The sequence below is a fragment of the Plecotus auritus genome, assembly GCF_963455305.1.
Source record: "Plecotus auritus genome assembly, chromosome: 5".
Taxonomy (NCBI): domain Eukaryota; kingdom Metazoa; phylum Chordata; class Mammalia; order Chiroptera; family Vespertilionidae; genus Plecotus; species Plecotus auritus.
The window spans coordinates 99488513-99559140 of record NC_137776.1 but is presented as its reverse complement, the minus strand read 5'-3'; the positions used below and the strand labels follow the sequence as shown (position 1 = coordinate 99559140).

Genomic DNA, 70628 nt, shown 5'->3' with positions numbered 1-70628 from the left:
TATAGTCAGCCAGAGAGGAGACTCCATCCACGAATGGGAAAATAACATTCAAGACCCAACTACAACAGGAGCACCCAAATAACTCAATTAAAAGGCTTCCCTAGATCACCCAGTTCAGGAGATCTAAGAGACTGCACCACTGGGTCTCACAAAACACCTAATACATAAGACCACCCCACAAAGTCTGGGAGGCATAGAAGTTAGATCTAATACATAGAAACAAAAACAAAGGGACAGAAAATGGGAAGACAAAGAAATACCCCAAAATGTAAGAAAAGATGGAATTACCAGGAAAGGAACTAAATGAAATGGAGGCAAGCAATTTGTCAGATAAAGAATTTGGAGTAATGGTAATAAGGGTGCTCAAAGAATTCAGTGAGACTACAAGCAACTTAATAAGAATTAAGTTCCTTAATGAGAGCTACACCAACTTGAAAAGAGAGGCTGAAACATTAAATAAGAGTCAATTGGAAATGAGAAACATAGAGTTGAAATAAAGAATACCCTGAAGGATTCAACAGTAGACTAGAGGAAGCTGAGGACTGAATCAATGAATTAGAAGACAAGGTAGAAAAAACACCCATTCAGATCAACAAATTTTAAAAAAGGCAGAAGGAGAGTCTAAGGGAGCTTTGGGACAACATGAAATGTAACAACATTCACATTATAGAGGTACCAGAAGGAGCAGAATCTCCTGAAAGGAACAGAGAACCTGTTTGAAGAAAAAATGGCAGAAAATTTCTCTAACCTGGTGAAAAAAAAGTAACTCAAGATAAGGAAACACAGAGAGTCACAATCAAAATAAACCCCTGAAAGGCTGCATGCCTGCACCAGTGGTGTTTTTTGGTTTCACTAACACACTCCCAGTGTATGGAACTCGCTCTTCTCTCCTCAACAACCCTGACAACTCCTGCTGGCCAAAGGGCTCCTGGGCCTCAGGGGGTGGGGATAGGAGAAAGAAAAGCCAGTGCCCTACAGTGCTGCCATGCTGCCCTTGTGGGCCAGTCCTGACCAGGCACAGCTGGAATGTCACTCAGTGGCTCCAGCTGTGTTTGCTGTTCACTGCCCAGGACACTCGAGAAGTGCATGGACCCTGCAGGGCAGGGCAGGGCAGGGCAGGGCGGGGTGTGGGGTCAGCTGGACCTCTGCTGTTGCCTTTTCTCAGGAGCTACAAAGCTCTCTTTCCCATTTTGAAGCTGCCACACCCCAGGAGCCTCACCCAGGGCCCCAGGTGTCAGGTGTGTCTGGAGAGGCAGCTTGTGCCTTCCTGGTTCTTAGCGGGCCCAGGACTGGCCTGCCTGCATGTGATGGGTGCACCCCCTGGGGAGAAGCCAGCAGCTCAGTGACTGCTTTGGTAGACTGTGCTCTGGGACCAGAGTGTCTACTGGTCACCTCAGACACCTGGGGGACTGTGGCCCACCTAGCATTCTTTCTTCAGAGTCAGAATCTCAGACTACTGGTAGGAGGCAGGGCTACAACTGATTTGTCTTTCCATAAAGTAAATAACAGGTAATTATCCAATAAAGCATTCCTTTAGGGGGAAATAAACTTCAATAAATAAATAAATAACCCCCCCCCAAAAAAAAAAAAAACACCAAGACACATCATAATTAAAATGGTAAACATTAAAGACAAAGAAAGAATCTTAAAGACTGCAAGAGAGAGATAGAAAGTCACCTACAAGGGAGCTCCCATTAGGCTGTCAGCTGACTCCAGGCCAGAATAGAACGGCATCAAGTATACAATTTAATTAAAAACAAGGGACTGAAACCAAGACTACTCTATGCAGCAAGGCTATCTTTCAAAATTGAAGGTGAGGTAAAGAGCTTCGCAGGCAAAAAAAAAAAAGAAAAAACTAAAAGAGTTTATTACCAAGGAGAAACCAAGATGGCAGCATAGGTAAGCACCTAAACTGCTGCCTCGCACAACAATTTCAAAACTACAACTAAAAGACAGAACGGACACCATCCAGAACCACAGGAAAGCTGGCTGAGTGAAAATTCTACAACTAGAAGGAAAGAGGAAAGCTCACAGAGAATTGGAGGTACGGCAAAGGATCTTTGTGCGCACAGAGGGAAGGGTGGCTGAGAGCCTGGCTGACTTTCTCTGGCGGAAGGGGGAAGGAAGCCCCGACCGCACTGAACCCCAGTTCTGGCTGCACTGAACCCCAGTCCTGGGCGAAACCCCGTGGACCCAGGCTCATACAAGGGGAGTCTGGACTGTCAGGTAGAGAGAAAGGCACCCGGAGACCCGGGGGAGACCCGGGGGAGCCCCCGCAGGCAGGGTTCCGGAGGCACGCGCACCAGTGTGCACAAAGGCTGCGGAGGTTGCCACAGGCTTTCCCTAGTGGAAGGAAGTCAGAAGCTCCTGACTGCACTGAGCCCCAGTCCTGACTGCACTGAACCCCAGTTCCAGGCAAGCCCCTGGGGACCCACACTCTTATGGGGGGAATCTGGACTCTCGGGCAGAGACTCGGGAGCCGGGGAAGGCAAAGGTCTGAAGGCGCGCACGCACGCAATGGCAAGGCTGACTGGAAGCCAAGACTGTCTGCTCCGCCCTGAGACTCCACCCCATCCAAGCTGAGCACAGAGGCTATTGCAATTCGGCAAGTCTAATCCAATAAGGCTGTCTCCAACATCGAACTTCTCCCAGCGTAGACAAGGCTGATCCTTACAGCCAACTGGCCTGGAGGTCAATTCTTCCCAGTGATACCAACAACCATCAAGACTTAACTACAACAAGGCTGTACACACAGTCCACAAAGGGATGCACCAAGAGCGTCCACCTCAGGTTAACTGGGGAGGCCGACCCACTGGGCCATATAGGAAACCTAGCACACAAATCTACCCTACCAACTCAGGGAATCAGTGAAAATGCGGCGTCAAAGAATCAGATCACAAACGAAAGAAATGGAGGAAAACAAACGACTGGATATAGAATTCAAAACTACGGTTATAAGGCTTTTTAAGAATATCCTAGAAAAGGCTGATAAATATAACGAGACCCTCGAAGATATGAAAAAGGACCAACTAGAAATTAAACATACACTGATGACTGAAATAAAAAATATTATACAGAGACCCAACAACAGACTAAAGGAACACAAGAATCAAGTCAAAGAATTGAAATACAAAGAAGCAAAAAACACTAAACCGAAAAAGAAAAAAGAAAAAAAAAATCCAAAAAGTTGAAGATAGTGTAAGAAGACTCTGGGACAACTTCAAGCATACCAACATCAGAATTATGGGGGTGCCAGAAGAAGAGAGAGAGCAAGATACTGAAAACCTATTTGAAGAAATAATGACAGAAAACTTCCCCCACCTGGTGAAAGAAATAGACTTACAAGTCCAGGAAGCGCACAGAACCCCAAACAAAAGGAATCCAAAGAGGACCACACCAAGACACATCATAATTAAAATGCCAAGAGCAAAAGACAAAGAGAGAATCTTAAAAGCAGCAAGAGAAAAACAGTTAATTACCTACAAGGGAGCACCCATACGATTGTCAGCTGATTTCTCAACAGAAACTATGCAGGCCAGATGGGAGTGGCAAGAAATATTCAAAGTGATGAATAGTAAGAACATACAACCAAGATTACTCTACACAACAAAGCTATCATTCAGAATTGAAGGGCAGATAAAGAGCTTCACAGATAAGAAAAAGCTAAAGGAGTTCATCACCACCAAACCAGTATTATATGAAATGCTGAAAGGTATTCTTAAAGAAGAGGAAGAAGAAAAAAGTAAAGAGAAAAATTATGAACAACAAATACATATCCATCAACAAGTGAACCTAAAAATCAAGTGAATTAAAAACCTGAGGAACAGAATAATCTGGTGAATATAATAGAATCAGGGGCATAGAAAGGGAGTGGACTGATAATTCTCAGGGGGAAAGGGGTATGAGGGGGTTCAGGAAGAGACTGGACAAAAATCATACACCTATGGATGAGGACAGTGGGGGGGAGGTAAGGGCAGAAGGTGGGGTGGGAACCGGGTGGAGGGGAGCTATGGGGGGAAAAAGGAGTAACGATTGTAGTAATCTGAATAAAGATTTATTTTTAAAAAAATTAAAAAATAAGAGTTTATTACCACTGAGCGAGCACTGCAAGAAATGCTAAAGGGGCTGTTGTAAGAAGGAGAAATAGAGATAAAGAGAAGAACACAGGCATAAAGAATAAGAATGGCAATAAATAAGTAGTTATCAATATATTCATATCTGACAAAATAGACTTCAAAGTGAAGACTATAGCAAGAGATAATGAAGACCACTTCATAATATTAAAGGATCGATACAAGAGGCTATAACTCCGGTAAACTATATGCATCCAAAACAGAGCACCCAAATACATAAAGGGAGAGATCGACAGCAATACCATCATAGTAGGGAACTTTAACACCCCACTGACATCACTGGATACATCTCCTAGAAAAAAAAATTAACAAGGAAACAGTGATCCTAAATGACTCACTAGATCAGATGGAATTAATTGACATTTTCAGAACATTTTACCCCGAAGTTACAGGATATACATTCTTCTCAAGTGCATATGGGTCATTTTCAAACATAGATTACATGTTAGGACACAAAGTAAGTATCTACAAGTTCAAGAAGATTGGAATTATATCAAGGAACTTCTCAGATCACAATGGCATGAAATTAGAAACCTATAATAAAAATACTGAAAAACATTCAAACACATGGAGGCTAAATAGCATGTTATTAAACAATTAATGGGTTTCAACAAGATCAAGGAAGAAATTTAAAAAAAAACATCCTGGAAACAAATGAAAATAAACATACAAAAACCCCAAATCTATGGGACACAGCAAAAACAGCCTTGAGGGGGAAGTTCATAAAATTACAGACCTACCTCAAAAAAACAAGAAAAGCTCTAATAAACTATTTAACATCACAACTTAAAGATTAGAAAGAGAAGCAAAATAAAATCCTAAAGTAGAAGAAAGGAAATAATAAATATCAGAGAGATGCAAATTAAAACTAAAATGAGGTATCACCCCACACCTGTCAGAATGGCTTCCATCAACAAATCAACAAACAGCAAGTGCTGGCAAGGATGTGGAGAAAAGAGAACCCTCGCACTGATGGTGGGGGGGCAGATTGGTTCAGCCATTATGGAAAACAGTATGAAGTTTCCTCAAAAAATTAAAAATGGAAGTGCCTCTTGACCCAGCAATCCCACTTCAGGGAATATATGCTAAGAATCCTGAATCACCAATCAGAAAGAATGTATGCACCCCTTTGTTCATAGCAGCATTTTTACAATGGCTAAGATCTGGAAACAGCCCAAGTCTCCATCAGTAGATGAGTGGATAAAAAAATCAGTGGAACATTTACACAATGGAATATTATCTATTCTAATAAGAGAGAAATATGGTAATTGACCATCACTCTGTGACACCCACAGCCAATCAGGAGGGAATATGCAAATTACGGGACAAAGATGGCGGCAGCCACAGAGCCAACTGGAGCAGACAGGAGACTTGGGTTGCCCCCGGCGACGGAGGAAGCCAAGCTTCCTGCCCGCACTGGCCAGCCGCTGAAGGAGGGGCCTGTGGGTGGCGGCCACGGAGCCGGCCTAAGCTTGAGGGAGGCTTGGGTTGCCCAGGCTGACCCCAAGGGAGGGGCCTGCAAACGGCCCTCAGCCCCTCACCCAGGCTGGCCACACCACCATTGGAGTGAGGGTTCTCACTGGGGGGCATGGCCAGCCTGCAAACAGCCATTAGCCCCTCACCCAGGCTGGCCAGGCACCCCAGTGGGACCCCCACCCTGAAGGGCGTGTTGCCAGCCTGAAAACAGCCCTCAGCCCCTCACCCAAGCTGGCCATGCACTCCAGTGGGGACCCCCACCCTGAAGGAGGTGTGGCCAGCCTGAAAACGGCCCTCAGCCCTTCACCTAGGCTGGCCAGGCACCCAGCGGGGACCCTCACCCCATGGGGGCGTGACTGGCCTGCAAACTGCCTCAGCCCCTCGCCCACGCCAGCACCATCCCCAGTGGGGACCCCCACCCCAATGGGGGCGTGGCCGACCTGAAAACCACCACAGGCCCCTCATCCAGGCTGCCCCGCCCCCCAAGGGAACCCCCACCCTGATCCTGGACACCCTTCAGGGCAATCCAGCCAGCCCCCACCCATGAACCAGGCCTCTATCTATACTAATAAAAGGGTAATATGCTAATTAGACTGGGAGACCTTCCAGAAGACCTTCTGGATGTTCTTCTGGACAAAGCCATGGTGGCAGGGCCGAGGTAGAGGTGGTTAGAGGCCAAGAGGGGAGGGCAGTTGTGGGTGATCAGGCCAGCGGGGGGCGGAGGGGGAAGTTGGGGGCGAGCAGGCCAAAAGGGGGGGCCAGTTGGGGGGCGAGCAGGCCATCAGTGGGGGTTAGTTGGGGGCAATCAGGTTGGCGGGGGGGCGGGAAGTTGGGGGTGAGCAGGCCAGGAGGGGGGCAGTTGAGAGCAAGCAGGCTGGCAGGGGGGGCCAGTTGGGGGCAAGCAGGCTGGCAGGGGGGGCAGTTGGGGGCAAACAGGCTGGCAGGGGGGGGCAGTTGGGGGTGATCAGGCTGGTGGGGGGGGCAGTTGGGGGCGAGCAGGCCAGCAGGCAGAGTGGTTAGGGGCAATCAGGCAGGCAGGCAGGTGAGCGGTTAGGAGCCAGTAGTCCCGGATTGCGAGAAGGATGTCTGACTGCCGGTTTAGGCCCTAAACCGGCAGTCAGACATCCCCCGAGGGGTCCCAGATTGGAGAGGGTGCAGGCCGGGCTGAGGGACACCCCACCCCAACCCCGCCCCGTGCACGAATTTCTTGTGTGCACTGGGCCACTAGTATAGCTATAAAAAAGAATGAACTTATACCGTTTGCAACAGTATGGAGGAACCTGGAGGGTATTATGCTAAGTGAAATAAGTCAGTCAGAGAAAGATAAGTATCACATGGTCTCACTTATATGTGGAATCTAATGAACAAAATTAACTGCTGAACAAAGTAGATCCAGAGGCATGGATACATGGAACAGACTGTCAGAGGGGAGGGGGGAAGGATTGGATGAAAGAAGGTGTAGGGATTAGCTAAAAATCATATATACATAACAGGGAGACACAGACCACAGTGTGTGACAGCTGCAGGGAACAGGGTGAGGGTAGGTGGAGGTGGGCCAGGGGGAAATGTTGATGGAAAGAAACTTTGCTTGAGGGTGGCCTGTACCTGGTGCACTGTGCAGACGATGTTTAATTGAACTGTACACTTGAAGCCTGTATGTACTGCAAACCAATGTCATCTCTACAAATTCAATCAATAAAAAAAGAGTTGAAGCTAACAGGAGGGCAGTTAACCCGCCCCCCATCTCTGCAAAGGCATCAGGGCCCCTGGGCAGTCCCTTCTTCACACCTCATTCCCGGGGCCAGCAGTTTCATGGAGCTGGGTGGGGCAGTGGCAGCACCCCAGTCCTGGTGGCTCATCTCAGTCTACTCCATTTAACCCTTAAAAGGGTCATCGTGCCCCCTGGGAATCTTCCCAAAGTGCCCCACTGCCCTCTCTGGTGGCTCCTCCCACCCAGCTGGGCTGGGCCTTTCTAGGAAGAAAAAAGGAGATGAAGCTGAGATGAGGTCCTGCAGGGAGCCAGGCATCCACACCCACAGGTGCCCACACCCCTCACCCGGCTTTGTGAGCCTGACTTGTCCCTGGAGTCCCTAAAGGCCTGTCCCCTGGGGAGAGGTTCCAGTGTAAGAAAGAGGACAATGCCCTGGGGATAACAGGTGCCTGTCCGCCTCACCGAGCTGGCAGGACCTGCCCTGTCAATAACCCTGCCGGCTGGGACGCTCAGGGGGTCTGGGGGGTCCCAGACAAGACTCCAGTGCAGGACAAGGAGCCCAGGCCCGGCAGCGGGGCCAGAGGGTCCTGCCAGCCACCCACAGAGGCTCTGGGCAGGGCCCAGCGGGGGCGGGGAAGCGGCCTGTTCCCCGCGGGCCGCAGGCAGGCCGCAAGCCTGGGCCCTGGAGGCAGGTGGAAGGCCAGGGCCACGGTGTTTCCATCTGAACTGCTCTGATTTTCGTTCATTTATTTATACTCCCACCTTCTTCCCAAAGATTTCAGGAGACCTTAAAACCCAGCTGGAAAGGGGAGGCGGAGGCAGTGAAGGAGATAGAAAAGGGCCGGCCTGCAGAGCAAGGCTCGGTGAGGGCAGCTCAGGGCGCCCTGCTGCGCCCTCTGCTCACTGCCCACTGCCCACGGCGGCGGGTCCGGCCGAGAACGCGAGAGCTGAGCACCCCTCCCCCAGGTCTGGACCCCTCAAAGTTCGGGGACGGGCGGGACGGCAGGCGCCCTGGTGGTCTCTTAGCGCCTGAGACCTGCCACCACCGAACAGCCGAACAGCCGCCCGGACGACACTGGCAGGCCCCGCGCGGGTGCGGAGGGAAGGCCGGCTGCGTCCGGAAGCCCCGGAGTCCTGGCGGGGCGCCAGGCCCCGGCGCGGCGCCGCTGCGGAGGGAGCGGGAGGGCGCCCTGGAGGAGGTGAGCCTCTCCTGGAAACGCGGACGGACCGAAGGCATCGTTAAGACACCGGCAGGAGAACTGGGGGGCGAACGCAGAGACCCCGGGCGAGGCGGGCCTCCCAGGTGAGACCAGAGTGGCCACGAGTCGCCCGCTCCGCCTCGCTCCCCACCCCGGTCCTGTAGGGACTCCAATAGAAAAATCTGTCCCCAAACCAGCCCCTCTTTCGCCCGCGTGGGCAGCAGAGTGGCCCTCGGAGGAGGCTCTGAGGACAGACTCAGGCATCCTGCTCCCCTGGGGAAGGCACAGACCGACAGGAGCTTGACACCGGCGGTGCTGCCCCCGCACGCCGCGCCGCGGGACTGCAGCGGGCGGGAGGCCGCTGGTTGATCTCCCGGTTCTCGGACTCTGAGGAAGAATGGTGGGTAGGGAGAGAAAGCCTGCGTTTGGGTTCTGAGGCTATTTTAGGTTTAAAGCAAATTATCTTTCACTCCTAAAGCCGAAATTTTATCGCGGCTTTTCCTCCTTTCCGAAGCAGAAGTACAGTGACTAGTTTTTATTTGATCATACCTTCCTACCACTAACCGTGTTCTTTTCCTCTGGCATTAGATGAAAGATTATACATTAAAGAATTTATCAAGTGTGTATTTAGGAAACAAAGATAGTCACAGAGCAGAAGAGCTGCCATTGCTTTTGCCTGAACTCACAACACTCAGGCTGGGCGCTGCCTCCAGCAAACAATTAGGCCTCCTTATATTCGTGTACAATCTAGGACCAAGGGGACCCTTGTCTGCTCACCTCGGATCCACAGCGGCCCTGTACTGTAATGTGTGTTCCTGCCCACTTTTCAGGGGGTGACACTGAGGCTCAATCAGAGAGGACTCTGATGAGAGCTCCCTCCCCACACCCCCAGGGGTGTCACCAGTGTGCCCTCTGCCTCCACCTGTTGAAGCAACTTGGGTTAGGATTCGTGATTCATCTGATTTGACTTTGAGATGGAGAAAGTTGCCTGCAGCCTGGGACCACAGTGCTGGGCAGCGCTCTGATCAAAGGGGAAATGGGGTAAAATTCCACAGCCAAATGGGAAGACATGCTCCCTCCTAAGAGAATTCTAGAAAGAGCCATTCCAGCAGGTATGAAGTTGGGTTAACAGCTTCCCTGGGGGAGCTGTTTATCTGGGGTCCGGCTGCTGGGCTCCTGGCAGGGGCAGCCACCCACTGGGACCCTGTGTAGGCCGTTCTTCCGAGTTTCCTCCTTGAGACAGTGAGATTGTCACAAGGTGGGGCCACAGGCCAAGCACTGATAACACCCCAGCTTTCTCATGAGCACACTGGACCCACGGTCCTTTCAGACAGCAGAGATGGTTGTCAGGAGCTGAGGACTGGCCCTCTAAAGCCTCTCACAGCCTCCACCCCAGCCTCGGCCCTGCCTGGGGAGAGGGGGGAGTGAGGGGGTGAGGGCAGGCTCTGGAGCCAGACAACCCAAGATCAGAATCTCAGCTCTGTCACTCTCAGCAAGAGAGGAGCTTGGTGCCCTGGCGGACACCTGTGGGCTCCATGCTGGGCCCAGACTCCAGGGCTTGGGGCAGTGGTGCCCATGAGGAAGTGTTTTGCTGGGGTTTATCCACCCTGCTCTCCTGGGCCAGAGGGAGACCACCAGCCAGCCATGTGACATTTGCCAGGGTCTTCACCCGACTGGAGCTTGTTTCCCTTTCTGCAAAATGGGTACCATAGTTACTCCCAAGGCTTGCTGATGGGCTAGGAATGACACATCTATAGTAGTTCCGATTGAAGAGCAGCCTCCATTCTGATTTACCATTTGGTAGAGAACTGTCATCTAGATAAAGATGCCTGGCTGACCAAGGCTGCTCTGGCTGGGCCTGGGCCTGGGCTTCCGCCTCCAGGCCATGAAGGGAGACTCCCCAGGACTCAGCCCAAAGAGGGTCAAGTGACTGCAGGTGGAGGTGGCACGCCCCCCCCCCCCCCCAGCTTTAAGTCATTCTCATTGTGTTCAGGACACTGCAACCTCTGTCCCCAGCGGCTGTACAATCAAATCTCAGTCTTAATGGGTTTTGGGGTGTCAGGGTGATTGTTCCAGTTCTCTGGGTTTGCTTCCAGGAGTTTGTGGTGTGATTTAATATATTTTAACAATGTCACTGAGGTATAATTGACGCAATAAACCCTCACAAACCCTCCCCCCATGCTTTCAGGGACCCCGACACAAGGAAACCAAGGACCCCTGGCAGGGGATGGTGTGGGCATTTGAACCCAGGCCTGGCAGCTGGACTCCCTCCCAGAGGCCACTCTGGCTGGAGTCAAAACACTAGACCCATCGCTGCTGACCCGCTGGGGCCACGCAGGGTCCCACACGCCAGCCCTCCTCCGGGGGCTCGGGATAAGCCTGGGCAGGCCCCCTAGCTTCGGCAGGCAAGGCACCTGCGGAGCCCTGCACAGGCCCTGCTGGGCTTTTGTGGACTCCCGCAAATTTGTAAATATTGGCTCAACTTTTTCCAACTTTTTCATTAGGGTTATAATCATGGAGGACAGATGCACACCAAGGAGGAACTGCGTGGAGCGGCCGAAAGGCCTCGCAGACACGGCAGCGTCTCCCCACGAGGGGCACAGCGGGGCGGTCCCAGCGCGGCCGGGTCCCCGCAAGGGAGCCCCAACCCCCTCTCCCCATGCAAGCTCCACGCCCCCACCCCCCCAGAGGGGGGAAGCGGTTCCCCGCAGCGGAGGGTGCAGGCCCGCCGACGCCCTCCCGCTCGAAGAGCCGCCGCTCCCGCGTCACGTCCTCTAGGCGCTCCCCACGACCCTGCACGCGGGAACGGTTCCCAGGGGGCGGCCTCCCGCCTCGGAGAGGCCCCCGAGGTCAGAGAACGTCCCGGCGCAGAGCCTGGGCCGAGCCCCCAAGCTCCGGAGGCGGAGCCGAGGATCGGCGCGGGCGGCGACGGCAAGAGGCACCGCGCGGGCGGTGGGCGGGGCGGGTGGGCGCCTGTGGACGCGGCAGAGCGCTGGATTGCGCAGTCTTCTCGGCGCGCTGGGCGGTGAGGGCCGCGGGGCGGGCGGAGGTGGCGGGAGCCGAGCCGGGGAAGCCGGAGCTGGACGGGCTGGCGGAGAGCAGTCATGGCGCCGCGTGGGGCCGGGTTCCGAGCCTCTGCGCGCGACCCGGGCGCCGAGTAACCGGGCGGGGCCACGCGCGGCGGCGGAGGGAGCAGCGCCAGCGCCCGCCCGCCCGCAGGCCGTCCGGCCGGCGATGGTGACACATGCGGCGGCGGCGCGGCGGGACCATGGTTGAGCGCGCCAGCCGGTTCGTGCTGGTGGTGGCGGGCTCGGCGTGCTTCATGCTCATCCTCTACCAGTACGCGGGCCCCGGGCTGGGCCGCGGCGCCCCCGGCCGCGCGCCGCCCGACGACCTGGACCTCTTCCCCACGCCCGACCCGCACTACGAGCGGAAGTACTACTTCCCGGCGCGCGAGCTGGAGCGCTCGCTGCGCTTCGACATGAAGGGCGACGACGTGATCGTCTTCCTGCACATCCAGAAGACGGGCGGCACCACCTTCGGCCGCCACCTCGTGCAGAACGTGCGCCTCGAGGTGCCCTGCGACTGCCGGCCCGGTCAGAAGAAGTGCACCTGCTACCGGCCCAACCGCCGCGAAACCTGGCTCTTCTCCCGCTTCTCCACGGGCTGGAGCTGCGGGCTGCACGCGGACTGGACCGAGCTCACCAGCTGTGTGCCCGGCGTGCTGGACCGCCGCGACCCCGCCGCGCTGCGCGCGCCCAGGTGAGCCCACCACCGTGGCCACGCGGTCGGACCGAGAGCGCACCCCCGCGCTGTCTGGCCGCTCCCCCGCCCTGCCCTCTGCGAGTCCCACTGGCCACAGCCCCAAGTGCCGGGCGTCCAGGCCCCAGCCATCTGACCTCGCTCTCCCCTCCTGCCCCAGTCTCTCTCCTTCCCCATATCCCACGGGGCGTGTAGTGCCTGGGCTCCCGCCGGATCCTCGCGGGCCGGTGTGAACCGGGGCCGCCTCACGTGTTAGCCCAAGCCGGCCTCGGTCGCGGGGGCAGGACAGTAGATTCTGGGCGTGTGTTCCCACCTGGTGTGTGCGCTTTCCTGCGCCGCTCTTTTAAGGCACTCCCACCCTAAGCTAACGCGAGACATGGAGACTTCTTTCCCTACCCCTATGGGCCCCCAGCCTGCCTCGAGGGGCTGGGAAGGCCCTGCCTGCTTGTGTGCCCCCTAGAACAAAGGCCCAAGTGTGGCCTGGGCTGCTGGCTCTCAGAGTTGGGCCCGAACCAAGTGTGAGCTTGCCCTGAAAGAGGAACAAAAGCCAGGTTGTGGGGAGCTGAGCTGGGAAGGGCAGGTGCAGCCACGCACCTTCCCTGGGGACCCCCTATCCTGTGGAGGTTGGGGGCACAGGACTGACCTACATGGGGGGCACCTCTCCCGGGATGCACGCAGGACGGTGCTCGGTTGTGGGTGGTTCAGGCTGGGAATCTTTTCCTCCTGTTTGTGTGGGTGCTCTGTGGGGCCTTCTCCCCAGATGTCAGCTGGAAAGGCCAGGCGTGGAGGCTTTGCCTGCTGTGCGTTTGTCTTCCCCGTTTGCCTTAGGACTGTGCACAGTCGGCTGTGTGGGAATCTGGCTGGTGTAGTCTTGCTTGTCGGCACTCAGGAAGGCGCAGGTCTCAGGGATCTGGGGGGGAACGGGGGCATCTGTCCAGTGGAGCTGAGCAGTGTCCATGCAGTGCTCCCCCTGCTCAACCCTGCAGTCCTTTTCCGGGGTCTTTCCCAGGCTGTTGGGAATCGGGGCCCTAAAGCTGGTAGGAGTTGGGGGAGGATATCTTCCCCCTTTCCTTTGGCTGTGTTGCTCCCTCCCCCACAAAAAAGCAGCTCTCAGCCTGAGAGAACATTCCTGGTCTCCAGTAGCCACGGTGCGGTGCTTACGGACTGCTTATCCAGGGCCCTTGAGCTTTGCTTTCTGCCCACACTTGGTCAGCTCTGCACAGATGCACTTTCCTGGCCTAATACCCCCCAGCCTTCCCCCTATCCTTTCTCCCAGCCTCTCTCTCTCTCTCTCTCTCACACACACACACACACACACACACACACACACCCATGGTTGATCTTCCCTGTGCTAGACTGAGCTTGGCCTGGGGGCTGTAGGCCCCTGGAACTGGGCACTGCCCAACCCAGGTAGGCCTAGGCCCTAGGCAGGCACGTCCCTGTGGGTAGGAAGGGGTTGGTCTGCCAAAGGGAGTTACCCTGAGAGCCCCTTAGGGAGCATGTGCAGAGCTGGCTGGCAGGCCCAGCGAGGGCCTGAATCAAGCTGATGGCCTTGGCCCTAGTTTGCAACCAGGTTGTTCTTCCTGTAGCCCCGCCTCCTGAGGTTGATTTTCCCTGGGGTCACAGGGTGAAGGTTCCTGGCCTCTTTGTTCTGGAGTTTGTCCTGATGTACAGGAGATCAGGCTCCTCACACACAGAAGGGGGCAGGGTCAGGTGGAGCTGATTGCTGCACACCCCACCCCTGTGCGCACCAGGCACCCAGGGCCCCACCCAGGGGGTGTGTAACAAGAATGGAAAATAAATGCCCAGCCTGGTCAGCCAGATGCCTGTTGCTGGGGTGGGCTGCCAGCCCCTGCCCCCCCTTAATTGCTGAGCTCAGCGGCAGCAGCCTGTGGAGGGGGGACTCGGGTGCTGAAGGCCCTGCTCTGTGGTCCACGCGAAGCTGTCTGTGCCACCAAGCAGGTGGCAGCTTTGCCTTGGCTCTCCCTCCCCCCTTTCATTTCTGTCCAGGAACGAGATAGGCTGTTTTTTAATGAGCTTCCTGAGGCCACGCAGCCTCGGCCTTGTGCTACATGCACCTGCCCTGAAGTCACTGCTGAGGATCCCCTGGTCGTGGGCTCCCTCTCCCATGTTTGCAGTGGCCCAGCACCTCTCAGGAAGGAGTGCCTGTCCTCCGTGCCCCGTCCTCCGTGCATGCCAGGGGGTGGTGGTACCTGGTTTCATGAGTCTCGGATGTTACCCTCACTCCTTCCAGTAGGGCCAGGTCCCACCCTCCCTGTGGGGTATGGCACCCCCCGAGCTGGGGTCTGAGGAGGGGTGGCCCTGGCCCCTAGAGCTGTCCTGACACGGCCCTTGGAGGTCTGGGCCCAGGTGAGGACCCTTTCCTTCTGTCAGGCCGGGCACACTGCAGGACCTGGGCAGATGCCTTTCTGTCACGAGGGGCACTTCTAGAATTTCTCCGCGAAGCCTCTCCCAGCTCCTGGGGCCAGGTCTTTGCGGCCTAGGGGAGATGGGCCTTGTGCAGGAAATGAGGGTGCTCCTAGCTGCCTCTAATCTCCTGGGTCAGGCTGGGCGTTCTGGGGCCTGTGCTGAGGAGACACATGGAGATGGCAGGTGTCCCACCTCCCTGGGATGTGCTCGAGCCTCTGGTAGCTCCCTGACCTAGAAGAGAGTAATAGGTGTGTGAGGTTTTGGCAGGTTCCTGTTTGTCCTGTGTTCGTTGAGGAGAAGGGAGGTGTGTGTGTGTGTGTGGGGGGGGGGGGGGGGGCATGCTGCCGCACTTGCTGGCATCAGCTGGGAGGGCTTGTAAGGGCAGGACTGGCCTTGGAGAGGTGTGGCTGCCCCTGCACAGCAGGCAGGTGGCTGACTGTTGCCAGGAGCTACTTTGGTGAGTGTCTCCGCACCCCACACTCCTGTGTCACCTTGTAGGATCGGGTGGTGCTCTAAAGGCCAGAACCCTCCTTCCGTCTGCCTGATGGGACAGATGGCAATGCCAGGTCTGGCCTGGGTGGCCCTGGAGTCACGTAGGCTTCATTGGGAACCAACAAGGGCATTTGGGACCTGAATGTGGCTTCTGAGCCACCTTAGTGGGACCCTGGCTTGGCCACCCCTCTGTGCGCGGCCCCTGGAGTGTCCTGGGCTGTGGTGCTGCCTGTGGAGACTACGCCCAGAAGGCACAGCGCCCAGAAGCTCCTACGTCAGTAGAGTGTGCCCTCGGCTCTGTGCCTCATCTCCGGTCCCATCCCCTGCCTGCAACCATCCTGAGGTCCTCTGGTTCCAGAAATAGGCTTGTGCTGCCCTCTGCCCGGCTTGCCCTCATCTTCCCACTGCTCGGCAGGCTGCACCTCTCCGCAGCCCAGCTCTGCTCCTCTCGCGCCAGGAAGCTGCCCTGGCAGCGCTCTGGTGGTGCTCTGCATCCTATCGTGTCCACAGAACGTTGGCACCGACAAGAATACTCTCCCGCAGGACCCACAGCCTCTGGGAGCTGTGCTCCGCTGGCTGCACCCAGACAAGTTGGGTACAGGAAATTGGCCTTGCGTGCAGCGCCAGCCCCAGAGAAACACAGCAGCTCCCGCCTTGCCTTCCGGGTCACTTATCTGTGCTATCGGGACCAAGCCTGCATTGGCCTGCAAGGGGCAGGTGTCACCCAACGCACAGGGCTGGGACAGTGAACAGGGCCTGGCCGCCTGAAGGGCCTGGTTGGGGCGTCACGGTGGCCTGAAGCACATGGAGAGGACTTGGGTTGAGACAGAAAGAACCTGAGGTCAAAATATTCAGAATTACATTTTCATTTTTTAAGAAAAGGGAAAAAAACATCTTTTTCAGCAGATGCAGGAGAACTTTCTTTTGAAGCAAACTTTCAAACGGTTTATGGACGGTTCTTTTAAATGGGCTCTGGCTTGTAAAATCATCATGCGCTAGGCCTCGTGCTGTCCCAAGGCGCCGCGGGACCAGGACTTCTGTCCTCAGCAGCACTCCACTGTGGAGCTGGGGCCGTGCAGAGTGCCAGACACTGGTGTGGCCTGGCTCTGGTCTAGCCTTGTCTGCTCCTGGGTCAGCCTTTCCTGTGGGCCCAGCTCCAGCCCTGGCCCAGACCAGTGAGGCCAGCAAGAGTTTCTTTCTTGGCGGAAGGTCTGAGAAGTGTGGCAGCTACACTTGGGGAGAGGTCGGCGGTTGGTGAGGGCATTTGTTGCCCTGGAGGGCCCTGCGGTCTTCCTTTCACATCCCCCTCCTCTATCGTAAAGGGAGGGTTGGGAGTGAGGTGGAAAAGAAAAAGCCTCCTGTTCTCCACACATCCCCGTTTTCTATAATTGAAGCCGTAACAGAACTTCTCTGTAAATGTTCCGTGTCATTGAGCATAACCATGCAGGGCTGCAGGCCTGCTGTCCCGCGGGCGTCCTCCCGCCTGAGGCCCCGGAGCTGCCCTGCAGTGAGCACCGTGTGTGAATATTTCGCATAGCTTCGATTTCCTTTAGAAATTCCTGGGAGTGGAACTTCTGAGTGCAATGGTCTGGGTGTCTAGATGCTCTCCGAATAAATTACTCTTCAGCAAGTCTGTGCCTGTGTGTTCCCTCTGGTGGTATGGGGTGCCTGTCTCAGCAGCACCCGTGTGGGACTGAAGAGTGCATGGGAGGCTGGCTCTGGTTCCCTCACACTCAGTAGGTGCAGAGGAACCTTGCTGCTCAAACTTAAATTGTTCCAGAACGCTGTTCGAGTAGAGATTTGTTTGAAAACCGAATCATTTTTCCCATTAGAAACAATGTAAATTGAATTAATCCATTCCAGACCCCCAAATGATTCCCTGTTTTACCCTTTCTTGTATACAGTACATGTCTAATGTGCTGTTTAATCTATAAATTTATGGAACCACCCCCTACTAGCCTTAAGCGGATCACTTTCAGCCCTCGGTCCAGGGGTGCAGCATCTTAGCTTGTCCACATATCTCTGCCTCACAAATGCAGTCACTGGCTAACTGCTCTTCCTCTCCAAATCAACACGTTTTCCTACCTCTTCCATTTGCCTGTGAGCTTTGTTTTGTGAGCACTTTCACACCCTTAGCCACATGAACACTCCTTTTTTTAAAATATATTTTTATTGATTTCAGAGAGGAAGGGAGAGGGAGAGAAACATCAGTGATGAGAGAGAATCGTTGATTGGCTGCCTCCTGCACGCCTCCTACTGGGGATTGAGCCCGCAACTCAGGCACGTGCCCTTGACCAGAATCAAACTCGGGACCCTTCAGTCCCCAGGCCGACACTCTATCCACTGAGCCAACCGGCTAGGGCAACATGAGCACTCTTGATGGCCTCTTTATGTTTTAAAATTGTGCTAATTGTCCATTGCACCAGCAACAAAAGCAAAAAAAAAAAAAACAAAAAACAACAACAACAACAAAAAAAAAACACACACACAAAAATATTCATGATTTCCTGAGATGCTAAGGACTCCAGGTTTAGGAATAAACCAAGGTTAGGAGTGAAGTCGACTTCTCTCCTGGGTTTGTGGCCAGAGAGAGGCTTTTTGTCATGTGGATGTATCCACATGAAGGGCTGTCAGGTTGAGAACTGCAGTTCTATTAGAAAATGGAGACATTTTTTCTGTGAGCAACTTGGTTAAGAACCAAATTGTTGGAGTTGGGAGACGTCCGGGAACCAGGTCTGTGGTGTTTAGAGTGTTTTCCTCATTGACCCCGGCCCCACAAGGCAGGCGTGTGGTGTTGGCCCCATTTTCCACAAGAAAGCCAGGCAGGGCCCAGGAAAGTCAGGGAACTTGCAGAGTCCCTGGCCTGGAGAGCCCACAGCCAGCCACGGATATCTGTCTGTCCCAAGCCTGTGTGCCTGGCCAGCGTTCAGCTGCAGCTGGGAGACTGGTGGTGGGTGAGAACAGTAGCCAGCCCTGGGGCCAGCCAGCCAGGCCCAGCACATGGACTCCTGCCCTGGGCAGACCTAGGAAGTCTCCGGAGGGTTCAGTTTATGGGAACCATCTGCAGCCTCACTGGCCCCTGATCTGGCCACACCCTCGGCTCTAGCTGTGCCTAGGAAGCTCGCTGGCGGCAGCTTAGACTGTATGGTGCCCGAGCGAGGGCTTTGGGCAGCAAGGCGATGCCTCTCCTGTGGACGGGGTGTGGGAAGTTGTGTCATTCAGGCCAGGACGTGACTCACCTGGAGAGCACACAAAGCCGCCAGGGGCTGGGCTCTCTCCTGACATTTTCTGAGCATTTCTCCTCACATGACTTAAAACCTCATGCAACAGCCTCTCACTGCACGCCGGCTCCTCCTTGAGGTGGGGCCTCAGCCTCACCTGCCAGCACTCACAGGTGAGAAGACATGTTTGTAAGAAGGTTTTTCTCTTTCAAGACTCTTGTTCTTGCCTCTTCCAGAACTCAGCTGGCTCTTTTTCTTCCCATGAAATTTTTGCCGTCTGTTTGTGTTTTTCTTTCTTAGGGACGGGGGTAATGAGGGGTGTTATTCAGGAAAAAAGTATCAAGCTTGGCTGGGGCCACAGGGAATGAGATGCTGCCCCAGCCACAAAAATAGTCCAGCAAGTGAGTGCTGATGGCAGGAGATGTGCCCTGGAGCATCTGAGGGGTTTACAGAAGCAGCCGCCACATAGGGTTTTGCACGATGAATAGGAATACACAGAGGAAGTGGTGCTCTGAATCCACTGTTAGGTTTCTAGACACATCCTCTGACACAGACACTCGTAGGGACAAGTAGGGCCTAAGAGGCAGTGGGGTAGGGACCTCCTGGCCTCTCCAGCCCCATGTCTGTCCATGTCTTGTTCTGCGTCAGCAGCGCACAGGCCTGCTGCCAGGAGTGGGCCCGGGACCTCGCTGGTGTGGTGGGCCCTCGGGGGCTTCCCATGCCCTTCAGCAGGCTGGGGTACGGGGGCGGGGGGTGGGGGCAGGGAGCACAGCACGGGGCCCTGGGAAGAGGTGGGGGCTCTGATGTCTGAGCAGGTGCAGCCGCCCCAGTTTGTTTGAGTAGAGAAGGGCTCTCCCAGAGGGGCAGGTAATGCTGGTGGTCTTGATCCGGCATCTGGAAGGGTTCAGGAACCTGGAGAAGGCACTGTGCGTAAATTAATCGAGAGTCCAGAGATGAAAGATAATTTTGAAAGGCATTTGGGGGACCAGAGGAGCTTGGCTAAAGAAACCAAGTTCTCCTAGTCTTAGGACCCCCTTGCTTTTTATTAACACAATTTGTCCTGAGGCAAGGTGGAGATATACACTTCAAAGGGTAGGGTTTGTGTACACAATCCATGGTCAAATTGGAAGAATTGCCTTTGGCTGTTCAGGTGTTTGGCCAGGAGGAGGCAATAACATGTAGATTAAGATGCCCTTAGCTGTCTGGCAGTAAGCAATCATTTAATTCATCCTTTTCAGGTTTAGGGAAATGCCCTCAGCCATTTCCAGATGATTCAGCCCTGCTGACATGCTGGAATTGGCTTCTGGCAGGCAGAGGGAGGCCTAGGCATTGGCTTCCAGTCTGCCCTTGAATGCAGGCCTGTCTGGCTGTGGGACTTGCGGCCTGACAATGTCCTCTTCTGGTGTGACATTGTCCCTGACACCCGTTTACAGGGCCAGGTATTTGGAAAAAGTGTGGGGTGCACATATCCACAGGCCAGTTAGAGGACTGGCTCCAGACCGCCGGGCTGCGGTGGACACTCTTAACTGACACCAGGGGCAGCCACAAGGTCGCAGCCAGCTGTGGCGCCCACTCACCCTGCCAACCTTGCTGGGGCCTGGGGCCTGTTTCATTGATGGCAGCCTTTCCACGGCCACCAGCTGCGCCTGTCCAGTGTGAGGGGGTGTGGCCTTCCCCAGGCTGTGGGTGGCCTGGCCCTATGGCTGCCTCCAGGGTCACTGTTTCGAGCCCCACCACCTCCCACTGTGCGGGGGCGGGTGTTCACTCAGCCAAGCACCCTGGGTCTGGAGCCCCAGCTCACCAAGGGCTGCTGGTAGGGACAGACATGCCCTGAATTTCACAAATCCACTTCAGGGTCTTGCCCTCTCTGTACAGGTGGGGCTCTGGGACACCAAGGGGGGCGACATATGTGGGATGTGGCCCGAGTTCCATCTGGGCAGCCCAGGCAGCCGCTCTGGCTCTGGGCCCAGCTGGGCACCAGAGGAGAAAAGGGGGCCCCGGGTGGCCTCTCCCCTGTTCTGGAGTCCAAGGTCCATGGGCAGCACAGGAAACCATCTCTCTGAGCCCAGGCCCCATCTCTGCAGCGGGGTGTGGGGCTGCTTGTGTGCCTGAGGCACTTGTGGCCTCCTGGCCTCTCCAGCCCCATGTCTGTCCATGTCTTGTTCTGCGTCAGCAGCGCACAGGCCTGCTGCCAGGAGTGGGCCCGGGACCTGGCCGGTGTGGTGGGCCCTCGGGGGCTTCCCACGCCCTTCAGCAGGCTGGGAGACGGGGGGGGGGGGGGGGGGGGGAGCGGGGAGCACAGCACGGGGCCCTGGGAAGAGGCGGGGGCCCTGATGTCTGAGCAGGTGCAGCCGCCCCAGTTTGTTTGTATGAGGAACACTCATCAGCCCAATGCAGGGACCAGCAAATCCGTAATTGTCTGGCATGACAATGACTGGAGAGATTAAAACTCTGGAGTTAACTGTTTATAAGCTTGTAGAATCAGAGGGTGTCCCACCCCCATTGGTCACAGCAGGGCCTGCGGACTAGCGCACCTGCAAGGGGCCTCATGCCCCAGGGCTGACATTTGAACCTCAGCTCTTGAGTCGGAGCTGTCTTATAGCCCCGGCCCAGCCCTGAGCGTGCAGGCCTCGGTGTGAGGTGGGCAGCGCTCAGATGGCTCCGCTCGGCCTGTCCCAGGGCCACATGTAACGCGGTGTGGCGGTGGCGGGAGGACTTGGAGTGCACGCGGTCAGCTCCTGGAACTTCTGTCCGCCTCCGCCTGAGTAAGGACTGGTGGTCCAGGGCGGCCTGGCAGCCAGGAAGCCACTAGAAGCAAAGAGCCCCTAGCAGATGGGAGAGCGAGGCCCTTCCTCGGAGCCAGAAGCCCGTGACCATGGAGGATGGGTGGGGTCCCAGCTCTGCCCCTCGCAAGCTCTGTGACATACATGCCTCGGTTCCCCTCTGCAGAACAGGCGTGCTGAGAGTGCCTGCTCACAGGAGGTGCTGGGAATTGTGCCTGGCGTGAGGACTGTTTTACAAGAGGCTACAGTTCCCTCTGAGAGCACGAGGCGTCAGCTCCTGACCCCACTTGGAATTGTCCACGCGAGGCCCTCGGCTCCCACCCAGCAGCTGGCATCCAGCATCCTGACCTCCACACGGCGGCCTGGGCCATGCCATGCTTCCGCTGTGGGGTCTCCTGCTCACCCCTTTGCCATGTTTGCTCCCCAGATCTCCAGAAAGCCCCCGACAGCTGGTGGGCAGCCCAGATGAACGGGCTCTGGCGTGGCCTCGGGGAATGCGCAGGGCGGCCGGGTGTCTGGCCTGAGCTGCAGCAGCATGCCCACTTGTCTCTGAGAATTCGTGAGACCCAACCGGGAGGCACTCAGTGGCAAGGGGAGAGGTGACAAGGTGGGTGCCTGGCAGGGCCCAGGCCTTGCAGAGACCTAGGACGTGCAGCTCCTCCCCTTCCTGACCGGCTCTGCCTTCGACCTGGGCTGTGGTCACACACGCACCACATGATGGTCTGATACCGCAGCCCGGCGGTCTGGAGCCAGTCCTCTAACTGGCCTGTGGATATGTGCATCCCACACTCTTCCCAACCCGCCTAAGACCATCGGAAAACACAGATATTTACATTACGATTCATTAACAGTAGCAAAATTACAGTTATGAAGTAGCAACGAAAATAATTTTGTGGTTGGGGGTCACCACAACATGAGGAACTGTATTAAAGGGTCACGGCATTAGAAAGGTTGAGAACCACTGCTCTAGAACCTGCATCAGATGGAACGTGACCCTCTGTACCTTGCTTTCCCCACTCAGCCTTGTTAAGGTTGATCCACGTTGGTGCATGGCATGCATGTTTAATTCATTGATGCTGATTTAGCACCAAGTTTGTCTGGACACGTCTCTTTTTTTCCCTGTGCTTTGTCCTGCGAGCAGAGGAGGATTTTACGGGCCAGCTACTGGCCAGCCTGCTCCTCCCCAGCAGAGGGCAGTCCGTCCTCAGCTCTGCTCGAGGGGTCCAGGGCTCTCCAGCCTGGCTCCTCCAAACTGCACCCCCATGCTGTGCCCAAGCTCCCCCACCAATTGGACCATCAGACGTTGCCATTTGCCAGGCCAGTCGCCATGGTCTTGGCACACTGCTCCCATGACTGGGTGCAGCAGGCGTCCTGTTGGGTTACTAGCTGCTGTCGGTGTCTCGGCCCAGAGGGTTGGTTTGTCCCCCGATGTGTTCTGTTACGAAGTTCTACGGCAATGACACCATCTGCCCTTCCACACTGCGTGTGGTCTGAGCGTTCGCACCGTAGGGAGGGGCAGCACACCCCTGCCCTCCACCAGTGGCACCAGCATGCACGGGCAGCGCTGGAGGGGAGTGGCCCTGCTGACCTCTGACCTTTCTGGGAACCCCATGCAGTGGGGCTCAGCCAGAGATCTGGAGAGCTGACTGGGAAACAGATAGTGACCAGCCCTCCTCCCTGCAGCAGGGGTGTCCCCAGGGCCTGCCTTGGAAGGCCTCAGCCGCGCCTGCTGCTGAAGCCGCGCCCAGAGGCCAGGCAAGTGGGGGGCCTCCCGCCTGGCGTCTGACACCCATCAGCCCTGGGTGGCTCTCTGTGAGGTTGGTTGGAAGAAAGGGTCCTGTAGCCAAAACCAGAGGCTGGAGTCCACTGCTCTGAAGTCAGAGGGCCTTTCCTCTCTCAATGGAAATCTAGGTGGGGCTTCCTAGAGTGAGGCCTGCAGGAGTCCCTGTGCTCCCAGCCTGGGCCCAGCCTGCACCCCATCTCCACAGCCACACCCAGGGCTGCCCTGCAGGGCCCTCCCTGTGGGCAGAGCTTCCTGCTCCCGCTGAGAAGGATGAGGGCAGGGCTCCCTTATCATCCCAGCAGCCTTGGGTGCACCTGGCCCAGGGCCCCGGGGACCAGCGTGGGCAGAGTTTGTTCGAGCCTGTGGGTGGGGATGAGCATCGCCCCTGAGTCCTGAGCTCCACAAACTCGGTGTCAGTGCCTCTGAGGCTCTGCAGTTACATCACCACCGCGAGGGGCTCGTGGGGTGTCATCCTGGAGCTGGGGCCAGGTTTGGGGTGTAGTATGGCGTTTTCTTTTTAATCTTGGGTCACCTTCTCATCAAGGAAACTGTGCGGCTGCAGGAGGCAGCCCTCCAGCCCAGCTGGCCTGGCGGGAGGGCTGTCAGCTGTGGTGCTATTTCCGAGTGCCCACTCGGCTGGGCTGGGGGCAGGCCCCTTGCCGAGGGCACAGTTGGAGCCCAGTGGCTGGAAAGACTCCCACACCACCGAGTGCCAGGCCTTCCTTGTTCTTGACTCGCTGTTTGGGGCCCCCACAGGGCAGATGAGAAGCCTGAGGCTCAGAGTCTCAATGACTTGTCGTCCAAGGGCACATGTAGCAGAGCGGGATGCCCCAGGCCTATGTCCTAGGTCCCTGTCACCCCTCTCCAGGGGCAGGGAGCAGGCAGGTCCAGCGAGAAGGGAGCCAGGCAGCGGTCATTCCTGCCTGTGGAGGGCCGCAGGGCAGCTTTAATGACGCACTTTCCCAGGAGCTCAAATGGTACAGGGGCCTGGAGGGGGGCCCCAGTGCCCAGCAACTCACCCTCCCTGAGCCCGCTGCACGAGGGGTCACCTGCCCAAACCAGCTGAGTCAGATCTCAGGGCTGCTCCCCCCAGAGGTGAAGGCAGGTGCAGGGGGCGGCAGAACACGTGGTCTCCAGAGCGATTTGGAGGCTTCAGGTGTCACCTGTGAGGAGAGGTCCTGCCCGCAGGCACCAGGCAAGGAGCATGGCCACCCATGAGCACAGTCCTGCTCCTGGAAAACCAGGGCCCACCCCCCCACCAGCCTCACGCCCTGGCCATGGCCCTCCTCACCCGCCTCTTGCAGCACAGGCCTCTCCTCTCTGTCCTGGGGGAGGGCAGGCGGCCACTTGTTCTGCTCACACAGGCCCAGCGCTCACCATGGCCAGGAGCGGGTGGCCTGCTGCTCCTGCAGGCCCGGCGGTCAGCCCAGTGCTGTGAGGAGAGGCTTGTTTGTTTCTCTGGAAGCTGGGCTGGCAACATTCCCAGAAGAAAACACTATTTTTATCAAGTGAAAGGCAGTCAGGTTTCAGCCAAGTGGGTGGAAGGCAGCGGTGGGCGAGTAGGGCCGGCCAGCAGAGCCAGGCAGGGGTCACAGGACACACAGCAGGCCCGCAGAATCCCAGCCTGGAAGGGCCTTGGCGGCCCGAGGCATCTTCTGGCTGTTCCACTTCACGGCCCACACTCACCTGTCTGATGCACAGAGAGCTGAGGCGGGGCCAGCACTTTCCCTGAGGTCCTTCGGACCACAGAGCGGCTTTGAGTTGGCAGGGACCCCTGTGGACCAAGGAACTCCTGGCTGGGGAGGTGGGCCTTGCTTGGCACAGCAAGGCTGAGCCGGCCCTTCCAGCCCCTCTTGCCCATTCCGCACCCCCAGCCTGAGCCCTATGTCTGGTCACTGTGTCCCTTTGCTGCCCAGGCCAGGGGTGGCCTGAGGTGATGCCCAGCCTGGGGGTGGCGATAGTGCCAGTGCTGCTGGTGGGGTGGTAGTGCAGGTCTCAGAGTGCCCCGGCTGGTGGTAGGATGGGTGGCGCTCCTGCCCACCACCTCCTGCTCAACGGTGACTGTCTGTCCAGCCCCTCCCAAGAGCTGTCCCAGGTCATTGCCAGAGGAAATGCTCCTTCAGGTGTGCCTGGGGGTGCTGGCCTGCGCTGATCACCGGCCTCCCCCAGCCCCCAGCTTTGACCTGTGGCCAGGCAGCTGACACAGCAGCCTAACCCTGGGGGCCCTACCGTGGCTGTGGCTGTCGAGGTAGCACAGGAACCCAGCCTGATTCTGTCACAGAGCCTTTTACGTCTTTTTAATTTAACAGGTTTCACTGAACCCTCACTCCATGCGGTCTTGAGAGGGACACTGACATAGGACCCAGCCTCACCCCCGCCAGGGCTCCCAGCTGTGTCTGATGGGCAGCTCGGGGTTCGAAGGGCCCGGGGGGGGGGGGGGGCGGGCTTGGCACCTCCCTTGGGTTATGCTGGTGGCCCCACTGAGTTTACGGGAGCAAAATGTGGCCCTGATGCCCTCTGGTGGCATTTCTGCTGTCCATCTGCCAGGCCAGACGCTGGTTTTCTCCAAGGGATGTCAGGTCAGAGTCCCTTCACTCACACCTTGCTCTGGCCTCCAGCAGCAACTCAGCCCCAGCCCGCATGGGTCTGGGCACAGGCATGCTCCAGGTTGTCTGAGGGTGCTCCACACTCCTCTGCCTCAGGGAGGCGTGCAGCCCTGGCTGCACCACCCATGCCGGTGGGGCCACCTGGCAGCTGTCTTCCTGGAACCAGGCCCAGCGGAGGCAGTGCTCCCAGGACTCCTGCCCTGGGAGTAGCCACAGAGGCCATTGCATGACAGCCACATCCTGGGCCCAGGCGGTGTTGCCCAGAGCCAGCCAGTCTCCCTGGGTGCCAGAGGGGGTGCTCAGGGCCATGGACATTCAGGACTAGACCTGAGCACTATCTATATACACTGAGTGGCCAGATTATGATGATCTCTGAATGCATAACAATCGGCCCCTCAGTGTATATGCTATATAATAAAAGGCTAATATGCAAATTGTCCCCTCGACCAGGAGTTGGACCAGCAGGCAGGCCGGCAAACCGCCCATGTCCCCTCCCCCTGGCCAGGCTGGTCGGACCCCACCCATGCACAAATTCATGCACCAAGCCTCATATATATACACACACACATACATACACTGAGTGGCCAGGTTATTATGCGTTCAGAGATCATAATCTGGCCACTCAGTGTATATAAAAGGCTAGTATGCTAAGTGTCTGACTGTCTGGGTAATGACGTCAGGTAGCAACACCCGGCTTCCTTGCCCTAGCAACTAGCCTCCTTGGAGTTTCTCCAGCCCAGGAACACGGCTTGCTTTATAGCGAGGTGGAAACATTTCACACTGTAACCAAATGTCTGTGAAGCATTTTCCCGTGTCTCATCTCATTGATCCTCACAGAAGTCCTGGAGTAGGGAGATAGGAGACTCGGTAGAATTCTGTTTTCTTTCCATTAGCCAGAAAACAGAGATTTAGAAAGCTTAGAAACTTGACCCTACTGAAAAGAAGAAATGGTGGACCTTGAAAGTGACTTCAGGTTTTCTCACTGTGCAGAATATAGTCAAACACTGCTGTGGTTAAATATTTTACCCTTTGTTCTCCCTGTATGATCTACAATAATAATCTGCTTCGTGTTGATATTTACTGCTGTGTGATATTTACTACTGACAGAGAAGTTGGGGTGCTTCACTGGGCTGGAAAAAGTTTAGCTATATCAGAAAGCAGGTCTAATGAAGCAAGTTTATTCTGTATCTATAAAAGGCTAAGTTGACTCACGCATGCATGATATATATAAAGCTTTCGCTGGCGCCAATCGCACATGTGTTTCCATCTGTCATTGTCGATTGTGAATTTGGTTGACACTTCTATTATAGAGAAAAGGCAAATAGCAATATAAAAATATTTCTTCTAATTAATTTCCTTTCAGTGTGCACGAATTCGTGCACCGGCCCACTAGTTTTAAATATTTACCTTAAGAAGTTCTTCCTATAACAGTAGCACCTGTGGTAGCTCAGGAGCAGAGGGAATCCTGGCCTGGGCCTGGCACCTCCCTCACTGCCCCTCTGAGGCAGCTGAAAGCCTTCTCAGGTGGCCACTGTGTGTGAGGGGTCAGGTGGGCAGGGACTAGCCGGTTTCCAGGGGCTGCAGGTTCCTGAGGGGCAGGCTGGCGGCTCAGGCAGGAATGCTTCTATGGGACTTGAATATTCGTGGAGCGGACCTGGTGGTCACTGCAGAAGCTGCCCTCTGCATTCTCACTGAGCGGCATCTGCGTGGTTCCGGCAGGGCCAGGGCAGTGTGCTGTCTCCAGCTGCTCGGGCTCCAACCATGTGGCTGGTGGAGGAACAGGCCAACCCTGAGGGTGAGCTCAGCCATGGTTTCCACAGGTATCAGGACCCCAGGGGGCCACGCTCTGGTAGGTAGAGCCACGGGCCTCCAAACTTGCACACAACGTCCCCACGATTGGGACAAGCACCTCCACCTCTATCCTGTGCGGATTGCCCAGGCCTCATGGGGACCACAGGCTCCAAGGCTCCCAGCCCCTCCCACCCACACTGCTGTGCGCACCTGGACAGCGGGAGCAGGCCACTGCTGCTGGGGTGTGGTCACTTCCTCTCCTGGGCTGGCCACGTGGCCCGGGCCTGTGTCCAGTTTGCGATCTGTGCTCCCTGTCACTATGAAGCAAAGACATTCCGGAGCAGTGATCTTGGGCCGGGAGTGGGCTTCCCAGGGTGGGGCTGCGGACTGCAGGCTGCGGGCTGGCCAGGCTACAGAGGCCCCAGCGGTGAGTGGCCTTCCTCCTCACAAGTGGCTAGTACTTTGGGGCCTGCCCTCCCCCTCCCCGCTATCCCCCTTTAGGCGCCAAGCAAGTTTGCACCCCGTGGCAGGGCTACCCCTGGCCCTGCCCTCAGGACCAGCCAGGTCATGAGAGAACGTGTTTTCAAGGAAGAGTTTCTGTTGCTGCAGAATTGGAGGGGGGGCAGGGGCTGGAGTCTGCCTGTGGCCCCTCGGGTCCCAGTTCACACAGAGGTGGGGGCGCTGATGCTGGGCTCTGCGGGAGGCTCTGGGGGTCGGGGACCTCGGGCTCCCTCCTCCTGCCTTCCAGGAAAAGGGGCCTGGCTAATGGTGAGGACAGTAAATTGCCTGTGCTCCTGGCAGGCCTTACAGGATGTAGGGCGCTCCCTGTGTCTGCGTCACCTCCACCCTCAGCACACCCAGGCCTGGAGGTGGGTCTCCCACAGGCGGGGCCTGAGCGGGCAGGCAGGCGGTGCTGCTCGGGGCAGAGCTAGCTCTGCAGTGGGCGCGTCCTTGGGATGGCCTTACAGGGCCTGGCGATGCCTGGAGTATTGTAAGGCTCTGATGCTTGTGCATGCGTGCCCCCCAAAGAGATGAGTTACAAATGGCCATTGACAGATGGTGGGGTCTGAAGGCCCTTTCCCCACGGGGGGGAAGGGTCTTGGGGACGGAGACCTGCCACAGGAGCTGCTCAGCAGCTGAGACCACCCCCACGAGCACGGCACCCCCCCCCCGACACATCCCACAGACACCCCCCAGGTCGACACTCATATCACCCCACAGACACCCCCCAGGTCGACACACCACCCCACAGACACCCCCCCAGGTAGACACAAATACCCAGGTCGACACACTGTCATCCAAAGGTTGTTGCCCACAATTCCAACACCAACAGGAGCCCCTGAATTGAGGTGCTGAGAAGGGACCACTTATTCCATCACACAGCTCAGTGAGGGTACCTCAGGCAGAGAGCAAAACCCTACAAATAGCAGGGGCTGGCTTATAGAGGGGAATCCACTTTCATGCAAATGAGGAATCCATATTCACACAGTTTGATTGGTCCAAATGGCACTGTCCTGATTGGTCCGCAGAGGTGTGATGCTGGAGCCCTTAGGAAGGGGCCGCACTGCAATCTGCAGCTTTCCCTGTAGGCAGAGGTACCAGGGACTCGGGATGGATTGGGGCCCAGTTAACCACAGGGAGCCCTGGGCAGGTATATTCTTTTCTCAGGGCTGACAACCCACTCACGCAGCCCCTCAGGCCTGAGGGACCAGGGCAAGGTGCCAGGCACCCCATGGACACCACCCCTCGTAGGAGTGGCTGCTCCTGACGGGAAAGGCACTGCAGAAGGCTGTAGGGGGTGATGGCCCTTCGTCCAGCGCGCGCGGGCTGTGGGCGTGGCGTGCGCCCAGCTGCACTCGGAGTTGAGCAGCTTGAAGAACCGCCAAGGCTGTTCAGTAACGGGGCCCCTGCCTCCCGGCTCAGGAGATTCCATGGCCTGCACCAGTCCTGCCCTCAGCACATGCTAGGGGTTAGAGACGGGCTGTAATGCCAGCTGTGGGAACCTCAGGTCAGTGTGTGTGTGTGTGTGTGTGTGTGTGTGTGTGTGTGTGTGTGTGTGTGTGTGAAATTTTGCAGAAGGTATGGAGGAAGGCAGCCCTTTGCCTGGTGATGTTGGCAGACTGGCCCAGCCTGCACAGGCAGAGACTGGGCTGGGTGTCAGGCGCAGGTAGGAAGGGCCGGGCATGGGTAGGAAGGGCCAGGGCGCGGGTAGGCAGGGCCTGGTGAGGGTAGGAAGGGCTGGTGTTTGTGCTGCTGCAGACGTTCCTCCATCCCCATACCCCCTCTGCCTGCAGGTGGCAGCGAGTGCAGGCCCCCGAGGGTGAGGCCATGAGTTTTTCTGCACAGCCCACTTGTTGGCCTCTGTCCCACCAGCAGCTGTGGGACCATCCTGGCTCACCTGTGGGTCCTAACCGAATAGGTCATGACCTAAGAGGCAGAGGCTGGCTCAGGCCACTGCACTCCTCACCAGTGTGACTTGGGCACATAGGAGCTCTGCTGCCCTGGCGGTGGTGCCAAATGGTAATGTCGGCCCCCAGACCGAAGGATCACAGGTTCAATTCCTGGTCAAGGGCAGGTCCCTGGGTTGCAGGTTCAATCCCTGGCCTGTTAGGCCACATGCAGGAGGCAGCCCATCACTGTCTTTCTCTTTCTCACATTGATGTTTCCCTCTCTCTCCCACTCCCTCTAAAAACCAATGGGAAAAATGTCTTTAGGTGAGGATTAACTATATCTACCCTATATAATAAAAGGCTAACATACAAATCAACCAAACGGTGGAACAACCTGTCGCTATGATGCGCACTGACCACCAGGGAGAAGAAGCTCAACCCAGGGGGAGCGCCACTCAGCCAGAAGCCCTGAGCCGGGCTCACGGCTGGCGAGCACAGCGGTGGTGGTGGGAGCAGCGCTAAGGACCCTTCAGGGGATGTCAACCTGCCGGCTTAGGCCCATTCCCCATAGGGGACATCCCCTGAGGGGTCCCAGACTGCAAGAGGGTGCAGGCCAGGCTGAGAGACACCCCCCCCACACACACACACACACACACACAGTGCACCAATGTCGTGCACCGGGCCTCTAGTATATACATACGACCTGTGTGCCTTAGTTTCTCACCTGTTAAATGGGTGGGTGTTGGTCTCTCCACTCACCTGAGGTGGAAAGCCTGGTGCCAGGTGCGGGGTCCTGCCCGGGAGCGCGGTCCTATCTGTCCCATCCACCATCCACCCTCATGTCATAAGTCTGAGACTTGTGGAGCCCCAAGGGCAGTGGTTCCCATCACTAGATCCGTCCACGGTTTGTCCTCACTTCTTGAAGTTTGTTGAGAGCAGCGGAAAGGGCAGGCTGAGGCCAAGGCTGTCTCCACTGGTGGCACTGGGCTCGGGGGGTGTGAGGACTCCATGGGGCTTGGGTCACCAAATCCATGTGGGGTGAGGCATGGTGCAGGAGGGCCCAGAGGGGGCTTCTGCTGAGCCCTGCTCTGTCCAAAAGAACAAATGGGGCTCCCACAGGTCACCCCTGAGTCCTGGGCCATGTCTGAGTGCCTTTCTGCCCCACCCAAGGCCTCCTCTGGTCCCATCATCCCAGAGCACGCGTGTGGGGCAGGTGAGACCGGGCTCCACGTCACCCTGCGGCGCAGGTTTGTCGAGGTGGCTGTGCCCAAGAAGGACTTCTTTCCTGAGAGCATGCTGCGAGCCAGGTCTGCCCGCAGGCGCTCTGGGGAGAAGATCCTTTTCTAAAGAGTGTGGTCACATCCTGTATAAATAGCATCAAATGTGCCCCGTGTGCCCATTTTAACACACAGGTCGGTGGCATTAAGTGCACGCACATTGTTGGGGAATGAAACACCCATCTTCTCAAACTGATACTGTGCCCATGAAACACTAAGTCCTCTCCTCCCAGCCCAGTGCCACCAGGCCCCTCCCTCGCACTGCCGGACAGCGCCGCCTGCCGTTGGAGGCATGCAGCGCTTGTGTTGTGTGACTGGCTTCCTTCACTGAGCCCGATGGCTTCAAGGTTCACGTAAGGCGCCAGGATTCGCTCCCTGAGTGCTGTTTCATTGTCCACATCACCGCGTTGTTGATCGTTCGTTCTTGGAGGACACGGCAGCCCCCTCGCTGTTGTGAATGTGCAGCGGTGAACGTCGGGCACGCTGCGGCCCTGCTTGCAGTGCTTTTGTGTGCGTGTCCAAAAGTACAATTGCGGGTCGAGTGACAACCATGTTTAACTTTTTGAGGCACCAGCACCCTATTTTACATTGCCACCAGGAATGCTTCAGGCTTCAGTTTCTCCACATCTTCATAGAGTTTCTTCCTTCCTGGCTCGGGCCAGAGGGCATTGCATACGGGTGCCAGGCCTCCGCAGGCCCAGATGCGGGAGACGGGGCCCAGGGGCGCTTGTGGGTCGGTGGCAGGTGTCCAGCAGAAGGTCTAGCAGGTCCCACCCCGGGCTTTTCCTCGTGGCACTGCCACTCCTGCCTGGCTCAGCATGGGCATGGCCTCCTGCGACCCCGCCCCTCCCGGGTTGGGTGTTAATTCCTGCCCCTGGCCTTGGGAAGCAGCTGTATCTGTGCTCAGTGTGTGACTTGCTTTCCTTCCCTGAGACTCTGCACGAGGAGGCCTGGCCTCCCGGCAGTCGGGCAGCCGGGCTGGAGGAGGCTGAGCTGCAAGCCAAGCCCTTGAGCTCTTCAGATCCCTGCACAGGCCCTTGGTAGCCGCCGCTGCCGCTCCCCTCCTCGCCAGGGAGGAGCATGGCTTCTGAAGCCTCCCTGGCTCGGGTCGAGGACACGACCCAGGAGGTGGGTGACGGCCACTGAAGTTGCCACCACTGACTTGGTCAGTTTCGTCCAACCCCAAAGCCTCGGCTGTGCTGAGCCCCGCCCTAGCCCTGGGATGCGGGCAGGTGGACCCAGCTCAGCTGGCCGCCAGGGAAGGGGAGAAGCACCGGTGTGCGTGCCGTGCTGGCATGGGCCCAGGTGGAGAGTGACAGGAGGAGATTACCTGAGTCAGACCGGGCAGAGCTCCGGCCTTGGACCAGGAGGTAGAGTGGGGGGCCCTAAGCTGCCCGTTAGTGCACAGCAGGGCTTGGCCACGGGCACGGGAGGGGAGCAGCTCTGCCAGGACCCATGGGGATAGGAAGCCAGCTGTGCCCCTGCGAGCGCCAGGCCGCCCCAGGAGTGGGGACCCAGTGGGAGGGAGTGGAGAGGACTGGGCCAGACAAGGCCCACCTCCTGTGGATCTGATGGCGGAGGGCACCCTGGCCATGCCTGGCGCAGCAGCTGTGAGGCTCCCCATCATGAGCCTTGCTCCTGAGGCGATGAGGTCGGCCGCGCAGACACCGCTGGGCCGACCTGAGGCCTGGGTCCCGAAGGGGGCTGCGTCTTCAGGTAATGCCGGACCCCGGGAGCCCTCCGAAGTGTGGTGCCGGGTGGAAGAGGCACCGAAGTGGGGACCCACCTGAGCTCCCAGCAGCAGGGCCCCCAGGAGCCTGAGGCAGGCCTTGGCCTGGGTTTTGCCCACCAGACGCCTGGACAGACAGACATGTCCGGGGGGACCTCGACGGCCGAGTGGCTGTCCTGCCTGTGGGCGCCCTGAGGTTTTGGGGCCCCACAGTCAGCCCAGTGCCTGTGCGAGCTACGTCCTCAGATGGCGGGGCAGCAGGGCTGGCGCATGGTGTGGGTCATGGCTCTGGCCAAGCCCTCTTCCCTCGAGCTGTGTCTCCTGCCTCCTGTGTGAGTCAAGCCCTCTTCTCTCGGGAGCCTGTCAGCTGACGGCACCACCTCCCATGTGCCCAGTGAGTCACTGCCCTCGGCTGCGCCATGGCCAGGGGAGCTCTGACCCACTGAGCCACGCCGCCCATCCACTCAGGTGTCCCCGCCTCTGCTCCGTGGTCCCTGTGGCACCATCCGTGCCCCCAGAACAGGTCAGTGGGCCCAGGCCCGCCTCACACTCCCCTTGCCCTCCCCCATGGCCTCCGCCTGCTTCTTCTGGGAGGCAGGGTCCCTTTAATTCCCTCCAGTCCAGGCTGACGTGGCGCTGGGCCCACTGCTTCCTCGTCTGCACGTATGGGTGCCTGAGTGCGTGGCGGAAGGTGGGCGGGAGCCTCTGACCCGGCAACCATCTCAGCAGCCTGTCCGTGCCAGGGTCCCACCGGCACCGGCTCCCAGGACAGGCTCTGAGCTGGGCCTGTAGCAGCACAAGGACCTGGCGCTTCTCTCCTCACCCCGGCCACCTGCCCTCTCTCCCTCCAGACAGGCCTGGCCTCCGGACAGCAGGTGCGCCGGCGCCCCGTGCGGCGTGGTCCTGGGTCATTGGGACACTTGTGTCAGGCTAAGGGAATGCTCTTCTGTGGCTGCTTTACTGACCGGACATTGAATGTTAGTAAGTGCCCCTTGTTCACCCCCGGAGACCCGTGTCTGTGACGCGGAGTCACCGGGTGGATTTCCTATGGCGCCCTCGTCGCGTACCTGGGACAGCCTGACTTCCCGTGTGTTTGTCTGACTTGGGTATTGGAGTGAGGTGGCCTCATTGGATATTTCCTTCCTGCGACCTAGAGGAGTGTGCGACGCCGGGTAATTTGTACTTTTACAGTTCGATAGAAATAGCCTGGCGTTTTCTTTGTTGGAATGCCCCACACACATTTTTAAAATGTCAAACCCACAAAGACGTTGAAATAGTCGTAAACTCTTAGGTGACGGAGGTGGTTTCACGTTGGCTGGTGGCACCCAGATCCTGTGTCATGGAAATGTACACTTGAAACCTGTTAACCAGGGTCACCCCGAAAAACTTCAGAAAACCCTTTGGCCTCCCCCAGACGCACGGATGTTAACCTTCGGCCATGGTGGCAGTGCCTGTGCGCTAGCTCTTGCTCTGCACATTCGTGTGTATCTGGACATACATGTACTTGTGCCTTCCTTCCTTTTCTGCAGAACTGTTTGAAATTAGGCTGCAGGCATTCCACAACACTTGTAGGAAGATTATTAACTGCTACCTCTGACTTTTTCTTAAGGTTATGGGGCTACTTATTTGGCGGCTTTACCCTCCTCCTCCCTCCCCCTCCTCCCTCCCCCTCCCCCTCCCTTTCCTCCTCCCTTCCCCTTCCCCTCCCTTTCCTCCTCCCCTCCCCCCTTCCTTACCCCTCCCCCTCCCTCTCCTTCCCCTCCCGGCTCCAGAGAGCAGGTGAGTCCATTCTGGCTCTTTTCCTTCTCCGTGGCCTCCTCTCCCTCCCTCGTGGCTGGGCTGGGGGCCCTGCACTTGGATGCTGAGGGGCAGGTGTGTGCTGTGCGATGAGGCATTGGAAGCCAGAGCCGCCCCCCGGTTAGTCAGGCCCTGCACTCACTAGGGCAGAGCCCAAGCAGGTGGGAGGCCTGGCGCCTGTGCTGACAGCAGCACGGGGGGCGGGGGGTGGGGGAGGCCCTGGGTGCCTACCCCACCCTCGCACAGACCCCTTGTCTGGGGCTGTCAGTGGTGGGCAAACACCAGCATGGATGCCCTGAGAGCTGGGAGATTGCAGCCAAGGTGCCCCCACCTCAGTGGCGTCAGGAATAAAATGAGTGAATTCTGCTGGGCCCCAAACCCACATCATACCTGAACCTCTCTCCTCCCATCCCGACCACAGGAGCCCTTGGGAGGGACCGCAGACCCCCCAGGACCAGTGGTCACTGCCAAGGTGGCTGCTCTCGCAGCTCATCGGTCATGTACGCGCCCCCCCCCACCCCTCCCCCAGCTGTACTGCCTCAGGAGAAAGCGGGCAGGTGCTGCTGTTAGCTGGGCATCCGGCAGCTTCTGTGAAGTGTGCTGTGAGGTCTCTGGATTTCTGTCTGCAGAGGCCACCATTCCCTGGCCCACCCTGACGCCTGTGCCTGGGAAGGGGTATGGTTGGCCCCTCCCCGCTGTTCAAAGGCCCCGAGTCTGTGTGGGAGAGTGTGGGATCCTGGGAGGAGGGTGTTGTGAGCTGTGGGGTCAAGCCAGACCCCGTCACCCCTAGGAAAGCAGGTCACTGTGGTCTGTGGCCTAGCAGCCTCCCAGTGCCAGCTCTGCACCTCCTGTGAGAAAAACAGCTTCGATCACGCACATAGGGCTTTTAACCCCTTTGTCTCTCAGTTTGTAGTACATACTGGGTTTTATAAAATTGGAAAAATGCAAAACAACTAAAAGCAGGGCTTCAGACCCAGAAACAAGCCCCTCTGAGTCACCGGGCATGGCTGGGCTTCCGTCCATCTCCTCTGCCCGGGTCACTGGGTTAGCAGCGCTGGGTCCGTGTGAGCACGAGCTGTGACGTGGTGCTTTTGCTCATGTGCACACATGCGTGTGCTGCTGTGTCATTGCCGTTCCCACCAGGGCTCTGGGGGCAGGGCTTTGCCTGGCGACCAGCATGGGCCTCCGGGAAGCAGTGCCCGTGGTCTAATGGTGAAGTGACCCCTGCCCCATGGTCTCCCAGGGTGGCGGGGGGAAAGGGACAGGGGGAGGGGAAGCCTTGGGCTTCTCACAGGCATGGAGCCCACTTCCTGAAAGCGTGCCCTCGGGAGGAAAGGGGGGCTCTGGGCCCCTGGAATATACTCCAAGGGGCCTGCTGCTTGCCCGCAGACCCGCAGATACTGTGGAGGAGGAGGGCTGGCAAGGTTTTGCTAAGCCTAAACTAGTATAACTTGTTTTTTGTGTGTTTTTTTCATATTTTTTCAGAAACTTGGAATATTTTTAAAGATTTTTTGTTTTAGTTTTGCTTTTTTTTTAGAGAGAGGGGAAGGGAGCGAGGAAGAAAAAGAAACCTCCATGTGTGAGTGAAACATCGATCTGCTGGCTCCTGCACGCCCCCTAGAGGGGATCGAGCCCACCCCGGCATGTGCCCTGACCGGGAATCCAACCAGCGACCCCAGTGTGCACGGTGGACATTCAACCAACTGAGCCACGCTGACCAGAGCAGTCACTTGGAATTTTGAAACAAGGACAGAAATGTTGTGTTTTCCCGCCATTGGAGCTGCACGTTCCTTCCTCTCACCTCATGGAGTGCAGTCTATGTTCTGGCACCACCCCTTCATCCTGGGGCGTCAGGATGCTCCCCTCTGCTCTCTGCTGCCTGCCTCTCCCTCCTTCAGACCTGCTGGGCTGCCACACTTAGAGGCCTGCCTGGCCTTTCCTCTGCAGGGCACTCCCTCGCCTGGGTGTTGCCTGGCCACACCCCTACCCTTTCTGATGTCGCAGGAGAGAGGGCTGTGAGGGAAGGAGGCTCAGGTCAGACTGCTGGGCTGCGGGCCCCGGGCCCCGGCCAGCCAGGTCGCTGAGTGAGGTCACCGGCTCTCTTTCTCTGTACTGCCCGGGCCCTGGCCTCCGCCAGCCCCATTGCTCAGCTGCCTCTCACCTGTCGCCCAGGTGCTCTCCTCCCCAGGAGGGAGGCAGAGCCCTGCTAGGCCTGGCAGGACCTTCCCGGAGCTGGGCCTGGAGTGGGCGGGGCTTCGGGCTGTGCTCCAGCTGCCCCACTGGATCTCGGGCTCCCAGACATCAGGGTGGTCACAGCCCAGCAGCGGTGTTTGGACCCACGAACAAGACACATCCTTGTCCACTAGGACCTAGTCATGGGCTGCACGGAGCCCGTGCCCAGGATGCAGAACCCCTGAGCCGTGGAGGCTTGCAGGCCGAGCGGTGCATGCAGCAGGCATGGACGCGCCGGCAGCGCGGCTGTACTCGTGGCGGGTCGCTCACAGCATGAGGGTTCTTTACGCCCTGAGCTTTATCTTTGAGGTCCTTGGTCAGGGTACCCCTATCCTGACCCAGCCACCTTGTTTTCTGTGAAATGGACAAGACCCTTCTCCATCTGCCCCTCCCTGTTGGGGAGCGGTGCCTCCAGCCAGGGCCCTTGGGAACTGATCACTGAGCCGTGCCCACTTGGGAGCCCAACTTGTGCCTGAGGGGTCGTAGGCGCTGTTGCTGTGGTGAGGGGCCGGAGGGCAATGCCCGTTGATGGCCTTTGCTGACTGCTAACCGCATGCCCTGGGCCTACTGAGTGCCAGGGTTTCTTCCTTCCCCAGCCCACTCCCCTCTTGGCCATGGTCATCAGCTGTGAGTCCCCGTTTCCTGGAGACAGCCCCCAGCCCTCCGAGTGCATGTCCAGCTTAGTCCTGGAGGCAGAGGGACAGCGCAACACACTCCCTGTGCCCCGGAGTGGGTCCCAGATGGCTGCACAGCCCCATGCGCCCTGGGCCAACGCTCGCCACCCCGAGGACGGCCTGCCCTTCCCCTGCCAGGCGCCATGGGCAGCGGAGGAGCCACCTCAGCAGCCTCCTTGCCTATGCAGGGCCCTGGGATCGCGGCTGTCACACCCTCAGGGCACAGGCTGGGTGCCTAGGCCTGCCTTCCAGAGGAGCCAGTCTGTTGGGGGAGGGGAAACAAAGACCCTGGGGTGGCACATGGTGGCTGCACGGGCGGATGGGTGTGAAGCTGGGAGGGCTTATGCCACGTCCTGCTGCTGCCAGGAACTGGCAGGCTGGGAGTGGTGAGCAGCCAGCGTGCTGCAGCTGCAGGAGGAGGTGAGGGCAGGCTTCACACCTGCCCGCCAGGCCCCATGCATGCCCTGCGCAGGGCACTGTGTGCCCGTGCCTGTCCCTGGGCACAGCAGGCAGTGGTGCTGCACAGACTGCCCTGGAGGTCAGGGCACCATGGCACCCACTCAGGCCAGGGTGTGCTGTAGGCTACGTTCACAGGAAGTGGCCGAAGCTCTTTACCCTGAAAGTACACTTGGCCAGCCAAGTCGCTGAATGCGGTCTCAGCACTGTGCACCAGGGTGGCTGCAGTGGCGGGAGCCCAGGGGAGTGGCCCTCCTGGGTGGGATGGAAGCAGCACCAGCTGATGCCTAGCTCGGGAATAGCTGTGGTCACTGCTTGGAGAGGCCGCTGAGAGCCAGTGAGTGTGTGGTCAGTTCACAGCCACGGAGCCCTGGCGGGCCCAGCAACCTGCCACCCTTCCAGTTCCCAAAAGAGGACGAACCTGGTCCTCCACCTGCGTGGACCCTCCCCTTCAGCAAGGCGGGCGGGAAGGTGGGGAGGGACGGAGGAAGGGCTACAAGGCGGGAGCTGGCAGACACCAGAGGAGGGGTGGCATTGCAGCAGAGTGAGCACTGGACAGAATTCGGGGACCCTCGTGATTTGGGGAACCGACTCCTGGTTTGGTAAGAAGGCTGGCTCGCCTGTAAGGCTGGCTGGGGCCCTCATGCTGCCCTGAAGAATCTTGGTTTTGTTTATAAAATTCTTAAAACTGTTTCCTTATCAAGAAGTGCTTGGAGTGCCCTGACTGGTTTGGCTCAGTGGATAGAGCGTCGGCCTGCGGACTGAAGGGTCCCAGGTTCGATTCCGGTCAAGGGCATGTACCTTGGTTGCGGGCACATCCCCAGTGGGAGGTGTGCAGGAGGCAGCTGATCGATGTCTCTCTCTCATCGATGTTTCTAACTCTCTATCCCTCTCCCTTTCTCTCTGTAAAAAATCAATAAAATATATTTAAAAAAAAAAAAAAGAAAGAAGTGCTTGGAGCATATGAAAGAACTTGTGTGACGTGCATAAGAGATACAGCATGACACACCCATGCTTGGTGCCGCCCCGGTCCCCACCACCCCCACCCAGATGCGGGCTCACCGCCACATGAACGTTAGTGTTCATCACATCACACCTTTTCAAAAACAGTCTCAGCGTGTGTGTATGTGCCGCTAAGGAGTGTTTTCTTTGCTTTTTATTTTTGGAAGCTTGATAAACAGTACCATTGTGCTCTGTTACATTTTCTTAAAGTTGTGTGAGTGGCTGTGGTTTGTTCCTATTTATTGCTGAGCAACATTCGGTTGGAACCCACGTCATCATTGCGCACGTGCGGCTGCAGTGGGCACTGCGGCAGGAGCGGACCTGTCCATGTCACCCAACGCACAGCAGGGTTCCTGGATGGTGTGTCACATTCCAGGGAAGACGTGTAGCAGGGAAGGGGTCTGTGTCTGGGTCTCCAGGGCACACCCTGGGACCCCTTCTGCCTGCTGCTTCAGTGGGGATCCCTGGGCCATCTCCTCAGTGACAGGAAGTAGGCATCTATCTATCTATCTATCTATCTATCTATCTATCTATACACACAGAGAGAGAGAAAGGGGTAATATGCAAATTAGCCAGGTCACCTTAAGGCATCACGACTGGCTCAGGAGGAGTCGCGTGCACAGATGGGCGGGAAGGGACTGTGTGCCGCCCCCAGCCCCAGCGGACACACACCAAGGGTGGAGGTGTGCGAGCGGCCGCAGCACGGCTCAGAGCATACCCCGGGTGGGTGGCAGTAGCAGCCGGAGCGAAGCAGCCCAGGTCCCAGATGCCTGGCGGTGGCCGGGTGGCAGTAGGGGCCGGAGCGAAGCCGCCCGGGTCCTGGGTGCCACAGGGAAGCCGGTGCCGGCAGCCAGGGGAAGGAAGGCCTATTCTTGCATGAATCTTCATGCATTGGGCCTCTAGTCTCTCCATAGGTTTTTTAAACCTGTTTTCTTTTAGTTTTTCCAGGTACAGTTTGTACGCCTACTTAAAGACAAATAAATAGTTCCCAGAGGCTATGGTGCAAGCCAACAGGCCTGCTCACAGCCAGCCCAGAGCCACGGGCTGCCCCTCTGAGTCCCCGTGCGTCCATCTCTGTGTCTAGCAGCTCAATGCTAGTGGTGAAGTGCGGCTTCAGCGGTGTCCGCCCACTCTGCTGGAAGGTGAAGGTTGTTTCCCGTGCCCTTACCCACCGTCGCCATCCCCACTGTCGCTATCCCCCACCTATCTGCCAGGCAGGGGGATGCTCAGGTTTTTATTAAGTCAGTAATCACTACATTATAATGTCTCTAAAACCACGTTTAACCCTAATCGGTTTGGCTCAGTAGGTAGAGTGTCACCCTATGGACTGAAGGGTCCCAGGTTCGATTCCAGTCAAGAGCATGTACCTTGGTAGCGGGCACATCCCCAGTGGGAGGTGTGCAGGAGGCAGCTGATCGATGTTTCTCTCTCATCGATGTTTCTAACTCTCTATCCCTCCCCCTTCCTCTCTGTAAAAAATCAATAAAATATATTTTTTTAAAAATTAATAAAAATAAAAAAAAACACATTTACTTCATACTTCATTTTTTAATGCTATATTTTGTTTTTCCTGGGCTTAACAATTGCCCTATATTTTCACTTGCTTGTTTTCTGTCTTCATACTTAATTTTTTCACTGATTCCAAAGATCCGCCATGGGCATGGCTCCTTTTCCACAGGTGCTGTGTGAGGCTGCCCATCCAGCCGCCGCCCTGACCAGCCAGCAGGAGGCGCAGTGACACCCCTCCCTCTCGTGGCTGGTGTTCCAGGCTCCTGGCTCTCCCTTTTTTTTTTTATGTTTTTTATTTGCTGGATGAGATGCACACACCAGTATCTTCCTAAAGCAGGATTCATGGGAAGGCGTTTCCTGAGCCCTTCTCACTAGTCATGGCAGACAGTGTCTGCTTTCCTGTCACTTGGTCAATACCTCGAAAGGTATGCAATCGAGGCCATCTCCCTGCACTGTGAGCCCATGCCCGCTGGTTTGGGGTTCGGTGTTGCTGTTGAGCTGAGTCGGCTCTGACACCAGCCCTCTCCATGGGCAGCCTGTGCTGCCAGGGGCTCAGCGTCTGAGCCCACGTCCCCTGGCTGGGCCCCGAGCCATCTCACTGAATGAATGAGGTTTCTCTCCTCCCCTCCCTTCCTGGCTCTGGAAACATTGGTCAGCATGTGGACTGCCTGGATGGGCAGGCCTGCTGAAGGGTGTCAGGCAGAAAGCCCCCAACTGTGGGGGACCCAGATGTCAGCGCAGGAAGAAATGTGCTCTGAGGCAGACCCTCCTGTGTCCTGGGGGTGGGGGTGGGGTGGGTGGGGTTGGTTAGCCAGTGGCAGGGCGGGGGGACACCTTAACACGTGCACAGCTGTTTGCCTGGCCCACATCCTCATGTCTGAGTGTGAGCACCCCCAGAGAATGCTGAGCAGGTCATCCCGGCGAGCCGCCTGGGTGTGGGGTCCATCCTCGGGGTCTTTCCCACATCACATGTGCCGTTGCACCTCCTGCAGACGATAAACCAGAACAATCAGCCAGTGTGCCTGGGGACGGAGCTAATGGGCCAAAAAGCCCAGCGAGGGAGATGGAGGAGGGGCTTCTGGGCGAGGGGGGGGGCGCGACCAGGCCCAGGCTGTGGCCACAGTGGCTGCTGTGCAGTGGCAGCAAATGAGCAAGGGCGGGCAGGCAGGCAAGACAAGCAGAGATGGGCATGTGCCCGAGCCCCCAAGGAGGGCTCCTGAGCCCTCCTGCAGGAGCAGGTGGGGACATCAGCAGGGACTGGGCTGCTGGCCCCACAAGCAGGTTCCAGAGGCCACCTGGCCCTCTCCCATAGGCCTGTCTGGCAGACGGGGCCCAGGGCGTGGCAGTGTCCTGAGCAGAGAAAGTGTGGCATGCCCCATCCTAACACCCTTCCTCGTGGGCCATCCCTGCTCCCCAGACGGGCAGCAACCAGGGGCGCAGCAAGGAGAGCCACCCCCCTCAGTGTCCATGTGGCAGATGGGGAGCTGTGGAGTTATTGACTGGCTCTGGGGCTGGTCACCCCTCGATCCACCAGGGAGGGCAAATGGACCCAGGCCCATGCACATCTCCTGCCACCTGTTGATACCTAGTGCAGACAGCACCCCTGTGGCCCTCAGCAGCTCCATCCCTGGGCCCTCAGGCACCCAGACCTCTGACAGAGTTAGCCGGTTTTCTAACAGCAGGGGCATCTTCTGTGATGGGCTTTAGGCCCGCCAGGAGGGACTTAACGCCTCACAGCTCAGTGTGGCAGGCAAGTCTTCTGCCATCTGTGGCTGTGACTAGGGGGGCCTGGAAACAGGGCCCCCCCTCAGGCAGGGAGGGCTCCCCCTGTCGTGGCTCTCCAGGTCCCAGCTGCAGGCCACTGGGTGCCCTACCTCAGAGTTGGCATCTAGGCCTCAGGATGCAGGTAGCAGGCTTCCTCCAACACCTGGGTCCGTGTGCATCGGGGCAGCAGGGCCTGCCAAGCCCCCTCATGGCGGGACCTTGGATGAGGTGGCTGCAGGGGTTGCGGCTGCCAGCAGACAGGAGCTCCATGTGCGTGCCGGGACCTGCCCTCCGAGGTCACCTGTGGAGCCAGGCGGAGCCCATGCGGCCTTAGCTGGGGACACACGTCTGCCAGGTAACATGCACATCCTGGTTTTGTGGGTCCAGGAAGAACCCCCACACTCGTCTGTTTCCTGGTGGGTGGGGTTCTGTGTGGCGGCCTCCCTGTGGGGCCTGGGCGGGCGGGGCTGGATATGGCAGCAGACAGAACCTCCCGGGAACATGCATGCATGCGTGTGTGCTTTGTGAACACACGTGTGTCTGGGCATGTCCTGTCTCTGCCTCTTTAGAAGCGGTTGTGGGGTCAGGATTTATCACGGTCTCACACCTGGTCTCTGGAATGCTGGCCCGTGGTGAATTGATGCCCTGGTTGGCCCCATCTGAGGCTTTCACACTGGCCAGAGGCCACCAAACCGGAGTCTGCAGGGAGGAGCCTGGCCACATGCCACCCCAGTGCTGGGGCCACGAGCACCAGGCAGCTGCCTCGCCTCAGGGCTAGTGTCCTCTCCTGGGGCCGAAGGTGTGAGGCCCCTGCCCTAGGACCCCTTCTACCTGGGATCCCTCACCCTTCCTTCTCGGTCCTGTCCCAGGAGGCACCATGGCCTGGTTCAGCGCCCACACAGGAGCCGGCCGCCTGCCATCTACTCCCTGCCCGAGGGTGAGCTCAGAGGTCAGGGTGCAACCACAGCTGTGCCAGGCCCACGAGGAAGGCATGTCTGCAGAGCGAGGCTGCCTGGGGGTCTGGCTAAGGCCTAGAGGAGGGGCCAAGGTCAGCACTGAAGGAGCGAGGGAAGAGGACACAGCCTGAACAAGGCCCTGGGGGGTCCCCAGGAGCCAGGGAGAGGCCAAGGGGAGGTCCCAGGAGTCAGGGAGGGACTCGAGGGTGCAGGTAGCCTTCACTCTTCTCCCAAGGGCGGCAAGAGCCACTGAAGCAGGATGCACAGGAGCTGGGGGTTCAGGTTTGGGCCACAAGCTACTCCCTCTGGAGGGGCTGGAACAGGAGCTGCACAGGGTCCTGCCCGCACTGGGTGGCAGCCTCCACGGCACAGCACCAGCTGTGGCGGCTGGGGACTGGCTGGAGGTGGCCAGCTGCCCTGGCTGCACACCGCAGGACCCATCTTCCTTCTGCCCGGAGCATCAGCGAGCTGCCCTTCCGGCGTGGGCCCTGCTGGGAGGGGATGGGGTGCCCAGCCCCCTAAGGAAGGTGCTCAAGAACTGCTATCCAGTGTCCTGGAGGTGCCCTCCTGTGGCTAGAGCACCTCCATTGGTACCCCACCTTGTCCTTGGCGTTACCCCCTGGGGCCCTCTTACCCATGGTCAGACCAGGGCAATGCCCGCAGAACCCTCAGGTGCGTCACACGCCAAGGCTCTCCCAGATGGTGGCGTGAGGGGTGGCAGATGAGTCAGGTGCTCTTGTTGAGGAGGGCAGTGTGGGTGCAGTCCAGTGGAAGTGGTGTGTGGGGCCGAGTTGGCCCCTGCTGCCCACCCCACCTTGCATGTCAGCTTTGCCCTCCCTGGGGCCCTCTGAGAATAGCTGGCGCAGCCCACACCCAGGCCTGTCCTGGGAACTCCTGGACTCCAGCTCAAGGTGTCCTGGCCCCTTGGGGCCAGTCATTCATGTTCTTCAGGTGTTACAGAAAACCAGAAAAAAAACAAGCCATGCTTAGAGAAAGGGAATTATATTTTATTAAGGGCAGGGCCAGAGAAAATGTGCCTTTCAAATTCTGACCCCCCACCCCACATGGAGTAAACCTTTTCTATTTATATCTTTCCTAGCTCTTTTGTCTCCCAAATTTGGAATGAGACTTCCGGGCCTTCTGGGAAAGAAGGCCTATGTGCTGGGAAGGGCCATGAGACCACATCTCAAGGCCTGGCCTGGTGTCAGCACTGACAACTCTGTCTGGGGCATAGTCCACAGCCTCTCTGGAATGGGAGTAGTCTTATTTTCCTTATTATTGAAGCAAGTAACCGTTTACAGAAGCCAAAATAGCAGGGTTAAAATTTCAAACAGCAGTTTTATATAAGATGGATGCTTCATTCCCCACTGGTTTTATGTACATGAGTCAAATCGTTGACTCTTTTGGGTCATTGTTGGGGAGGGAGTTATATTGATCCCTGAGGACTATAAGCTTGATAGAATTAATTCTCTGATGAATGAAGTTAGTGGGCCTGCTTATAAGATAAGGGCCTGGAATGAGGGCCAGGACTAAATCGTTAGAGGGTCCGAAGAGTCCTGGACTCTGTATTTTGCCTGGGCTGTCTTAAGCCAGGTGTGATGAAGCCACGTCGGGATCCCGTCAACCTTGACTGCTGTGGAGGTGGTCCTTTCCAGGTAGGAGTCAGTCCTTGTGTGGCAAATTTCTTTATCCAAACAGAGTCACCAGGGTGGAAGGATGGACCGGATCAGAATTTGGTACAGGCAGAGTACCTTGGACATGCTTCTGGACTGCTTTCTGGGTGGACTGTAAAGCCTGTAAGAACTTGAGTTAAGATTGGTTATGGATTTCAGCTTTTCTAGGTTGGGTTTTCATGTAAGCTGGTGAGGTGGGTAGGTCAGGGTTTGGAAGAGTCACTAGAATCTGTAGAGGCCCCACTGGTTTTAGGGCAGCCTCCCGGGCTGCTTCATCTGCAGCCTCATTCCCTCTTGCTTCTGGGGAGTCCCCTTGTCTCACATAGGTAGAGCCGGAAAGACTTAATTACATCTGGTAGTGCTAGTTGGCCCATCGTCCTTGCTCTGCTCATATCTGTCTAACTGCCTAATATATTACCTCAAGGATCCTGACTCTGAATTCTTTTAGGGAAAATGGAGATCGATGGGCTCTTCTAGCTACTTCCTGCTGAGGCGGGTCAGAAGTTTCTCTCAGAGTCAAGAGATCCTTGCTGTCTGTCAGAGGGACAATGAGGCCTGGGCACAGAAGGAGGTGGGCTTGTGACCTGGCAGAGACAAACTGTAACAAATGGTCCGGTGGAAGGGAAAGAAAACCTTTCAGTCTTAATAACTTCTATTGAAATAGAATTTTTTTTCTCAAAATTACCCCCATGTTTATCAAAAGAGCCAAATCAAGACTAATTTATCTATTGTATTTAATTTGGCCTGATAGTTTGCATAAACATAACAAGAATGGTAACTGACTACCTTTGCTGGAATTTCATGATTGAATCTTAATGTGCCCCGTAGGGCCAGGAAGCCAAGCCATCCAGCTGCCATCAGGCCTGCCTGTAGTATCTGCTGAGTTAAGTGAAGTCCTCACCTGTAGTGGCTCTACCCGGGCCCATGCCCTAGGCTTCAAGGCCCATCTCAGCCCTCCTACTCGTCGTGGCTCAGAGTGGTTGGGGGTCCCGCAGGGACGCAGAGGCGCCCTTATTGCTCCCCTTCTACTCTGACCAACTGCCAGTGATGGTAGGACATGGACCTGATGCTCCAGCACCAGCTGTTTTCAGGGCTACCAAGCAGGATACCAGACTTTCTCCATGGCACTCTTATTGGCTTCAAGTCTTCTGACTTCAGGCAGGGCTCTTTAAAACATGATACTCCAGTCAAAGTTTCTGGTTAATAAAACTACTATTGGAAACCAGTCTTATTGAATTTATGCAAAGATATGTATTGCCATGATTGATTTATTAAGTATTGCCAAATTTTGGAGGAATTGTATAAGGAGAAAAATATACTGACCTGCTTTAAGATAGAATTTTCCTTGCCAGTACTTTTTATGGACTTTTCAAAGTAATATTTTCTGAATGTATTATAACAAACAGTAACTATTAGATTTCTTTTATCAGTCCCTCCCTAAGTACTTTGGCATAACTATTTACCCTCTGTTTAGGGAAGCAGAATGTAAATTATTTACTCTTCCTGGCTTACTGGCCTGTATTACTTGAGTAATTTCCTTTCAACATTTCTCTTCTCCTTCTTATTACATACACAACCTTTATAAATTTTACACTTCCAAATTAGCCTTCAAGCCTTCTTTCTATGTCCTTTAAAAATGCATAGCCATGCCTCATACCTTCTACTCAGTATTCCTTATTCTTTGAAACCTCAATCCTTTTAAGATACCAAGGATGCCAGCAGAGCGGGTTGTCTCTCCCCACCGACGCCCCCCCTTTTCTGCATTAACCATTTACTCTGTTCTTAGCAGGGTAAATAAGGCAAGCGGTATGAGATCCTGTATAACCAGGCTTTTTACACTTAAGGAACAGCTGCTCTCCCTCCCAGATTTTCCTTCTTTACTCCAAGGCCCCAGAAGATCTCAGCCTTCACCACTTCTGATATCTCCAACCATCCTCCTGTCCCCCAGCCTAGGACTTCTCTATCTCAGCAGGCTGAGAGTGAATTCCACCGCCTCTACCCTTTCTCACACCTGCTCCGGAGCAGTTTTCAGCTTTCTTCCTCCCCCAGAGATCCACTGTAAATCTATCAGGAAGGACAGGCAGGTCACAGTTCTCGGGGCCACATGATTCTCTGTTTGCTAGGAGGGCTGAAAAAGGCAGCCTACAAGCAGTTAATTATGATTAATCTTAACCCAAAAAGCCTTTGTTTAAACTTCTCTGGATTGGCAACCTTCACAAATTTTATACCCTTAAATTAACCCTAGAATTCCAAAATTTTAAAAGCAATTGAAAGTTCTCTACTGTCTTCCCTCTAAAGCAGGGTTTGCACTATCTTTAAACAAATTAAACAACAGAAAGAGATAACAAATACTCTCATGTGTATAGCCAGACAGCACAAAGTAGCTTTCACTTCACACAGACTCTCACACTTACATTTATATACCAGACAGTCTTAGTTTTTTTACTTCTACCAGATATTTACTCAGAGTTTAAACAGTCCACCTGATTCCTGATTAATTGCTTGAGGAAGTCCTTGACTTCCGGGAAGGTGATCAAGCTCCCCCTTCCACTAACTCAGAGTGGGCCTGACTGATAGGGCCCCTACCTTACAGTTTCTGTCAACAGGTCCAGAAGTGTCCGTCCACTCTCTCCAGATGCCAGCCGGGTCCTAGACTGAGGTCCGGGAGTGCCCAGAGTCTCCCGGTTCAATTCTGCTAAATCAGCAGAGCAGTGCCTCCCAGAGGCCTGTCCGGCTCCCCCAGGCCCCAAACCCGGTCCACTCACCGGAGGCCAAAAGGCCAGCATGTTTGGCCTTCTTCCTGGTCAGGGAACCATTATGTTACAGAAAACCAGGGGGAAAAAGCCATGCTTAGAGAAAGGGAATTACATTTCATTAAGGGCAGGGCCAGAGAAAAATGTGCCTTTCAAATTCTGGCCCCCCACCCCCACATGGAGGAAACCTTTTCTATTTATATCTTTCCTAGCTCTTTTGTCTCCCAAATTTGGAATGAGACTTCCGGGCCTTCTGGGAAAGAAGGCCTACAAGCTGGGAAGGGGCCATGAGACCACATCTCAAGGCCTGGCCTGGTGTCAGCACTGACAACTCTGTCTGGGGCATAGTCCACGGCCTCTCTGGAATGGGAGTAGGCTTATTTTCCTTATTATTTAAGCAAGCAAGCATTTACAGAAGCCAAAATAGCAGGGTTAAAATTTCAAACAGCAGTTTTATATAAGATGGATGCTTCACAGAGACATGGTCACGATCGGCACCTGCCCCGGAGATGGGTGCAGAACCTCCCTGGGGTCATTTCTCACCTTGTATGGATATGCCCTGTGGACAGGCCCAGCTCAGGGGCTGGCACGGTTCTCGGGAAACAGCACAAATTACGGATTGTAGTTCACCCTGGGGACTGGGCTGGGCTCTGCTGGTGCACCCCCCTGCCTCTCGGGAGCCTGGGCGTGGGTGTGCCCCATGAGAGGCCCCAGCTAGTGCCCTGCTGCGTGGGCCCGATGGCGCTGAGCCTGTGCTGTGAACGGCTCTTTAAGCCACTGGTTCTAAGCGCATGGGCTCAGGGGCTCACTACTCCAGCCCAGCAGGTAAGACCAGGCTGTCTCAGGAACTGTGGCCAGTGGCAGGGCACCAAGGCAGCAACGCGTGGTCGCGCACGGCCAGGACAGTGGCTGAGTCCCTCATTTATGGCCGTTTTGAGATCTCAGCCTAAGGGTTCACATCAGAGGTGAAGTCTGGGACCCACATTGAGACCCAGCATCAGACAGATCCAGCCCCCCAACCCCACCCCCCGCCCCCCGCCCCGTGTGTTCTGCACCTCACTGCCCCGTCTCATTGCAGGAAGTTCTACTACATCACGCTGCTGCGCGACCCCGTGTCCCGCTACCTGAGCGAGTGGCGGCACGTGCAGCGTGGGGCCACCTGGAAGACCTCCCTGCACATGTGTGACGGGCGCACGCCCACGCCCGAGGAGCTGCCGCCCTGCTATGAGGGCACGGACTGGTCGGGCTGCACGCTGCAGGAGTTCATGGACTGCCCCTACAACCTGGCCAACAACCGCCAGGTGCGCATGCTGGCTGACCTGAGCCTGGTGGGCTGCTACAACCTGTCCTTCGTCCCCGAGGGCCGGCGGGCCCAGCTGCTGCTGGACAGTGCCAAGAAGAACCTGCGGGGCATGGCCTTCTTCGGCCTGACCGAGTTCCAGCGCAAGACGCAGTACCTGTTTGAGCGGACGTTCAACCTCAAGTTCATCCGGCCCTTCATGCAGTACAACAGCACCCGGGCCGGCGGCGTGGAGGTGGACGCAGACACCGTCCGGCGCATCGAGGAGCTCAACGACCTGGACGTGCAGCTCTACGACTACGCCCGAGACCTGTTTCAGCAGCGCTACCAGTACAAGCGGCAGCTGGAGCGCCGGGAGCAGCGCCTCCGGAGCCGCGAGGAGCGCCTACTGCACCACGCCCAGGAGGCACCTCGGGAGGAAGCGGAGGAGCCGGGTCGCGTGCCCACCGAGGACTACATGAGCCACATCATCGAGAAGTGGTAGTGGCGGCTGGAGGCCCGTGGGGGGAGGGGACCTCGGAGAGACGGCTCACGGCTGTCAGCACTCGGGTGGGAAGGGTGGGAAGAGTCCCAGGTCCACTCCCCGAGGGCAGGTGCATCCAGAACTAAGAGGGGAGGGCAGTGGCCCGGTGGGTCTGGTGCTCCAGGGTTCCCAGGCCTGGGTCTGAGGAACCCACCTGTGCTGCCCACGGCCTCGGGGTCGAGCAGAGTCCTGTGGCCGTGGCAGCAGCTGGAGATTTGAAGACAAGGGACAGACCATGGAGCCATGAGTGGGGAGTGGCCCCGCCCACTGCACACCTCTCTCTCTCTTTCTCACTCTCTCTGGCGGTAGGGTTCCTCAGAACTCTACCATCCTGCAGCCCTGGGCCTCCAGCCCCCTCCTTGGGCCTGCAAGCCTTTGAGGTGTCAGGAGGGGGCTCCACACTCGCCCGTGTTCAGCAACAGGTCACCCCTCTGAAGCCAGGAAGACACTCTGGTCCAGCCCTGGGGCCCCGCCCCCAGCTTCCTGTTTCAGGTCAGAAGGTTGGACACACCTCCTGGCCCCACCCCCTTTCCGTCATCACCGACAGGAGGCGTGGAGAACGCATCCAGGAGTGGGGAGACTGCACCCAAGCCCGCCGTTGGGGTGCCCCCATCAGCCCAGCTCAGAGTCAGGGGGGGGGCATAGCTGAGGGCCCCTGCCCTGGCCCCTGGTACTTGTGAGGACTGCCTGGTCCAGAGGGGCCCCCCCATGTATACCAGTCCAGTTCAGGCCAGGGTGGTTGTGGACAGCAGGACAGGGAGTGCAGGCTCTCGGTTCCCGCCTGGGCTCCCTGCATTGCCCCGCCCCCGCCTCACCCAAGGCTGGCAGGTCCTGCAAACTGCAAAGCCATGTTCTGAGGCACGCCCGTTCTTACCTGAGCATGCCTTCCAGAATGAGGCCCAAAACCTGGGTTCCAGGGAATTGAGTGAGCCCCACACTGAGGAGGACCAGTGCCCCGTTTCCAGGAGGCAGCAGGTGGGGCACAGGCCGCCCACGAGTGGCCAGCAAGGGCAGCAGCCTCACAGGCAGACCCTGCCCGTGGTCCCACCAGCCCCCTACCCCAGCAAGTGAGGGTGCGAGCAGGAGCCTCTGGGCACAGGAAGCTGTCAGTGTCAGGTGAGGTGGCTGCCCACGGGGAAGCGGCTTAGTCCTGTCAGCTTCCTACACTGGCCCCTCCATCTTGTGTCCAAAGACAGCAGCCAGCGGGCCAATGGGCGATGGGCATTATGCTAGTCTGGCCCAGGGCCACCCACAGTGGGCGGGCATGCGAAGACCAGCATCCAGGTGACTTCGTGGCTCTTAAAGGGAAGCAAAGGACAACATGGCAGGGGCGGGTGTGCACCGACACTCAGCACAGCTGCGGGCGCAGGAGCGGACATGCCGAGAGCTCGGGAGACGGCCACCTCAGGTGCAAGCGGATGCTCAGGCCCTTCCCACGCGGCCGGCTCTGCTACAGCGGTTCCCCAGGGGTGACCTGAGCCAGGACCTGGCTGCACACATGGGAATGTTTTAACCATGGCCTGTTCCCATTCCCACAGAAACATGGTCCCTCCTCAGTTCCCTTGCTGCATCTAGAAAGCAATGCTGTCTCGGCCAGTGCTCAGGCCGAGGTGCCCAGAGGAGGTGCAGGCAGGCAGCTCCCCCCACAGCCCCTCAGTCTCCTGCCTGGCATATCCCACGCAGGCTGCCTGCTGTACGAGAAAGGGTCCTCATGCCTACAGAGTCCACTCCGATGCCCAGGGCAGGGCTCCTCAGTGGCACAGGTGGCCCCGCCCAGACCCCTCCGGCGCTGAGAGGAAGGAGCAGCACAGGGAGGGACTCTCTCTCCCCACACAGGCCCCTCCAGGGGGCCCCGCCAGGCCAGCATGCCTGAGCCTGAACTCTCAGAACTGGAAGTGTTTAACTTGGACTGAGGAGCATTTAAAACTTTATTTATTTATAGCTTCTGGTTTAAAAACAAAGTGTTGAGAAGAAATCTTTGGTTATTCATACAAAAACTGAGTTGATAGGAGACAAGTCATAATCTAATTGTTTTTGTCGCGGGCAAGAGCGAATGTTGCTGATGAAATAAACCCTGAGAAGGAGCTGGTGTCTGTGTCTGGTGACCGTGCCCGGGGCCTCGGTTGGTTTTCAGATGCTTCTCGGACCCAGGACCAGCCGGGTGGAGGGGCCCAGGCCTCCACTGCTGTGCCCCTCCCCTCATGGCTGCTCCCCTCTCCGTGCCCTAGTCACACCCAGCACCCAGCTGTGATGAGCAGCTGCAGCTTCCTGAGTGGCCTGCTCCCTGCATCCTTCCTGTGTCCTCACCTCAGACTGTCCCAGCAAGCACTTGTCCTCATGGGATGCACAGCCCCCTCCTCCCCTCCACATAGGCAGGGGTCCTCAAACTTTTTAAACAGGGGGCCAGTTCACCGTCCCTCAGACCGTTGGAGGGCCGGACTGTAGTTTAAAAAAAAAACTATGAACAAATTCCTATGCGCACTGCGGGCCCGGGACGAGTCGGCTGCTAAGCAGGACAGGCAGCGGCACCCGGCGGGCCGGATAAATGTCCTGGGCAGGCCACATGTGGCCCACGGGCTGTAGTTTGAGGACGCCTGACTAGGGCGTCACCCTGCCCCACCCTGCAACAGCCCCCTGTGCTCGCAGCTCAGGGCACTCGGCTCCTGGGGTGTCACCAGCCTTGAGAGAAGCCTGCAGTTCCCTGGGTGGGACCTCGACGTGGAGGCCTGGGAGGAGGGGAGTACTGAGTGCAGCAGTGAGCGGGGATGCTTTGTTCAGCACCTTCCTGGCCCCCAGGCCCCCTCCTCAGAGCTCCTGCTCCAGTGGACCAACTCGGTCCCACCCCTCGCTGCCCCCCACACCACAGAGCCCTCCGTGGGGCTCACCTAAGCACCACCTCCTTTTCCTCTGCATCCCAGCCTCTCAGCTGCCAGCCACCTCGGCAGGCAGGTGGCACGACCTTTTCTCCCAGCAGCGCAGCAGCCTCAGCCTAGGCCTGGGTCCTCGCACCAGCCTCCGGCTGAGGGACACCCAGCTCCCGGCAGGCCAGGGGATCTGACTTCACACGGCCCTGCCCAGATCCCCCCCAGATGTGCCCTTGTTAAAGAAGCTGCTCACATCCTGACTTTGTTCCCATTTCCTCTGAAGTGGGATTGATTTTCCTTAATTCGTTCAATGTCATAGTCTCCTAGTTAGAGCCAGTGGGTCAGGGTCCCCTGTACTCTGGTGGGACCTGGCCCAGGGGCACTCCTGTCTTGTGATGGCCCCTCCTCGCCCCCTGCCACCGTGTCAGTAAAGCCATCAAGGCCTGGCCCTGGGGCAGTGGGACTGTCAGCTCTTGGCTTGGGTGAGACACTGGTCCCTCGGGGCAGTCTGTCCCTCCACACTCTGCTGAGCCCCCAGCTCCCTTGGCCCTGCTGCCCCTCCCCCTTCCAAAGGTCCCTCTCCCCAACCCCCCACTAGCCATGGAGTCCTGGCTCTGATTTGCCGCATGGCCATTTCCGTGCCACTGCGACTGGTCCGAGGCTGTTCCTCTCAGCCCATCCACGCTGTTCTCAGGCCTGACCCTGCCAAAGGACCTGGCTGCCTCCGCTCCTCTGCCGAGGGCTCGCCCACCCCAGCGTTCCTGCAGCTCTCACCACCCCCTCTAATGGGGCCATCCGCACTGACTGGTCAGCCCTACCCTATGGCTCATGGAACCCTGGGATTTCTCGGAAATGAACCTGGGGCTGTGGGAACACATTTTTCTCAAAAGAGGCCTCTCCAAGGTCCTGGGAGCCAGCCTGGCCGTCCGGCAGCCTCGAGGCAGGCCCAGGGCCCTGGAGCTGCAGGCAGCCTAGCCCTGAGCAGTGAGCCTGGGGAGGGGCCGCTTGCGGGGGACACAGCGGCTGGAGGGCCGGCTCTGAAGGAAGGGCTTTCGGGGAACTGGGTTTCCAGCTGGAATACTCATTGTTCTTTAGGAAACTGCTTGGCCCTGCACTCCGGGGCAGGACGCACTGCAGGGCAAGGCCAGAGGCCGTGCTCCCGTGCTCCGGCAATTCCTTCACTTCAAGGGATTTAAAGCTCAGGCATCCCAGGCGCCTGCTGGCTGTCCCTTGATATTTGTCTTCCCCTCCTCCCGCTCTCAGTGGAGCTCAACCAGCCGGCACATGCGCTAGCCCCGCGGGCAGGTGGCTCACCGCACACACGCACGCATGCACACACGCACATCTGCCTGTAGTGGGAGGAGGGAGCCTGGAGCTGCGGGAAACAGTCCTGGGAAAAACAGTGGTCCTCCCTGCTCCCTCCCCACCATCACTGGGATGGGGAGGTGATGGCTGGAGGCCAAGCAGCCACTTGAACCATGAAGGAGGAGCCTTGTGCAAGGGTGGGAGGGCTGTCCACAGGCCCTGAGGGTTACGGGGCCACCTGCCCACCTTGGGCAGGTCCTCCAGCCTGGATTCATGAACAAGAGAAGCAAGCATGGGCCTCAGGTAACCTCAGGTAAGGTGCGGCTGGCTGGGTTTCTGTCACTCCACTAAAGCTCATCCTACCGGTGGGCCACATGCACAGCCACTCCACATGGCACTCAGCTGTCGCTGCAGCCCACATGGCCATTGCTGGGGCATCTGTCCAGGCCACCTGCACTCCGTTCCCATGCAGCAGCTGCGGTGCAGAGTGGAGGGCTGTTTCTGTACCTTTTGAGTTGTGAAGCGCAAATGAGTTACCTATCGGAAACAGGTGAAAACAAACGCAAAGCAAAACCGAAGGGAACTACGAAATTCATGACAGATTTTCTCAGAATGGGAAGAACAGGAAGAGGGCGGATTCAGGTGGAAGAGTGGGGGAACTTCAGCTTTGGAACATGTTACAGTTAGAAAACAAGCAAGTAGACTCGAAAAAAGATGGCGACCGGCAAGAAGGTAGAGAGGGAGTGTGAGAGAATGAGGGAGCGATAGAGGAGTAGGTGGACGTGTGTGGTTGTGTGTGTGTGAGTGAAATAGGGACAGTTAGATCCTGCAGTTCTTCCAAGGGGCGGCCAAACCGGGCAGTCTTAGATGGCAAAACCCTGCTGCCACCACAAACACTCCGAGGAGGACACTGCCGGCACAGAGACCGCGCCATCTTGAAGAACAGAACTGCTTGAGACTAGGATCCTAGCCTCGCTACTACTACCCAGTCAGGTCTCAGTCGCAAACAGGACCCTACAGCCACTTGGGTAAAAGACCTGCGACCACAGCTGCACACCCAGGGACACCAAGACTCCAGGCACCCGGCCACAGATTTCTTTTTCTTTTTAAATATATTTTATTGATTTTTTAGAGAGAAAGGGGGTGGGATAGAGAGTTAGAAACATCAATGAGAGAGAAACATCGATCAGCTGCCTCCTGTACACCTCCTACTGGGGATATGTCCGCAACCAAGGTACATGCCCTTGACCGAATCGAACCTGGGACCCTTCAGTCCGCAGGCCTACGCTCTATCCACTGAGCCAAACCAGTTAGGGCCCGCAGATTTCTGTGAGTCACAACGCCAATCTCCCTCCCTGCCAGCCCCGCAGCAGTGGCATAGGAGCTGCCAGACCCTCTCTGCACAAACAGGCTTTCTGCCCACACACAGCAGCAGCAGCTCTACCTGAATTTGAGCCTTGCTGTGCGGACACAGGAAGTTTGTTTCCCGCAACCAGACTCCATGCCCAGGCAGGGAGGCTGCGCTGAATTTGAGCCTAGGTGCATGACCTTGGGGAGATTGTTTTCCACGACCAGATCCCTCACCCACACAGGGGGGCAGCGCTGAATTCCAGCCTGGGGTTGCAAACCCGGGGAGTTTGTTTCCCACGACCAGACACTGCATCCAAGCAGGGAGGCTGTGCTGAATTTGAACCTGGACACGCGAACTTGGGGAGTTTGTCTCCCACGACCAGACCCCGTATCCACACAGGAGGGCAGTGCTGAATTTGAGCCTGGGTGCATGGACACGGGAAGTTTGTTTTCTGCAGTACACACCCGCGTGACCAGACCCCACGCCCACCCTGGACAGCAGTGCCACCTGACTTTGATTCAGGGCAAGTGCACACAGAAGGCTGTTTTCCACAGGGCAGGAGTAGACCTCCTGCTGACAGTGCAATTGTGCAACCCGGTCTCCCAAGCAGATCAGGGACCCTGAATCTCCACGCAAGAGGCAGCAAGGAGCACCAGTGACTATACTGTTTCTCATCACGTGTGCCTGGGATCCCTGATTCCCAGTGCATTCACACTAAGAGCCAGTGACTCCAATTCTTGGTGCATGCGTACACAGGGATCCTGATTTCTTTTTCTTTTTCTTTTTCTTTTTTTATTTTTTTATTAAGGTATTATATGTGTACATATCTTACCATTGCCCCCCCACCCCACTCCCATACATGCCCTCACCCCCCAATGTTTTGCATCCGTTGGTTACTCTTATATGCATGCATATAAGTCCTTCCATTGATCTCTTATTTCCCCCACCTCTCCCTAACCTTCCCGCTGTAATTTGACAGTCTGTTTGATGCTTTACTGTCTCTGTATCTATCTTTTTGTTCATCAGTTTATTATGTTTTTCATTATCCCCAAATGAGTGAGATCATGTGGTATTTTTCTTTCATTAACTGTCTTATTTCACTTAGCATAATGTTCTCTAATTCCATCCAGGTGCCTACAAGTGGTAGTAATTCCTTCTTTTTATGGCAGCATAGTATTCCATTGTGTAGATGTACCATAGTTTTCTGATCCAGTCATCTGCTGACGGGCACCTAGGCTGTTTCCAAATCTTAGCTATTGTAAATTGTGCTGCTATGAACATAGGGGTGCATATATCCTTTCTGATTGGTGTTTCTAGTTTCTTAGGATATATTCCTAGGAGTGGGATTACTGGGTCAAATGGGAGTTCCATTTTCAGTTTTTTGAGGAAACTCCATACTGTTCTCCACAGTGGCTGCACCAGTCTGCATTCCCACCAGCAGTGCACGAGGCTTCCTTTTTCTCCGCATCCTTGCCAGCACTTGTCCTTTGTTGATTTGTTGATGATAGCCATCCTGACAGGTGTGAGATGGTATCGCATTGTCGTTTTGATTTGCATCTCTCGGATAATTAGTGACTTCGAGCATGTTTTTATGTGACTCTTGGCCTTCCTTCTGTCTTCTTTCGAAAAGATTCTATTTAGGTCCGTTGCCCATTTTTTTATTGGATCATTTATCTTCCTTTTATTAAGTTGTATAAGCTGCCTGTAGATGTTAGAGATTAAACTTTTATCAGTGATAACATTTGCAAATATGTTCTCCCATACAGTGGGGTTTCTTGTTGTTTTGTTGATGGTTTCTTTTGCTGTGAAAAAGCTTTTTATTTTGATGTAGTCCCATTTGTTTATTTTCTCTTTGGAGTCCATTGCCCTAGGAGCAGTATCAGTGAAGAAGTTCGTTCGGCATATGTCTGAGATTTTTTTTTTTTCAAATTTTTTATTAAGGTATTATATGTGTACATATCTTACCATTGCCTCCCCCCACTCCCATACCTGCCCTCACCCCCCAATGTTTTGCATCCGTTGGTTACTCTTATATGCATGCATACAAGTCCTTCAGTTGATCTCTTATTTCCCCCACCTCTCCCTAACCTTACCGCTGTAATTAGACACTCTGTTTGATGCTTTACTGCCTCTGTAACTATCTTTTGGTTCATCAGTTTATAATGTTTTTCATTATCCCTAAATGAGTGAGATCATGTGGTATTTTTCTTTCATTGACTGGCTTATTTCACTTAGCATAATGTTCTCTAATTCCATCCAGGTGTCTACAAATGGTAGTAATTCCTTCCTTTTTATGGCAGCATAGTATTCCATTGTGTAGATGTACCATAGTTTTCTGATCCAGTCATCTGTTGACGGGCACCTAGGCTGTTTCCAAATCTTAGCTATTGTAAATTGTGCTGCTATGAACATAGGGGTGCATATATCCTTTCTGATTGGTGTTTCTGGTTTCTTAGGATATATTCCTAGGAGTGGGATTACTGGGTCAAATGGGAGTTCCATTTTCAGTTTTTTGAGGAAACTCCATACTGTTCTCCACAGTGGCTGCACCAGTCTGCATTCCCACCAGCAGTGCACGAGGGTTCCTTTTTCTCCGCATCCTCGCCAACACTTGTCGTTTGTTGATTTGTTGATGATAGCCATCCTGACAGGTGTGAGATGGTATCGCATTGTCGTTTTGATTTGCATCTCTCGGATAATTAGTGACTTCGAGCATGTTTTTATGTGACTCTTGGCCTTCCTTCTGTCTTCTTTCGAAAAGATTCTATTTAGGTTCGTTGCCCATTTTTTTATTGGATCATTTATCTTCCTTTTATTAAGTTGTATAAGCTGCCTGTAGATGTTAGAGATTAAACCTTTATCAGTGATAACATTTGCAAATATGTTCTCCCATACAGTGGGGTTTCTTGTTGTTTTGTTGATGGTTTCTTTTGCTGTGAAAAAGCTTTTTATTTTGATGTAGTCCCATTTGTTTATTTTCTCTTTGGAGTCCATTGCCCTAGGAGCAGTATCAGTGAAGAAGTTCGTTTGGCATATGTCTGAGATTTTGCTGCCTGTGGATTCCTCTAGTATTTTTATGGTTTCCCGTCTTATGTTTAAGTCCTGTATCCATTTTGAGTTTATTTTTGTGTATGGTGTAAGTTGGTGATCTAGTTTCATTTTTTTGCATGTATCTGCACAATTTTCCCAACACCATTTATTGAAGAGACTGTCTTGACTCCATTGTATGCTCATGCCTCCTTGAGTATGATGTTAGCTGTGGGTTTATCATATATAGCTTTTATTATGTTGAGGTATGATCCTTCTATTACAACCTTGTTGAGAGTTTTTATCAAGAAAGGGTGTTGGATTTTGTCAAATGCTTTTTCTGCATCAATTGATATGACTATGTGATTTTTATCTCTCAATTTGTTTATGTGATGTATCACATTTATTGATTTGTGGATATTGTACCATCCTTGCATTCCTGGGATAAACCCTACTTGGTCATGATGTATGATCTTTCTGATGTACTGCTGGATCCGATTTGCTAGAATTTTGTTGAGGATTTTGGCATCTACGTTCATGAGGGATATTGGCCTGTAATTCTCCTTCATTGTGTTGTCATTATCTGGTTTTGGTATTAGGGTGATGCTGGCTTCATAGAAGGAGCTTGGAAGTGTTCCTTCCTCTTGAATTTTTTGGAATAGTCTGAGGAGGATAGGTTTTAGTTCTTCCTTGAATGTTTGGTAAAACTCTCCTGTGAAGCCGTCTGGCCCTAGGCTTTTGTTTGCCGGAAGCTTTTTGATGACTGCTTCAATTTCTTCCATAATTACTGGCATATTGAGCTGTATAGATTCTTCCTGATTGAGTTTGGAAGGTTATATTTTTCTAGGAATTTGTCCATTTCCTCCAGGTTGTCCAGTTTGTTAGAATAGAGTTGTTTGTAGTATTTTTTAACAATCCTTTGTATTTCGGCGGGATCTGTTGTTATTTCACCTCTTTCATTTCTGATTTTGTTTATTTGGGTCCTCTCCCTTTCTTTCTTGGTGAGCCTGGCTAGAGGTTCATCAATCTTGTTTATCCTTTCAAAGAACCAGCTCTTGGTTTTGTTGAATTTTTGTATTGTTTCTTTGGTCTCTAAGTCGTTTATCTCCACTCTGATCTTTATTATGTCCTTCCTTCTGCTTACACTGGGCTTTTCTTGTTGCTCTTTTTCTAACTCTTTGAGTTGTAGGGTTAGGTAATTTATTACCATTGTTTCTTGTTTTTTGCAGTAGGCTTGTAGAGCTATGAACTTCTCACTCAGGACTGCTTTCACTGTGTCCCATAGATTTTGGATTGTAGTGTTTTCATTGTCATTTGTTGCCATGATGTTTTTTATTTCTTCCTTGATCTCTCTGGTAACCCAGTCATTGTTTAATAGCATGCTGTTTAGTCTCCATGTGTTTGATTTCTTTGGGTTGTTTTTATTGTACCTGATTTCCAGTTTTATGCCACTGTGGTCTGAGAAGATGCTTGATATGATTTCTATCTTCTTGAATTTGAAGAGACTTTGCCTATGTCCCAACATATGGTCTATCTTTGAAAATGACCCATGTGCACTTGAGAAGAATGTATATTCTGTGGCTTTGGGGTGAGATGTTCTGAAGATGTCAATTAATTCCATCTGGTCTAGTGAGTCATTTAGAATTGATGTTTCTTTGCTGATTTTTTGTTTAGAGGATTTGTCCAATGGTGATAGTGGGGTATTAAAGTCTCCTACTATGATTATATTGCTGTCAATCTCTCCCTTGATATCCTCCAGGAGTTTTTTTTATGTATTTGGGTGCTCCTGTATTGGGTGCATTTATGTTTAGCAGAGTTATTTCTTCTTGTTGGTTTGCTCCCTTTAGTATTATGAAGTGGCCTTCCTTATCTCTTGTTATGTCCTTCACTTTGAGATCTAATTTGTCAGATATAAGTATTGCTATCCCAGCTTTTTTTTTTTCAGTTCCATTTGCCTGGAAAACCTTTTTCCATCCCTTCACCCTCAGTCTGTGTGCCTCTTTTTTTTCTGAGGTGGGTTTCTTGTAGACCGCAGATATATGGGTCTTGTTTTCTTATCCAATCCGTTATCCTATGTCTTTTGATTGGGGCATTTAATCCATTTCCATTTAAAGATATTATTGATACGTAGTTATTTGTCGCCATTTTTATTCTTTACCCCTGTGTTCCTTCTTCACTTCCTATTTCTTTCTTTCTTTTTTACAGCAGACCCTTTAGCATTTCTTACATTGCTGGTTTGGTGGTAATAAATTTCCTTAGTCCTTTTTTGTCTGTGAAGCTCCTGATTTCACCTCAATTTTGATTGATAGCCTTGCTGGGTACAGTATTCTTGGATTCAGACCCTTCCTTTGCATGACTTTGTATATTTCATTCCATTCCCTTCTGGCCTGATAAGTTTCTGTTGAGAAATCAGTTGCTAGTCTGATGGGGGTTCCTTTGTATGTAACTTTCTGTCTCTCTCTGGACGCTTTTAATATTCTTACTTTGTCATTGGTGTTTGCCAATTTAATTATAATGTGCCTTGGTGTAGGTCTTTTGGGGTTCATTTTGCTTGGGACTCTGTGAGCTTCTTGGATTTGTGTGGGTTTTTTCTTCCCTATATCAGGGAAGTTTTCTGTCATTATTTCTTCAAAGAGGTTTTCTATTCCTTGCTCAGCTTCCTTTCCTTCTGGAACCCCTATTATGCGGATGTTGTTTTGTTTCATGTTGTCCCAACGTTCCCTTAGGCTCTCCTCTTGCCTTTTAATTTTTTTTTTCTAGAAGTTGCTCTACTTGGGTATTTTTTCCCATCTTGTCTTCTAGCTCACTAATCCAGTCCTCTGCTTGTTCTAGTCTACTCTTGATACTTTCTATTGAGTTCTTTACAGCAGCGATGTCATTTTTCATTTCTTCTTGGTTCTTCTTCATTTCCTCTTAGTTCTTGCTCATATTGTCGAATTTGTCTTCCATTCTTCTCAGCCACCTTATGACCATTTCTCTGAATTTTTTCTCTGACAGGTTGCTTGCCTCCACTTAGTTTACTTCCTTTTGTGGTGATGCCTGCTTTTCTTTCATATGCGGGCTGTTTCTTTGTCTCCACATGGTCTCTCTTCTCTGGTTGTCTGGTTATGCAGTTCTCTTTCTCCTGCGTTGATTTAAAGGCACAAAATACAGCACTACCAGGTACAACATGCAAGGCATTGCACAGAAATGTATTCACGATATCAATAACCTCCAATAAAGGTGACCACCAGAGAAAGGCAAATTAGGGGATAGGAGAGAAAGAAGAAGAGGAAAAAGAAAGAAAGGGGAAAAAAAAGAGTGTCCAAATGAAATTGGGAAAAGGAAAAAAAAAAGTAAGAGAGACAAGAAAGAGACTAAGAGAGAAAGGGAAACAAACTATATATATGGGGATAAAACTCCAATAGAACAATCACTAATCCCAGCAAATGCCAGCAACAGGTACCTGGGGATTAATACAAACTACAACACCAACTAATATTGAGTGAGGCAAGGGAAAACAGAAGCACAAAACAAACAAAAAAATAAACAAACAAAAGAATAAGCAAAACAATCTCACAAAAAAGCATAAAAATTCGATATAATCAACATTTAAGCAAACAACAACAAAAGGAAAGAGAGAAAAACAATGTTTTGGATAGTTAAGACAGCGAAGAGAGAGGTGTGTATGGACTTGGAGCAGGGGATTGGAGATTAGATATGTAAGTAGGGTGAAATTTTAACAGGGGGTAAACAGAAAGAATAGGGAAAATCTAAAGCAGGAAAGGGGTAAGATAAACAGGACACCAAAAAGGGGAAGGTTAGGAAGAGAGTGATGGCATAAAGGTAGAGTTGAGATAGAGTAAAACGATGCTACAGGTAAGATGAACACTAATGTAGAACACTAATCCCAAAGTAAAATGAAGAGAAAATAAAATGACACTTTAAAAAAAAAAGATAAAATAGCAGTAGTAATAATATGGATTGAAAATAAAAATGTAATGATTAAAAAGGTAAAATCAAATGAGGAAAAAAGAAAAAAATTAGTTTCTTGAGTAAAAGATGCAAAAAATGAAAATAAAAAAATAAAAATAAAAATAAAATGTCGAGTAGTGAAGGTCATTCACTTCCTCTGTTGTTCTGTTTGGCACACCTGTTTCTCAGTCCGGACAGTATTGCAATTCCCTGCGTTCCACTGCTCTTCAGTGTTGTAAGCCAGTCCAGATTTAAGCAGGCGGTGTGTCTTAATTTCTCCTATTCCTTTATTTTTGATTACACAAGAGTCAATTTGTGATTCATTCCCTGGGTGGCAGTGTTTCTGGATTGACTTCCACGTCTATATATGGCCTCTCTAGGCAGTGTTAGAGCCTTCTTTCCCTGTGGCACTCACTACCGGTTTGTGGGTGTGGGCTGCCTCAGAGCTGGCTCTCCAATCATCACTCCATGCTCCGATCCCCAGGTTCCAGAAAAACAACTTTCCCCTGCAGTCTCCCAGGGTGTCCCCAACTGGGTGATCCTATGTATTTGGCTTAGTAATCAGAAGCAAGGATTTGAAGAGGAAAAAGCCCAAGTGTGCGAACAATGGGTCTGCACGCAAGTCTAAGCAGCCGGCACACCTTTGAAATTCTTAGGGTGTCCCTGCACGTCAGATCAAAATGGGTTGCTATTTAGAGATCCCTTCTGTTAGCAGCTCTGAGGACACCCTTCCACATTCACGGATCACGCCAGCCCCAACAGCCACCGATTTTTCTAGGCACAGACTTCCCTGGTCCTCCAGCTCCCGCAAAACGCGCGTTCCTCTCTCGTGCTGGGACCAGAGACCTAACCTTATCCCAGGCGAAATCTGACCTTTTCGTGGTGGAATGTAGAGCTCCTCTGAATTCGTGTGTTTGTGCCAATTGGGGACCGGTGTTCTGGGGCTCACAGCTGTTCCGTGGGTGCCGCAGTTGTGGATTCTCAGGCTTCAGATAAGCTCCACTTTCCCGTTAAATATGGCGCAAACTCCTCGTCGCAGCCCGTAGCTCCAGGAGGGGACCCAGCTGCAGTGGGGGCTGCCAGGTCAGGGGAACCCCGTCTAGCAGTCCCCCAACTTCTTCTAGAGTTTAGCTGTCCCTTAACTTGCCAACAAACACTCCTCATGCGACCCTCAGCTGTTCTTTCTTTCTGCTCGGGACAAGGCTCGGAACACGTCTGTCTATTCTGCCGCCATTTTTCCTCCTCGGGATCCTGATTTTTAGCGCAAGACTGCACCAAGCAACAGAGACTCTGATACTAGATTCTCAGCACAGACACAGGGGGTCTCTGACTGCTGACTCGCACTAGGGGACTCTGATTTTTGGCAAATGCCAGAGGGGTCTCTGTTTCAGCATGGCACAGGCAGGGTCCCTGATTCTAGGTACACACACAAGGCCACACTAAGCGCCTGTGACTCTAATCCTGGGTGAGCATGGCTCCCACAAACCTACAGCAGCCACACATCTTGGTGTCAGACCTCTTCAGTGACACTTGGGGGGTGCAAAGCTCCCACTGCACACAGCCCAGGCCCCTGCAACTCGACATTTGAACCTTCTGGTGATAGAATGGGGAGACAACGAAAAAATCCCCAGAGGAAATAAAAAAAGGAATCACCAAGAAAGGAAATCAGTGAAAGGGAAGCATGCAACATGACAGAAAAAGAATTCAGAGTAATAGTCATACAGTTCATATATCGGATGGGTGAGAAAATCAACAACCTATGCAAAAATCAGGAAGAAATGAAAAGTGACATAGCTACAATCAAAAACACAATGGAGGTTTCAACAGTAGACTAGAAGAAGCAGAGGACTGAATTAGTAAGTTAGAAGATAAGGTACAGAAACAAGCCCAATCTGAACAGCAACTGGAGAAAAAACTTAAAAAGCAGGAGGAGAGCCTAAGGGAGCTTTGAGACAATGCAAAATGAAGTAACATACATATAATAGGCTGCCAGAAGGACAAGAAAAGCAGCAAGGATTAGAAAATTTATTTGAAGAAATAATGACAGAAAACTTCCCTGATATGGGGAAGAAAAAAGTTACACAAGTACAGAGAGTCCCAAGCAAGATGAATCCTAAAAGACCCACACCAAGACACGTCATAATTACAATGGGAAATGTTAACAACAAAGAGAGAATCTTAAAGGCTGCAAGAGAGAGACAGAGAGTTACCTACAAAGGATCCCCTATCAGATTATCAAATGATTTCTCAACAGAAACACATCAAGCTAGAAGGGAATGGAAGGAGGTATACAAAGTGATGCAAAGCAAGGGACTGAATCCAAGAATACTCTATCCAGCAAGACTATCAATCAAAATTGAAGGGGAAATCAGGAGCTTCACAGACCAAAACAAAAAACAAACAAACAAAAAACAAAAAACAAAAAAAGCTAAGGAAGTTTGTCACTACCAAGCCAGCAATGCAAGAAATGCTAAAGGGACTGGTGTAAAAAGAAGAAATAGAAAGGTAAGAAGGAACACAGGCACAAAAAATAGAAATGGCTACAAACAAGAACCTTTCAATAATAACTTTAAACATAAATGGACTAAATGCTCCAATCAAAAGACATCGAGTGGCTGAATGGATAAAAAAACATGACCCATATATATGCTGTCTTCAAGAGACCCACCTCAGAACAAGGGACTCACACAGACTGAAAGTGAAGGGATGGAAAAATATCTTTCAGGCAAATGGAAATGAAAAAAAAAAAAAAAAGCTGGGGTAGCAATACTTATATCTGACAAAATAGACCTCAAAGTAAGGCTATAACAAGAGATAAGGAAGGCCACTTCATAATACTAAAGGAATCGATACAACAAGAGGATATAACTCTGATAAACATATATGCACCCAATGCAGGAGCACTCAAATACATACAAAAAAAACTCCTGGAAGATATCAAGGGAGAGAACAACAATAATACAATCATAGTAGGGGACGTTAATACACCACTGACATCACTGGATAAATCCTCTAGACAAAACATCAGCAAAGAAACAAATCCTAAATGACTCACTAGATCATCTGGACCTAATTGACATCTTCAGAACATTTCACCCCAAACCGCAGAATATACATTCTTCTCAAGTGCACATGAAACATTTTCAAAAATAGACCACATATTGGGTCAAAAGCAAAGTCTCCCCAAATTCAAGAAGATTGAAATCATACCAAGCATCTTCGCAGACCACAATGGCATAAAATTAGAAATAAACTACAATAAAAACAATCCAAAAAACTCAAACACTAGGAAGCTGTATAGCATGCTATTAATTAATGATTGGGTTACCAATGAGATCAAATAAGAAATTAAAAACATCCTGGAAACTAATGACAATAAAAACACAACAATCCAAAATCTAAGGGACAGAATGAAAGCAGTCCTGAGAAGGAAGTTTATAGCTCTATAGGCCTACCTCAAAAAACAAGAAAAAATGGTAGTAAATCATCTAACTCTACAACTTAAAGAATTAGAAAGAGAGCAACAAGAAAAACCCAGAGTGAACAGAAGGAAGGAGATAATAAAGACCAGAGTAGAAATAAATGACATAGAAACAAACAAATAAAAAAAATACAAAAGATCAATGAAACCAAGAGCTGGTTCTTTGAAAGGATAAACAAGATTGATGAACCTCTAGCCAGGCTCACCAAGAAGCAAAGAGAGAGGACTCAAAATCAGAAATGAAAGAGGCAAAATTACAACAGACCCCACAGAAATACAAAGGATTGTTTAAAAATATTATGAACACTCTACTCCAACAAACTAGACAACCTGGAAGAAATGGACACATTCCTAGAAAAATACAACCTTCCAAAAGTCAATCAGGAAGATTCTAAAAATCTCAATAGTTGGATAATTATGGAAGAAATTGAAGCAGTCATCCAAAAGCTCCCAGCAAATGCCCAGGGCCAGACGGCTTCACAAGGGAGTTTTACCAAACATTCAAGGAAGAACTAAAACCTATCCTCCTCAGACTATTCCAAAAAATTCAAGAGGAAGGAACACTTCCAAGCTCATTCTATGAAGCCAGCATCACCCTAATATCAAAACCAGATAAAGACAACACAATGAAAGAGAATTACAGGCCAATATCCCTCATGAACGTAGATGCCAAAATCCTCAACAAAATTCTAGCAAATCGGATCCAGCAGTACATCAGAAAGATCATACACCATGACCAAGCAGGATTTATCCCGGGGATGTAAGGATGGTACAATACCCGCAAATCAATAAACGTGATACATCACATAAACAAATTGAGAGATAAAAATCACATACTCATATCAATTGATGCAGAAAAGGCATTTGACAAGATCCAACATCATTTCTTTTTTTAAAAATATTTTTTTTTATTTTTCTTTACAGAGAGGAAGGGAGAGGGAGAGAGAGTTAGAAACATGGATGAGAGAGAAACATCAATCAGTTGCCCCCTGCACACTCCCCACTGGGTATGTGCCTGCAACCAGGTATATGCCCCTAACCAGAATCAAACCTGGGACCCTTGAGTTCGCAGGGGCTTTTAAAATGAAAGCTCTATCCACTGAACCAAACAAGTTAGGGCCCAACACCGTTTCTTGATAAAAACTCTCAGCAAGGTGGGAAAAGTAGGATCATACCTCAACATAATAAAAGCCATATATGACAAACCCACAGCCAACATCACACTCAATGGACAAAAACTAAAACCATTTACCCTAAGAACAGGAACAAGACAGGGATGCCCACTCTCACCACTCCTGTTCGACATAGTACTGGAAGTACTAGCCATTGCTATCAGACAAGAAGAAGAACTAAAAGGCATCCAAATTAAAAAAGAAGTAGAACTGTCCTTATTCGCAGATGACATGATACTGTACATAGAAACCCTAAAGACTCCATCAAAAAATTATTAGACTTAATAAATGAATTCTGCAATGTAGCAGGATATAAAATTTACGCCAAGAAATCTATGGCATTTCTATACACCAATAGTGAACTTACAGAAAGAGAGACTAAAAAAGCAATCCCATTTACCATCGCACCAAAAAAATTAAGATACCTGGGAATAAACTTAACTAAGGAGGTAAAAGACCTATATGCGAAAAACTACAGGACACTGAAAAAAGAGATAGAGGAAGAAATAAACAGATGGAAGAACATACCGTGTTCATGGATTGGGAGAATCAACAACATCAAAATGTCCATACTACCCAAAGCAATCTATAGGTTCAATGCAATCCCCATTAAAATACCAACGGCATATTTCACAGACTTAGAACAAACTTTCCAAAAATTCATCTGGAATAAAAAAAGACCCGAAATAGCTGCAGCAATCCTGAGAAAGAAGAACAGAGTAGGTGGGATCTCAATACTAGATATCAAGCTGTATGACAGAGCCACTCTTCTCAAAACAGCCCGGTACTGGCACAAGAAGAGACATATAGATTAATGGAATAGAATAGAGAACCCAGAAATCAACCAAAACCACTATGACCAATTAATATTCGACAAAGGAGGCATGAGCATACAATGGAGTCAAGACAGTCTCTTCAATAAATGGTGTTGGGAAAATTGGACAGATACATGTAATAAAATGAAACTAGACCACCAACTTACACCATACACAAAAATAAACTCAGAATGGATACAGGACTTAAATATAAATCTCAGAATTGCCAAAGGAATTTCTTCACTGATATTGCTCCTAGGGCAATGGAAATTAAAGAGAAAATAAACAAATGGGACTACATCAAAATAACATGCTTTTGCACAGCAAAGGAAACCATCAACAAAGCAACAAGAAAGCCCACTGCATGGGAGAACATATTTGCCAATGTTATCTCCAATAAGGGTTTAATCTCCAATTTACAGGAAACTCATACAATTTAACAAAAGGAAGATAAATAATCCAATCAAAAAATTGGGCAATGGACCTAAATAGACACTTTTCTAAAGAAGACAGAAGGAAGGCCAAGAGACACATGAAAACATGCTCAAAGTCACTAATTATCCGAGAGATGCAAATCAAAACGACAATGCAGTACCATCTCACACCTGTCAGAATGGCTATCATCAACAAATCAACTAAGGACAAGTGTTGGCGAGGATGCGGAGAAAAAGGAAGCCTCGTGCACTGCTGGTGGGAATGCAGACTGGTGCAGCCACTGTGGAGAACAGTATGGAGTTTCCTCAAAAAACTGAAAATGGAACTCCCATTTGACCCAGTGATCCCACTTCTAGGAATATATCCCAAGAAACTAGAAACACCGATCAGAAAGGATATATGCACCCCTATGTTCACAGCAGCACAATTCACCATAGCTAAGATTTGGAAACAGCCTAAGTGCCCATCTGCAGATGAGTGTATTAGAAAACTGTGGTACATCTACACAATGGAATACTATGCTGTGGTAAAAAAGAACGAATTCTTACCATTTGCAGCAGCATGGATGGAATTGAAGAGCATTATGCTAAGTGAAATAAGCCAGTCAGAGAAAGATAAATATCACATGATCTCATTCATTTATGGAAAATAATAAACAACATAAACTGATGAACAAAAACAGATCCAGCCGAAACCGGTTTGGCTCAGTGGATAGAGCGTCGGCCTGCGGACTGAAAGGTCCCGGATTCGATTCCGGTCAAGGGCATGTACCTTGGTTGCGGGCACATCCTCAGTGGGAGGTGTGCAGGAGGCAGCTGATCGATGTTTCTCTCTCATCGATGTTTCTAGCTCTCTATCCCTCTCCCTTCCTCTCTGTGAAATATCAATTAAAAAAAAAAATATATATATATATATATATATATATATATATATATATATATATATATATATATATATATATAAAACAGATCCAGAGACAGAGAAGCATCGATCAGACCCTCAAACCCCAGAGGGAAGGTAAGGGGGTTGGGGGTAAGGGGTAAAGATCAACCAAAGGACTTGTATGCATGCATATAAGCCTAACCAATGGACACAGACAACAGGGGGGTGAGGGCATGAGTGGGGGTGGGGGTTGGAGGGTAATGGGGGGATGAGGACACACATGTAATAAAGAAATTTTTTAAAAAAGGAAAGAAAACAAACAAGTAAAAGAGTAACAACTGTCATTTCTGGGTGGTGGGTCCATGGGGGTTTGTCATGATATTCTTTATACTTTTCCGTGTGGTTTCATGCTTCTCAAAACACAGTCATTACTAACACAACCTGCACCTGAGACAGAGCGGGCTCAGCTGCAGCCCAGGCTCAGGCCCTGAGACAGGGGCTCTGCAGGCACCCAGGCCCAGAACCTAAGCTGGGGTGTGGCTGTGAGCGTGATTCGGGTGGGGCTGAGGCATGGTTGGTAGGGTCGGGGGCACGGCTGGGTGGGGTCGGGGCATGGCTAGGGTGGGGCCGAGGGCGTGGCTTGGTGGGGCCGAGGGCACAGCTGTGAGCATTTGTTTCATGTCCTTTTGCTGGATGAACTGGAGTGATCCGCCATTTCTCTGGTGTGGGCACAGCCTCCCCCACACCGGAGCCCCAAGTGTGGGTAGCAATCCAGGTTTCCCATGAGGCCTCTCCTGCAATCCGAAGGGCTCCATAGTGGGTGAAAGTTCTCTCATGCAGCCTTCTCTGATCGCCCGCAAGGACATTGCTGTGTCCAGTCCAGGACCCCCTGGCCCTTTGCCAGTGGAGGTGGGTCTGTGGTGTCTGCCTAAGAATTTCTGTTTGGCCTTTTGGCTAAGAGAGCAGGCTTTCTGGGGGCTTTTCTGTGTATTCCCCTTGGTGTTTCTGAGTTGATGGCTGCTTCTGCTCCAATTCTGGGAGACAGGAGGTGCAATGAACCCCAGGGACTCACATCCTGTCATTCCTGGATCTCAAAGTCCCTCACTGGTCTGCTGTCTTCTTTTCTCTACCTTTTAGAATCTAGATAGATAGATGATTGATTGATGATAGATAGATAGATGATTGATAGATAGATGATTGATAGATAGATGATAGATAGATGATAGACAGATAGAAGATAGATGATAGATGATAGGTAGGTAGATGATCGGTAGGTAGATAACACTTGTGTGTGTATATATATATATATATATATATACACTACCCTGTTTCCCCGAAAATAAGACAGTGTCTTATATTAATTTTGCTCCCAAAGACGTGCTAGGTCTTATTTTCAGGGGATGTCTTATTTTTCCATGAAGAAGAATACAGTACACATTTATTGTTAAATGAAAATAAAGGAAATTTATTACCTGTATACGGTATGGTAGTACGGTAGTTGTCAACACAAACCAGACAAAACTGTGAATCCTACAGTATCAAGAATTTACTCATTTATTCAATGACAATCATGTCATCATCTTCTGGAACATCATCATAACAATCCAATTCCTGAATTTCCTGGTGAATTTCTTGTGACTCCATTTCTTTCAGAATCAGTGGACCAAATCTCTCATGTTTAGCAATAGCACTGTCTTTAAATGAGTACTTCTTGTCAAGGTAGCCTGCTCGCAGTGCATTTGCAATGCAGCTGTCAGTGATTTTCTCCCATGAATTCTTCACCCAAGTCACAACTTCTTGCAGTTTAGGTTTCACAAAGTTTCCACGCTGATTTCTCTCCATTCTATTTTCAATGTAGTCATTAATTTCCATGCGCAAATTGTCTTTGAATGGCTTGTTTATTGCAATATCAAGAGTCTG

The 70628-nt window shown here is 53.5% G+C and overlaps 1 protein-coding gene across 1 annotated transcript; it reads left to right on the top strand.

Annotated features, from left to right (window-relative positions):
- The first annotated feature begins 11508 nt into the window (after positions 1 to 11508).
- On the top strand, positions 11509 to 51506 carry HS6ST1 (heparan sulfate 6-O-sulfotransferase 1). The gene is made up of 2 exons (XM_080669903.1): positions 11509 to 12281; positions 48678 to 51506. Exons 1-2 carry the CDS (start codon positions 11764 to 11766, stop codon positions 49381 to 49383), a joined length of 1224 nt encoding a protein of 407 aa, XP_080526029.1. The 5' UTR covers positions 11509 to 11763; the 3' UTR covers positions 49384 to 51506.
- The last annotated feature ends 19122 nt before the right edge of the window (positions 51507 to 70628 follow it).

Coding starts and splice junctions, on each gene's coding strand:
- HS6ST1 (XM_080669903.1), top strand. CDS start 11,764: ATGCGGCGGCGGCGCGGCGGGACCATGGTTGAGCGCGCCAGCCGGTTC. Junction 12,282..48,677: donor GCCGCGCTGCGCGCGCCCAG/GTGAGCCCACCA, acceptor GTCTCATTGCAG/GAAGTTCTACTACATCACGC.